This window comes from Trematomus bernacchii, unplaced genomic scaffold (assembly GCF_902827165.1).
Source record: "Trematomus bernacchii unplaced genomic scaffold, fTreBer1.1, whole genome shotgun sequence".
Classification (NCBI taxonomy): domain Eukaryota; kingdom Metazoa; phylum Chordata; class Actinopteri; order Perciformes; family Nototheniidae; genus Trematomus; species Trematomus bernacchii.
In genome coordinates this window covers 10,217-67,696 of record NW_022987741.1, presented here as the reverse complement: position 1 = coordinate 67,696, position 57,480 = coordinate 10,217, and the positions used below count along the sequence as shown (strand labels likewise).

Below are 57,480 nucleotides of genomic sequence, written 5' to 3'. Positions count from 1 at the left end.
AGTTTCAGCACCGGGACACTGGTGTTCAAACGTTTGTAGTACATGGGAGAGTGGGTGTTGAACCTACAGGAAGAATAACATGCACAGAGGTCAATACCTTTATCCAGCAAACTAAACTGCACATAAATATTCTGTCATTAGAAATTCATCCATTTTTGTATTCCAATGAAAAAAGCCAGCTATTTTTCAACTATTTGAAACAGTTTGAATCAAACACTCATGAATACCTCCAGGTGAAGCAGGATGGCATTCGAGCTTTCCAGCGCTGGGACCGGCGTCTCCTGATTCCTCTCGTTGGTCAGCAGCTGGTCTTCATCAGTTGACTTTCTCATCTTCTCACTATCTCTTTGGTTGTTGAGATAGAAGTCAGAGGTGTGCCTGGACCTTACATAGCCTGCAGGTCCCTCAGGATTCGGTCATTGCTTGGATTAGAAAGTCGTTGCAGGTGTTTTGTGAAAGAGGTGTGACTTGATGATGTATCATGTCATTTAGCCTATAGTTTAAAAAGGTTAACATGCTGTGTACAGTGTATAGAGAGCCATTGGGGTGTGTGTGTGTGTGTGTGTGTGTGTGTGTGTGTGTGTGCGTGCGTGCGTGCGTGCGTGCGTGCGTGCGTGCGTGCGTGCGTGCGTGCGTGCGTGCGTGCGTGCGTGCGTGCGTGCGTGCGTGCGTGCGTGCGTGCGTGCGTGCGTGCGTGCGTGCGTGCGTGCGTGTGTGCGTGTGTGTGTGTGTTGTATATTTTTAAATCAAAATATGTTTTCTTTTGCTGATGTGTAAAGTATCCATAATAACGTTTTATATACTTGCTCTTTTGTTACAAGGTGACGAAGTCTACAGCCTAAGCCAGCCATCAGTAAGCCATCACGATGACAGATCTCCACCGTGTGAAAACGAACCCCTCACCCCCTCAGAAGCCAGGCCTCCCTTCAGCAGCTCTGGGGCGAACCATTAACACAGATTCCGCCTGAGCTTCAGGTCGATTTTGACTTTTTCAGCGCAGAGTAAAGCCATCCCAGACACACTCCTGACACGTCAGACAGACACACCCCCCTGCAACGCCTCCCTTCAGCAGCTCTGGAGCGACCCCTCAACACAACTTCCGCCTGAGAGTCAGGCATTTTTCAAATTTTTCAGCGCGACCATAGAGCCGGGCTGGGGCGACCCCGTCACAGACACATTCATAACGAGTTATCATACAGGTAAATGACCTTTATGGTTATTTTATAAGATGATCGCTAAATGAATTGTTGCTAAATGTAATATTTCAGTGTTTCAAATACTTACCCCTCTTTTTTTATCTCTCTGTCTTTTTTCTGTATAGATCTGCCCTACGATTACATTGCTGTTACCGCCAACTTTATGGTTACACCAACTGAATAAGCTGGAGGCCTCTGATGTAAATTGCTATTGATGTATCGAGCGGTATGTTGACTTTATGTCCATAAATGTAAAAAAGCAGTGTGGTTTTCTTCTGCTGCGACAAATGTATTTTTGATTTCCTTTCTTTTTTTTTTTGCTGGGGTGATTTCATAAACAGTCAAACATGGATGATTTAGCAGATAGAGAAACGTCATTTCTTCAATGCTTAAATGATATAAATGACCTAAGCGAAGATGAATAAACCTATAGTGAAATGTCATTTCCTCAGTGTTCAGACAATATTAACGAGTTAAATGACGAAGAACTATTGTAAACGAGCCTTCCACCCCCTCAGAAACAAACTCAAGCTATCCAATAACATTAGGTGGCGCGTTGGATGGGTTCTAGACTGCTACCAAAACTCTGAAGCGTACCCTGGTCTTGTGCTTTTAAATCAGCTCGCAGACTAAGTACTTCAACTCAATGAGTCAAATAATGTTAGCGAAGCTTCCGTCAATGTTGAATCACCAGTTTCCTCCGTGCAAAATGGTGGACACGTTGATCAAAATGGCATCCCGAATGCTTCAGAATCACCAGGCCCCTCATTACAAAATGGTGGAAATGTTAATGACAACCAGAATGCTTCAACACATGTTTTGTCTCGACCCGTATTCAATAACACAGAACTGAGTCAGTCTCTAGTCCTAACTCCTCCTAACGATGACGCAGACTATACATCCTATTATGAGAGTCTGATGGAGAATGTACATGATTTGCTAGATCAGGCTTTTTCACAAGCAGAGAGGGAAGATCTTGTACAGATTGAGCTAAGGGGAGAGCAGCTGCAGGCTAACGTGTCAGCCATTTTAAATGCCAACAATGATAATAATCTGAATGATTTTGAAGATGCCCTCTTCAATGCAGTGCAGTCAAATTGGGCAGTTATGTCAGACAGCGATCTTGAATTAGTGGTGCAGATTGTTCATTCCCCTCGTGGTGGTACTAAAAGATTGGCTAGTAAAATGTTGGACAATGAAATTGTTAAAAAGAAGAAGCGTTTTCTTTACATTGTTCACAATCCCTCCAACCAGCTGTGTTTTGCTATTAAATTAGCACTGTTGCTGCATAACAACCTCACTGATAGGGAAGGGTTTGAACGCGGTAGAGAGATTCAGAGGGGGGTGGGTTTGACAGATCAGACAGCTGTGACATTCAACGACATTGATAAATTCGAAGAGAGTTTAAAATGCAACATTGTGGTGTTTTACAGAGGCGATGAAGATCGTGCCCTCTGTAAATTCCAGACAGACGGTCCCAAACGAGATAAAACTGTGTTTTTGTTTCTCTTCAAAAACCATTACTATGGGATTAAAAACTTGAAGGGGTTTTTAGGATCTCCTTATGTCTGCAAACATTGTTACACAGGCTACAGCTCGCAGTGGCATCATTCATGTATTGGCCATTGTTTTGTCTGCCTTGACCCCTCGTGTACTCTGGAAGAGTTTAAACCCATCTTTTGTAAAGACTGTAACAAAACTTGCCGTACGGTCGGCTGTCACGCTCGACATAAAGAACAGACACAGAGAGCATCAGACATTGCCAGTAACTGTGATTTAAACAAAAAGTGTGTAGATTGTCAACTTTCTTACTACATTCCCAAGAGTAGTGCAGATAAAACACACAAGTGTCCGGTGAAAAAATGTAAAACATGTAATGAAAAGTTACCCTCTGCTTCTACAGGCGAGTGTGAAAAACATCTGTGTTACATCGGTGTGTTACCCAAAGAGACAGAACACAATGACAACATTGTGTTTTATGATTTTGAAACAATGGCGGGGGCAGACGGTGTACATGTCCCCTTCCTGGTGTGTACAAAAACCCTTGCAGGCGAAATTTGGGTCGCTGAGGGCACCGACTGTGCACTGCAGTTTCTGACACACTTTAGGCGCCCCAAGTTCAAGAATACAACCTTCATCGCTCACAATGCTAAGGGTTTTGACAGCTATCTCATTATCAATGCAATGATTGAACAAGGGTTAAAACCATCTTTGATGATGCAGGGAAGTAAAGGGATCTCTTTTACTGACCAAGATTTCAGGCAAAAGTACATAGATTCTCTGTCTTATCTCTCTATGCGTTTAGCAGCAATGCCAAAAGCTTTGGTGTGTGTGTGTGTGTGTGTGTGTGTGTGTGTGTGTGTGTGTGTGTGTGTGTGTGTGTGTGTGTGTGTGTGTGTGTGTGTGTGTGTGTGTGTGTGTGTGTGTGTGTGTGTGTGTGTGTGTGTGTGTGTGTGTGTGTCTAACGTATGGAGCCTATATGTCTCCCTTTATTTGTCGGGTACCTTTAAGACTAATGTTTTAGTGCTGCACATCAGAAGAGATGCTCTTTCCAAAATATTCCTACATTCGTGTCATACTTGTTACAGATACTTTACAAAGCGTTACAGATACTTTACAAAGCGTTACAGATACTTTACAAAGCGTTACAGATACTTTACAAAGCGTTAAAGATACTTTACACAGCGTTACAGATACTTTACAAAGCGTTACAGATACTTTACAAAGCGTTAAAGATACTTTACACAGCGTTACAGATACTTTACAAAGCGTTACAGATACTTTACACGGCGTTAAAGATACTTTACAAAGCGTTACAGATACTTTACACAGCGTTAAAGATACTTTACAAAGCGTTACAGATACTTTACAAAGCGTTACAGATTGAATGAAAGGTGAATATGTGGGGGAACAATGTTCAGCTGAGCTAACAGAGATTACAAAATACAGAGCTCTAACGAAACACTCACAGATGATGCAGCTGTTGCTACGGCATCACTAAGGGACGTCTCTTTGAAATGACCGCTCAGAGGAGAGGAGTTCTCATTTCTCTAACCGCCTGCTGCTTCCCCTCCTCTCTCCTCGACTCCTCTCTCCTCGGCTCCTCTCTCCTCGGCTCCCCTCCTCTCTCCTCGACTTTTTACCCCCTTTCCCGTCCCTGCTAGAGAGCAGGTACTTTCCTGGGAGAAAAAGGTTCCTATGTCTGATTGGCTGGGCGGATTGCAAACCACGCCCCGTAAAACTCCCAAAAAGTTTTGTGAAGCCGCCATTTTATTTTCCTGGCATTAGCATTATTAGCATTAGCATTAGCCCCGGGCAGAAACGCAGAGAGACTAACTTATGGCAACACAAAAGAAAACATGGGAGCGGTGGAGATGAGGAGGTGTCGGCGTTCTGGCGATTTACTCGGAAGGCTTCAGTAGAAGCTGCTGGGAGTCCCAGCAGCTTCTACTGAAGCCTTCCCCAACTCCGGGGACTTCCGGCCGGGGACTCCGGGTGGCAGTATACGCCGTGAAGTTGTTTGCGGCCTGCCAGTAAACCCAAAGCAGAAGAAGAAGAAGTGACGTCAGCGGCTTCATTTGCCTAATCCTCCCTCAGGGACTTATTCCGGTGTGAACGCGATCTGTAGTTCATGAGAACTAAAGAGTTCTCATGAACTAAGTTCACTAAACACTAACCACTAACCACTAACCACTAACCACTAACCACTAAACATTAACCACTAAACACTAACCACTAAACACATAACACATAACACTAACCACTAACCACTAACCACTAAACACTAAACACTAACCACTAAACACTAACCACTAAACACTAACCACTAACCACTAAACACTAACCACTAAACACTAACCACTAAACACTAACCACTAACCACTAACCACTAACCACTAAACACTAACCACTAACCACTAAACACTAACCACTAAACACTAACCACTAACCACTAACCACTAACCACTAACCACTAAAACTAACCACTAAACACTAAACACAATAAGAGTGCAATATATGATAGATTCCTGTTAGTGTTTACTTCCTGTCTGTAGTCCATACAGTGTTCCTGTTAGTGTTTACTTCCTGTCTGTAGTCCATACTGTGTTCATGTTAGTGTTTACTTCCTGTCTGTAGTCCATACAGTGTTCATGTTAGTGTGTACTTCCTGTCTGTAGTCCATACAGTGTTCCTGTTAGTGTTTACTTCCTGTCTGTAGTCAATACAGTGTTCCTGTTAGTGTTTACTTCCTGTCTGTAGCCCATACTGTGTTCATGTTAGTGTTTACTTCCTGTCTGTAGTCCATACTGTGTTCATGTTAGTGTTTACTTCCTGTCTGTAGTCCATACAGTGTTCATGTTAGTGTTTACTTCCTGTCTGTAGTCCATACAGTGTTCATGTTAGTGTTTACTTCCTGTCTGTAGTCCATACTGTGTTCATGTTAGTGTTTACTTCCTGTCTGTAGTCCATACTGTGTTCATGTTAGTGTTTACTTCCTGTCTGTAGTCCATACTGTGTTCCTGTTAGTGTTTACTTCCTGTCTGTAGTCCATACAGTGTTCATGTTAGTGTTTACTTCCTGTCTGTAGTCCATGCAGTGTTCATGTTAGTGTTTACTTCCTGTCTGTAGTCCATACAGTGTTCATGTTAGTGTTTACTTCCTGCCTGTAGTCCATACTGTGTTCATGTTAGTGTTTACTTCCTGTCTGTAGTCCATACTGTGTTCATGTTAGTGTTTACTTCCTGTCTGTAGTCCATACTGTGTTCATGTTAGTGTTTACTTCCTGTCTGTAGTCCATACTGTGTTCATGTTAGTGTTTACTTCCTGTCTGTAGTCCATACAGTGTTCATGTTAGTGTTTACTTCCTGTCTGTAGTCCATACAGTGTTCCTGTTAGTGTTTACTTCCTGTCTGTAGTCCATACTGTGTCCCTGTTAGTGTTTACTTCCTGTCTGTAGTCCATACAGTGTTCATGTTAGTGTTTACTTCCTGTCTGTAGTCCATACTGTGTTCCTGTTAGTGTTTACTTCCTGTCTGTAGTCCATACAGTGTTCCTGTTAGTGTTTACTTCCTGTCTGTAGTCCATACAGTGTTCCTGTTAGTGTTTACTTCCTGTCTGTAGTCCATACTGTGTTCCTGTTAGTGTTTACTTCCTGTCTGTAGTCCATACTGTGTTCATGTTAGTGTTTACTTCCTGTCTGTAGTCCATACAGTGTTCCTGTTAGTGTTTACTTCCTGTCTGTAGTCCATACTGTGTTCCTGTTAGTGTTTACTTCCTGTCTGTAGTCCATACTGTGTTCCTGTTAGTGTTTACTTCCTGTCTGTAGTTCACACTGTGTTCATGTTAGTGTTTACTTCCTGTCTGTAGCCCATACAGTGTTCCTGTTAGTGTTTACTTCCTGTCTGTAGTCCATACTGTTTTCATGTTAGTGTTTACTTCCTGTCTGTAGTCCATACAGTGTTCCTGTTAGTGTTTACTTCCTGTCTGTAGTCCATACCGTGTTCATGTTAGTGTTTACTTCCTGTCTGTAGTCCATACCGTGTTCATGTTAGTGTTTACTTCCTGTCTGTAGTCCATACTGTGTTCATGTTAGTGTTTACTTCCTGTCTGTAGTCCATACTGTGTTCCTCTTAGTGTTTACTTCCTGTCTGTAGTCCATACAGTGTTGCTGTTAGTGTTTACTTCCTGTCTGTAGTCCATACAGTGTTCATGTTAGTGTTTACTTCCTGTCTGTAGTCCATACTGTGTTCATGTTAGTGTTTACTTCCTGTCTGTAGTCCATACAGTGTTCATGTTAGTGTTTACTTCCTGCCTGTAGTCCATACAGTGTTCATGTTAGTGTTTACTTCCTGTCTGTAGTCCATACAGTGTTGCTGTTAGTGTTTACTTCCTGTCTGTAGTCCATACAGTGTTCATGTTAGTGTTTACTTCCTGTCTGTAGTCCATACTGTGTTCATGTTAGTGTTTACTTCCTGTCTGTAGTCCATACAGTGTTCCTCTTAGTGTTTACTTCCTGTCTGTAGTCCATACAGTGTTCATGTTAGTGTTTACTTCCTGTCTGTAGTCCATACAGTGTTCCTGTTAGTGTTTACTTCCTGTCTGTAGTCCATACTGTGTTCCTGTTAGTGTTTACTTCCTGTCTGTAGTCCATACAGTGTTCCTGTTAGTGTTTACTTCCTGTCTGTAGTTCATACTGTGTTCCTGTTAGTGTTTACTTCCTGTCTGTAGTCCATACTGTGTTCCTGTTAGTGTTTACTTCCTGTCTGTAGTTCATACTGTGTTCCTGTTAGTGTTTACTTCCTGTCTGTAGTCCATACTGTGTTCCTGTTAGTGTTTACTTCCTGTCTGTAGTCCATACAGTGTTCCTGTTAGTGTTTACTTCCTGTCTGTAGTCCATACAGTGTTCCTGTTAGTGTTTACTTCCTGTCTGTAGTCCATACAGTGTTCCTGTTAGTGTTTACTTCCTGTCTGTAGTCCATACTGTGTTCCTGTTAGTGTTTACTTCCTGTCTGCCTTCTTCTGGTGATTTATCTGACGTCCAGCGCTCTGTCTTTTAACCTCTTTTCCTTTCTCTTTCTTGATCCTCCTTAGCAACGGTCTTTATAGTCCTTGACAGCAGTCTGTACTACTGTATTAACAACGTGTCACGTGTTCTGAATTGACCAATCAGAATCGAGTATTCAACTAAGCCGTGTAACAAAAGTTGTTAGTAGCCTTAAGGGCCTACACAGTTATTGTGCTATACCACATTGCCTTTCACTGGATGTATAATGAGCTGCACTAAACTACATTTTAGCATTTTAAATACCTAGCCATTCTTTTGCGGTTATTTTGGTGAAAGCAACTCAAAAGTAATATAACATTTTTTTTTTTTTTATTTAACCTTTATTTAACCAGATAAAAACATTGAGATAAAATCTCATTGTCAATGCTGACCTGGCCAAGAAGGCAGCAACGTTACACAGAACACAGAACACAGACATATGAAATACAGAGAACACAACTAAGAAAACAAAAGAGGAAAAAGCAGTCACTACATTGTGCACATTAGGACAGTAAGAAAGGTGCTACTTATTACTGCAAGAGCAGCTGGTAGTGTGACAAAAGTAGTGTGACTCATTACATTTCAGAGACAGTAATATTGTAATGTAACTTATTACTTAAAAGAGACAGTAATAAGTAATATGTACTGTATTACATTTAACTTGCCCAACACTGAACAGGACACATGTTTCTTGATGCTGATTCTAAACATCTGTCTGAAATATTGCGTAGGGTTTCTCTCTGAGTGAAAGCAGAATGAGTTTAGAAAGATCTCCATGTACTGTTGTCAGTGTTTCAGGCAGAATGAGTTGCAGTCTGATTGTTCTCTGAGTTCTCATCATCAGAGAAAAATGCAGGGCGTGTCAGAACCGGTCTAACAAGTCGTGACTGTTTTTGTCTAACTCTTAGGTGCCGTTTACACAAGGACAAAACTGCTTGTATCTGCATAGTTTCTCTTGCGTATAGCCCTATTATTTACATGAGGCCGATAGAAACGGACCCCACAAACGATAACGGGTCCCAAGGTGGATAGATTTGCAAACAAAACTCTCTGGGGGGTCAAACGAGTCCGTGTAATCGTCTATATACGAATATTTCCTGAAAAAATGACGATAGCCCCACCTCTCCCCACCTCTGCTGCTCACTGCCATCTGTAACGATCAACTATCAAAAATAGCTGTGTTAATTAAACGCACAAGGGGTTCTTGAATGAAATAATATTATAAAAGGCAACCCAGAATTGTTAACGCCCAATATACTCCTTAAACAAAATAAACAGAGTCAGATTTCATGCATTGATCCATTATATTGACAATTTTCCAGCCAAACAACACAAACAAAATTAAACAGTCCGCTCTGCGATACACCAAAATTGTCTTTACTGCCTAATCCAGGCCATTATTGTTCATTGCTCCTGCGCCCGTCGGCGGCAAAAAGAGAAATGTAGGCAGAGGACCGGCGTGTCCCAGAGGAGCGATCTCACCCGGTGTTTGTAGAGAATATCTCTCTTTCTGAGCGCGTCCTCTCCACGGAGACGTGCTTCTTGGTCGGTCGATGCAATATCCACAGATTCGGTTTCTTTCAGTTAACTTCCCCGTTGCATTTATCCATATATTTACATGCTGAGGAAATTACTATATCCCGCTGAATACCAGCAATCGCCACACACACTTCCTCCTGTCAGTAGCTACTGCTAGTGCTACTGCTACTGACCATGCTACAGATGTTAGTGCAAAATCTACAGCTCCTCTACCACAACCATCAGCAACAAGTGGACATGGAGAATTACATGAACTACATGTTGCTAAATCCACCGCAGGGCATAAACAGAAGGGTAGCCATGGCAACATTGCTCCGGGCTTCTCCGGGGGTCTTCTTCGCTGCTTTTGGTGTATTTTGTGGCGGAAGTTACAGCGCCACTTACAGTCCCGGCATATGTACTACAGCGTGTCCAGCGGTCTCGTTTGAACAGACACATTAAATGAAACTAATGCATGTGAACGGAAGACTTTTTTGAAAGCGCATACTGTGCATAAACGCAAACGTTCCCGTGTGCACAACGCCTTAATAGTCTGAATCAGGCAGGTGAGGGAGAGTCTGGTAGGCTGACAGCTAAACACTAAACACTAAACACTAAACACTAAACACTAAACACATAACACTAACCACTAAACACTAAACACTAACCACTAAACACATAACACTAACCACTAAACACTAAACACTAAACACTAAACACTAAACACTAAACACTAACCACTAAACACATAACACTAACCACTAAACACTAACCACTAAACACTAACTACTAACCACTAACCACTAAACACATAACACTAAACACTAAACACTAACCACTAAACACTAACTACTAACCACTAACCACTAAACACATAACACATAACACATAATACCAAACACTAAACACTAAACACTAACCACTAAAGTTCAAGGTTCAAGGTTCAAGGTTCTTTATTGTCAATCTGACATAGCTACAGAGTAATTATGTAGTTGAAAATCTTATGTCACAGGCTTCTCCAACAATGCAACATAATAACATAATAACAATAAGAGCAAGAGCAATACAAAAATAATAATAGTTATAAAATAAAATAAAGTGATGATGTGGAATAGTGCAGTACGAGTCTATATACAAGTTATTGGAATGATATATATATATTAGGTATTAGATACATACTACTGAGTAGCAGATGAATGTTTGAAGTTGTTTCAACAGTTCAATGTTTTAACAGTCTCACTGCCCGCGGGAAGAAACTGTCTCCGAATCTTCTTGTCCTTGCCAGGATGCTGCGGTAACGTCTGCCAGACGGCAACAGAAAGAACAGTTTGTGGCTGGGGTGATGGGGGTCTTTGATAATCCGTAGTGATTTCTTCCTGAGCCGCTGGGAGTAAAGGTCCTCCATGGATGGCAGCTCTGTCCTGGTGATGTGCTGTGCAGTTTTCACCACCCTCTGTAAAGCCTTACGATCGAGGTCGGTGCAGCTGCCGTACCAGGCCGTCATGCTGCCAGTGAGGATACTCTCTATCGTGCACCTGTAGAAGGTCAGGATGCTCTCTATTTCATTTCATTTCAAACCTTTATTTATCCAGGTTGTATCCCATTGAGATCATTGATCTCTTTTTCAAGGGAGACCTGAGGCCTGTACTACGAAGCTGGTTCAACTTAACCTGGATATGTTGGAGTTAGCCGGTTGGCCTAAGCCAAAACATACGCGCTGGCGCTAAGCTGTACTACGACGCCGGTTATCAAGTGGATCGCTCAAGCCAGCCGTGTCCTATCTAGTTAGGTGCGCGTTCACATGAAAGGGGTGGTATTTGGAGCATTTGACCAATCACAAACACGGACAAGCAAACTGACAGCGCAGCGTCATACTTCCTGAATGAAAAGTGAACTTTAATATTAGTCAAATATGAAGAAGTTAAACTTTAAACATCCATGACTTAAACACTTTATCCAGGATCAAAGCCACATAGCTGCACCTGCAAGGTGAATACAGCTGGTAAAAGAAAAAGTGTTTGAATGCGTACATTAACAGGTTTATGATATCACTGCCCCGTCTAAGACACGATCTGACTTTAATTAGGAGAATTTGACTCGAGTGTTTCGTCAACTTAATGTGTTGCTTAAAATAATACTTCTGCATACAGTATGTGACACTGTGAGTGTTGCACGGCCAGATACGGCTCAGCTGACTCAGATAAGGAGATATATGATACATTATGATGTGATATGAATGATAATGGCACACATCGACGTCTGCACTCACAGTGCCGCGGACTGTACGTAATGTTACTCTGATCCGGTTACTTATGTCGTGGCAGATATTTAAGTAAGCTTTCTTAACGCTAATATTATAATAGTCAGATTGCTCTGAAGATGGGAGGGGATATTCTATTAATTTTCACGTTCACACAGTCAGTTGATTTTTGCAGGCTGTCTTTCCTGCAACGGCAGTTTTTCTGTATTTCCTCTATCCTGTAATATGAATTGATCGCTTTAAACTCCGCACACGGAGCTCTGATTGGTCAGCAGGCGGTGCTTTCACTGAGTTGATCTCTTAGCCTGCCACCTAACCTGCTCCGGAGCAGGTTTGCCGCTCAGCATAAGTTACCATGGAGATCTATCCTGCTAAAAAGAGAACCAGCGTCGTAGGACCGGAAAGCCCGAGATTTCCCTGAATTTAGCCGGCTAAGCGAAAATCCAGCTTCGTAGTACAGGCCTTTGGTCAAGTAGGTTCCACATGAAACATTAAAAACATAACAGAGCAACAAAAGGACATCATACAGTAGCATTACAGGGATTACAATTTACATAACTATCCACATGCACAGGTACCAACAGCTTCCGATTGAGTAGCATCCAACCGAGCTTTAAAAACATTAACATTCCTGTTAGTGTTTACTTCCTGTCTGTAGTCCATACAGTGTTGCTGTTAGTGTTTACTTCCTGTCTGTAGTCCATACAGTGTTGCTGTTAGTGTTTACTTCCTGTCTGTAGTCCATACAGTGTTCATGTTAGTGTTTACTTCCTGTCTGTAGTCCATACAGTGTTCCTGTTAGTGTTTACTTCCTGTCTGTAGTCCATACAGTGTTCCTGTTAGTGTTTACTTCCTGTCTGTAGTCCATACTGTGTTCATGTTAGTGTTTACTTCCTGTCTGTAGTCCATACAGTGTTCCTGTTAGTGTTTACTTCCTGTCTGTAGTTCATACTGTGTTCCTGTTAGTGTTTACTTCCTGTCTGTAGTCCATACTGTGTTCATGTTAGTGTTTACTTCCTGTCTGTAGTCCATACTGTGTTCATGTTAGTGTTTACTTCCTGTCTGTAGTCCATACAGTGTTGCTGTTAGTGTTTACTTCCTGTCTGTAGTCCATACAGTGTTCATGTTAGTGTTTACTTCCTGTCTGTAGTCCATACAGTGTTACTGTTAGTGTTTACTTCCTGTCTGTAGTCCATACTGTGTTCATGTTAGTGTTTACTTCCTGTCTGTAGTCCATACAGTGTTGCTGTTAGTGTTTACTTCCTGTCTGTAGTCCATACAGTGTTCATGTTAGTGTTTACTTCCTGTCTGTAGTCCATACAGTGTTCATGTTAGTGTTTACTTCCTGTCTGTAGTCCATACACTGTTCCTGTTAGTGTTTACTTCCTGTCTGTAGTTCATACAGTGTTCATGTTAGTGTTTACTTCCTGTCTGCCTTCTTCTGGTGATTTATCTGACGTCCAGCGCTCTGTCTTTTAACCTCTTTTCCTTTCTCTTTCTTGATCATCCTTAGCAACGGTCTTTATAGTCCTTGACAGCGGTCTGTACTACTGTATTAACAACGTGTCACGTGTTCTGAATTGACCAATCAGAATCGAGTATTCAACTAAGCCGTGTAATAAAAGTTGTTGGTAGCCTTAAGGGCCTACACAGTTGTTATGCTATACCACATTGCCTTTCACTGGATGTATAATGAGCTGCACTAAACTACATTTTAGCATTTAAAATATCGCGCCATTCTTTTGTGGTTATTTTGGTGAAAGCAACTCAAAAGTAATATAACATTTTATTACATTTTTATTTAACCTTTATTTAACCAGTGTTAGAAATTAAAATCAATGTAAAACAGCATAATTCAGTCTAAAACATATCGTCAGTTTAAAGCTGTTTTATTGTGGAAAAACCCGGAAGTTCTCAGGAAATCAATGCCAAACTTTCATTCTGAAAATCCTTTATCCGGTTAGCATGTGACTAAATATTACGTTTTCTGAATGTAAAGTGAAAATGACTTGGAGTGTTACACACAAACGTACGGGCTTTAACACTACATCTATAGACGTCGAGATATTATTACTGCTGAAGATTAAATGAAGGAACGTAGTGTTTACACACATGTGAGAAGCTATGACGTCAGAGGGAGTTACCGTAAATGAGAACTGTGTCGTAAAAGTGTTTCTAGGACTTCTAAACTAACGATTACAGCTGTTTATAAGGTATTAAATAGAAAGTCATGACAGAGATAATGAGGAGAAAATGCTTAAGGAAGTAGGCAGAGAATACCAATGTCGAAATCATCTGTGCTCTCGCGATATCGAACCGGCAAATGAGTAGGGAGGACCCACTATCTGCACAGCGGGAGATGACGAGACATGGATAAAAACAGCGGACAGAGGACAGCTCGGTCTCTTTCCTTGGCTGCAGCCCACCCTGAAGACAACACCGGCTTTGTCTCTCCTTACTCATGCTTGTTCTTTAACCACGTTACTTAATTAAACTACCCATTTGAACCTTTTCAGAGACTCCATTAGTCTCTTCATTCTAAGCTCCTCTCCTGGGCGCGAGAACATCGAATACTTCAATAGTTGGCAACCACGCGCAGGACCTCGTGAACCCGGGAGAACTAACCAAGCCAGCTGTTCTCTGGATCCGCCGCGGCCCTACGTCACACAACAAGAGCTCACACACAGTGGTAAGAAGAACCGGTTAAATCAAATCTTCACTAGCTTATGCAGGAAACTTTAGGTTTGTGTGTTTGATGGCGGCCGGCGGATCCGGAGAATAACTGTGCATTTTAATGTTAAATATCTAAATTTAAACCAAACCACGTGGCGTTGTTTTATACCAAGCAAGGGTAAGTCTCTATTCCTTTCTTTGTTCATTAATTAACTGCATGATTATAATGTGTGTGTTTTCCAAGCCGGATATATATTAATGTGCTTTTAAGCCGGTATTTATATATTATATTGTGTTTGACGAGTGAAATAGATGGACTCTTCTCGTTTAGTATATTCTCAAGACAGATGGTATCTTCTTGACAGAGAAATAGATGGTATCTTTTCTCGTTTTTATTAGCAAGTCAAAGATGGACTCTTCTTGTGAAAGAGAGTTGATGGCATCGTCTCGTTTTTAGTCTCAAGAACAGATGGAATCGTCTTGTTTCATTGTCCCAAATAAGTGAGATGGTCTCTTGTTTAATTGGTGATAAGAGTCTGTGGAAGTCTGAAGTATACTCTTTAATCATTGCGTGTGCATTACGGAAAGAAAAGCGGAATTCGTGCGTTAGATAGACGATATTCTTCTAATAGTGTTTGACTGGCTTCCAATTTGGTCGCACAATAGCGTGAGAGTTGCCCAGACGACCATAGACTAAATAGTTTTGATGGTATCTAACTATTTTGTATTAACTTGTTTGAATTGTATAGCATATTGAGAGCGTCGTGCTGTTATACTGCTCTGAAGTTTAGCCTGGAATGAGGTTTTTTGTTGAGATCAACACCTCAGAGACAGCCATTCTTCTTGCAAAAAAACTCTTTGTTCTCTAGGTCAGCATTTGAAATCAGTTGCCATCTTGTTTTGACCTCATGTTGACAAACAATGACATGGCAGTCGCCATTCTGTGAAATGCAAATTCAGAGGACCAGTTGTTGTCTTTTTTGAAATCCATTCAGTTTCACTCACATGAGGCTAATTCAATATTCATGACCTCCATAGTGTGTAGAAAAAATCATTCTTCTTGAGTCAAAGTTGGAATTAGATATTCCATTTTGCTGAATCAGGTTATCTATACCGTTGGAGTTTGGTTTTTGAAGAAAAAGATTATTGTATTTTCTAAAAAGCTCAAATCTGATTTTTGAAATATTAGTCCTTGCAAAGGAGTTTTACCTGCTTATGCTTATACTGTGCAATGTGGTTTGGCTGTTTTTATGCTTTGTTGATTAATCCTAAAAATTGTGTGTGCTGATGGCTGTTTTTATGCTTTGTTGATTAATCCTAAACATTGTGATTGCAAGTGTATTCGCTGGTTTAAGTTTGACTGTTTAATCATAAAGTGAATTTCTTTCCCATATCAAAGGTAGTTATTAAGAAAATAAGCTTCTTGTTAAAAATAGTTTATGACATTAGCATAATTTTATGCACTTTAGAATACACTATACACAGTAAAGCTAGATTTTTACGAGATTTCTATTCGCATATTTCAAAGCCAAGCCACTGTACAAATAAAAAAAAAAAAAAAAAATTACATATTTTTTATTTACTTTATTAATCTTTAAAAAAAAAAAGAATCCCAGGTATTGAAGTTAAGTTCGGATGACAGGATATTTTTTATCAGGAACGAAGGTACTATTCAGTAGATTAGTGATTCATCTTTGATACATTTAATAACTATATCCAACTACTTAAGCAATATGTCGCCAAAATACACTAAGTTAGGAGCACCCGCAGAGCCAGGGTCAACTGCAGACATCAAGGCAAAGGTACATGTCAGATCAGATGCCACAACACATGCATCAGACAGACAAAAGATCTGGAAACAGATACAGGAATTGTTTGATCAATGGCAGACGAGAGGATTGATTCCAGCAGATGATCAACCTGGCCCAACAAAAGCCCATAGAAAAGCTGTAGTTGCTTATGAGAATGAGAGATACTTACACCAGCAAGAAGCATGGATCCACACCAGACACCCCTTTTGGTATTGACAAACAGCCTACATGTGTTAGAAGCGGCAGATCTACCAGTGAAGGAAGACACAGCAGGAATAACAGAAGAGGCTCCAGTTATCCAAACTCAAGAGCAGAATCCAAGTCTAACTGAAGTGTCTTTTTCCAACATATCAGAGAACAACCCTTTTCACCAAGCCCCTAAAGGAGAAGTATTGGAGTTGGATGGACTCCCCACAGCTACACGTGTCAAAGACTTGGAGTATGAAGTAAGGATGCTATCTGGTGAAGTTAACCAGCTGAAAGAGGAACTCAAAAGAAGAGAGGAAGACGGATCTCAAGACGCTACAACAGTAGCTATAGCTGGAAGACTCAAGAACTGCACAATCCACATGTTACTGGTGATAGCAGCTGGAGAAGGAGGATTTCAATACCAACCATGGACTCACAGGGACATGGAAACATTAGTGTCCAAGCTACCTCCACTCACCAAAGGAGGTCAGAAGTGGGTGAATGATCTGGAGAAGTACACTGTCCAAGACGACCTGTGCTTGGGAGACATGAGGGCACTGCTAGGACGGATAGAAGGAAGACTAAAGGCAAGAGCAGTAGATTTCGAGGCCAAATGCGCCAACTCTCCAGATGACATTTCATTCAACAAAATCAGGTCGAGCTATTGGGCTGCTATTCGTCACATCTACCCGACAGCATACAGTTTACATGCCCTCACCAGCCTGAAAAAAGGAACGGAGGAAGACATGCATGCCTTCTTGAAGAGATGTGAAGGAGTGTGGGAGGACAGCACTGGAGAACGACATGACGCTTCTCCGGCTGTCGTGATGTTGTGGAAGAATTCGGTCATTAAAGCCCTTCCCCAATCTGTGCAGGCATGCCTGGAAGACAAGGTGGGATTAGACATTAAACCCATTGAAGAATGGAGACAACATCTCATTCACCACGACATGACATACCAGGCAACACAGAGGGAAAATGACGAAGTGATGAAAGCACTAAAACTAAGACTTTTGAAGATGCAAGTAGCTGAGAAAGATGCCGAAGCTAATAAAAACAAGAAATCGACAAAGCAGATGGCCATACTAGCAGAGAAGGCAGGGCGAACACCTCCAACAGTTCAAACTCAGGAAGAACCAGAGAATCAAATGCAGAACCAACAAAGCGGAGGAGAAAGTTTCAGAGGAAGACGTTTCCAGAATGGGGGCTGCTACACATGTGCTCAGACGTCACATTGGTCCAATGCATGTCCCACACAACTCCAGCAACAGCAAGCACCTGTGTATCTTCCTACCCAAGTACAGCAACAAGCACCACAGTATCTTCAACAGCAAACACCTGCATATCTGCCTACCCAAGTACAGCCGCAAGCACAGGTATACCCATACAACGAAGGGGCAGAGGAGGACGCTTTCAATAAACAGCAAGAGGTTCCCAAAGTGAAGGATGCTTCAAATGTGGTCAGCTGACACATTGGTCCAGAGAGTGTCCGCAGAACATTGCACCAAACAACGGCCCTCCACACAGTTACCCATTGATTGATTGATTGAAAAGTTTATTAACAGCTTGTATATTGGGTACAGTACAGTACAGCTCAAAACATACAATTGTTAAGGGGATGCAGACCAGAGAAAGACTTTCGTCTTGTTTACATCAGGGTCCCCCATTTCCAATTCATCATATCATTTAAGACATATAAGACATATTTGACATACAGATGGCTTATTTACAATTTACATACAGGTGGTTTTTTACATACAGATGGCTTATTTACAATTTTCATTTTAGATTTCGTTCTAATACATCCTAACCGGACATTTAAGACATACCAAGTCTACAGATATACAGTTAGTAACAGAGTCTAAAATGCGAGTATATACATAGATGGGGGGGGGGAAGCTGTCCATTGTACGACAGGTTGAGATTTGTACCATTACCGGGGCCAGTTTTGCAATGCTTTCCCCCGAAGGTGCTCTTTAAGAGAGGTTTTGAAGGTAAGTATAGTTTTACTTTCCTTTACAGTTGTGGGAAGAGCGTTCCACCTTGATGTGGCATAATTGCGAAACGTGTATTCCCCTTTTTTTGTGCCAAATCTGGGTTTTACATGATTTGTGGAGCTCCCTCTGGTGTTATGATCATGGTATTCCTTGACCTTTGGGAAGAATTTTGACATGTACATGGGTACCATAGAGGTGTAGTGGATCTTGTAGACCAGGCCCATTGCAAGTAGCTGTACTCTGTCGTCTACTCTAAGCCATCCTAGGTTGTCAAAGTGGGCAGAGGTGAGGTGGGTTCTAGATGAAAGGTCAAGCAGTAGTCTGACCAGTTTATTTTGCGATGTTTGAAGTTTTATTTTTAGCGCCTTGGAGGTGCTATGGTACCATGACGTGCAAGCATAGTCATAGTACCCTTGAATGAGTGCTCCTGCCAGAGTTTTCAGGGTGTTTTTGTTTACCAGAGAGGAGATCCGGTATAGGAATCTAGTTCTTTGATTGACTTTTTTTATTACATTGGATGCCATTTTGTCACAGGAGAGGTTTGCCTCAAGAATAGATCCTAGGTATGTAATTTCCTTCTTACTTGTGACAATAATGTCACCCACTGCAACTGAGAAGTCGTCGGATTTGCTGAGATTATGTTTCGAACCGAAGAGAATGGACTCTGTTTTACCCAGGTGTAATGATAATTTATTATCGGCGAGCCAGGTGCAGATTCTGCCGAGCTCGGAGCTGAGGGTTTTTTCAACCTGCAATCTGCTCCTGTCAGAGACCAGCAGGGCTGAGTCGTCCGCCAACAGGAACAAGTTGCAGTCACATGCTGATGACATGTCATTTGCATAAATTAGGAACAGTAACGGACCTAATATGCTTCCTTGTGGAACACCACAGCTCACTGGGAGGGGGGGGGACAGAGTACCGTTTACCTCCACCATCTGTTCTCTCCCCTCCAGGTAGGATTGCATCCAGCTCACCGATAGTTTATCAAAACCAATTGCTTTTAGCTTGTCAATCAGAATGGGGTGATTGACAGTGTCGAAAGCCTTTTGTAGGTCCAGCATCACCATGCCGCAGTATTTACCCTCGTCCACCTCTTGTTTGATGTGGTCGTTCAAATAAAGAAGGCATGTGTCAGTGGAGTGGGATGTTCTAAAGCCAGATTGAAATTCATAGATTAGTTTCTTTTCTGCGAGGTACTTTTCGACCTGTTCATATACTATTTTTTCCATGACTTTCGAGATGGAGGTAAGTATAGAAACAGGGCGGTAGTTGCCTGGGTCCAATTTGCTGCCCTTTTTGTGCAGGGGGGTTACTCTTGCAATTTTGAAGTCAAACCCAAGGGGAGGTTTCCATGACTATAACAGAGGCAGGGGGTCTCAGGGATGCCAAAGAGGAATAGTATTTCCAAACATGAATGTTATTTAACAATAGTGAGTAGCACATTGCATTTAAATAGAAATCACCACACAGATTAGTATAAGAAGATTAAAGCATAGTAGAACATTTAGCAGACTATTTTTGTAATTATGAGAAGGAAAGAGATTACGAGTGATGTTGTTCCCCCACACAGAAAACTATTGTGCCCACACAGCTAGTGAGGTCAAGACAATGGCTTTTCGCCCAAAAGATGAAGATGAAAGCCTAGTCCTCGCCCAAGACGGAGGGTCCTTACCAAGTCCTCCTGTTTAAATCGACTGCAGTTCAAGGGGCAGTTCAGGCTACACCTGATGTGGAGCTGCTGAGACCTGAAAACAGAAACTCGATTCTGCTGTGGTGAAGTCTGACTACAAAGGGAGGTGTTTCAATAAGATCGCTTGTCTCAAACCAGTGAAGAAGTCAACAAGAACCCAGCAGAACTAGAGAGTGACTGTTAGCGGGAGAACAGTGACAGAGTGACAGAAACTGGCACAACATTTACCAGCCACCATAGATAGACCCCGTCAGAAGACCGGGGCTGTGTTTAAAGGGGAACTTCATTTATTAAGTTGAGGTATATATGGAGTCAGATTACATTCTCTCATAAACACATTTTTATAATAGGTCTGAAGTTTCTGATTTAAGGCATGAGCTGCCAACTAAATAACATAACACTGAGCTTGGATGGTTTTTACAACAGTTTCAAGAATCAGTCTTCATTTATTTATGTTCAAGTGAATTTGCTGATTTATGAAGTAGTGCATAAAGCAATATCTATTTTTAAGTGAGGGACATCAGCCCTTCATGTTATTCTGCGTGCAACCCTCTGTGAGAGTAGTTCGTATTTCCCTCTAGTTTAAAGAAATATTATTTTGTCATGATTTGTTTGTTTAACAGTGTCAGCCAATCTCTAATACTAGAACTATTAAGACGTATTAGCAACAGCAGTATGGTTTTTCGCAGCAACACTGATACATAGTACCATGACAAAAGCCATTATTGAACTAAGTAAACTATATTTTTGTGCTAATGGCAGATTTTTAGTCAATGTGCATTTATACCATTGGAAGACGATACATCACACAACGTCTTTGTACGCCTTGTGGGTACACAGAGGATTTATGTGTTTGCTACGACGTTATGGGTTTCCCATGTCCTATTCATAATAGAGTAATCATTGCGATATTAATTGAGCATTTTATGCTCAAAGGAGGGAAGGTCATGATTAGTCAGATAATGGATTTTGGTAACGTTGTAGTTAATAACTAATAACATGTTGTCAACAATAGGTCGCATAACAACAAAAGGTATACCAAAGCTTGGGCCTCCTCCAAGGAGGGAGTAGTCCAGTTTTAGATATTAGACAAATAGAAGTGGATGAATATGTCAGAGCTCTGAGTAATATTATCCAAGTTTTTGTCTACACAGGCTAGGAAAGACTGCACAGATACCAGACGAGACATCAGAAGAGACTCCTGTTCGGCCAGGTGATTGGGTGAGGGTGAAAGTTCCCAAAACACAGTGGGCTGATCCCCGGTGGTCGGAACCGTGACAAGTTGTAAAGAACTTCCCACGCGCTCCGGTTTAAAGGTAAAGAAAAAAGGAGCAAATTGACACCACCTCACACATTGTCACCCTTCACTGGCAACTTCCAGAGAAGTATTGGAAGCTAGGACTGATTTGGCAGAGCTGGAACAAAACAATAAATAGAAATAAGATTAAGATAGCAACAGCTCAAAAGACGAATTGTCTTTAGATTTGTATAAGATTGTACACTAAAGTGAAAACTTATTTTTTGTTTTACACCAAAAAGAACCACGTTCTGTTCCGATTTTTGTATACGTTAGTTTTGGACTCATTTACATTCTGTAACTGACAAAACCATGGATAAAATAGAGATTATGTCAAGAACAAAGCCAAAGCAATTGTGGGGTCCCCTAGGGATAAGAGTCAGAATAGCATTGTTGATTGTGCTCATTACACTTGGCACCTTTCTGGTTGGATGGGGAGTACAATATCATGAAAGACATGGATCCATTAGTTCACTCGTAGAAAATGCCCACATCACTAACAAAACACCAGCCGTGTTCCAGAGACTCTCACTTATCCCCAGAGCCAAAAGATCAGCTGAGCAACAAGAGGAGGAGTTAGAAATACTCGTTCCCAAAGATGAGGAGGTTACAATCAAGATGATCACCCCCCCTATATGCAGTTCTTGTATCAAATGATGAGATGGGTTTAAGTGATCGGAATATTTAAGTGATGGGGATTTACAATTTAGGGGAATCTCCAAATACACTGGATCCATGTTTTAGTCTGTACCAGAAACAACCCCCGTTAAGACTGGACAACCGACTGGTGACTTGAGCACAATTATTGAAAAGTTATTACAGTAGAAACAGGGTACTAACCCACGAGGACAACTGTATGTACAAACTCTATGAACAAAATTCCCCAACAGATTGTGGCGACATTGCACAGATGTATCCAGTCACAAAAGTTACTATTGCTAAGTAATAGTGAGATTTAAAATATTGGAGAATATATGGGGACGTCCTTTTATAGTGTGTGAAACATGTGGTGCTTGAAACATGTAAGTATTTCAATTTATAGAAGAAGATGGTTTCCTGAAAGAGTTGTTTGGAGTAGATGTGTTACAGTGGGAGAAAAAACAATGTTTAGAGATATAGTACATTTATTAGTAGACATTAATTGTGTTTAGATGGCATTTAACAACTAAAACAGATAGTATGATTAGAAGATAGAGTGGAGAAGGTTGGATTTACTTTACCTCAGTGTGTTAGAATTTCTATAGGTAATGCGTCCCGAGACCTGGACTCTCTCTCTCTGCCTGTCAGACTGCGACGACCCCTATCAGACAAAAGACCTCACTATAGGAGACTCCTCCTCCTTCTCCATCGAACAGACAGAGAACCAGAGCTGAACCAACAACGACAAGACTGCATCCAGAACCAGAACAGCATGCTGACATAGAGGCATACTCTCATCAGTCGCCACAGGACATGAAGTTCCAAGCTGAGCCACGAGATTTGGCATAAGAGCAGAGTGTGGGACATGAAAGCAGAATACGCCCTCCATACAACAGCGAAGAGACTGTAAAGAAGGAGATGAAATGCAAAGCAGTTGGGCCACTGAAAAGAGTACCAGCGGAAGGATTCAAGAGCTGGTGGACTGAGGAGAAGACAGACCCTGAGGAGAAGACAGAACCAGAGGAGAAGACAGAACCAGAGGAGTTGGCATGGTCTAACAGAATGTGAGGGGGTCGTGGCTTGAGACAACAAGAGGAGGAGAAAAGGAAAACGGGAGTGAGTGAGTTTATACATAAACACACTTATTCACAAACAAACTTGAATTGACTTGATAAATACGTAAAGACAAAAAGATTTATTAGCCATGAATTAATAAATTGGTAAATTAAAATAGTAATAAAGAGGAAACTGTTAAAGTAAAATGAGGAATTAATCCTAAAACACACTGAGGGTACTGTGAGATAAAGGGGTAGACATGATGGAAATATTCACCACACTTTACACTTTAAGCAGTGAGTGTTTTGGGACTTAGGAGTACAGAGTAGAACATATTCTTCAATCTTTCCATCATGTAAACAAATTATTCCCTAAGACATTTTATTCATGGGTGAATTTGGTAGAGATCTAATGTGTTACAATATTGATCTACAGCTAAAGGGATAGTTTTAGTGACCACTCTATAAGAGCAGACAAATCTGTGTTAGTTGGACGATGTTAAAGGGAGAGCTAATACCAAGCCAAATATAGTATCCCAATCTAAAGTATTGTTTTCACCATTGTAGCATAGTTATTACCATAGGATAACTGTTAAGGTGGAAATAATATTTGTTTGTCCAAGATGTAGAGTTTTAAAGGACACTGGGCAAAGAGCGATGGCAAATTTAATTTTGGAAAAAGCAATATAATTGGGAGTAATACATGCGGGGCCTTGGATCACTCATTGCAATGATGCATATTTTTGACAACCCATATCGTTTAGAGAGAAGGGGTCACTCAACCCACCCAGCAGTTGTTTTAAATCTTACTTGTAGCTTCACAGGGAGCACACAGCACCAAATTATGAGTTTAAAAGACAAGCGCCACCACCTCCTGATGGTCATCCATTTAATCAGGGATGACCTGAAATTTAGAGATGTTATTTAAAGTAGAAACATATCCGCCATAAGTGAAAATTCCTAAATTGAACTACAAACCATTGATGAAATAACTACTGTTTTTAAAATCCTTGATAAAGGAGGGAGTAACTGTTACATGCTCGGACACCCAAGGTTCCACACACTGTTAAAGGGGTTAGCATAGTTCTTTAAACAGACTAGAATTGAAGATAAATTAGTGAAATGAGTTATTGATATTCCACCGGTTTTCACACCATTTAAGGAACTTTATCACTGCATTAGAACAGACCACCAAAAGGTAATGAAGTAGGAACCATAAGTGATGAAATTCTCCAATTGTTGTAACTGACCAAAATCTTCTCCCAGAAATGACTGTCTGAAATGCCGTATCCCAGAGTAGATGTTTGATGGTATCATGGAACTAAAACCTTGTACGCAGTCTTGCCACAGGATTGGACTGGGACCTGTGCACTGGTACAGCCAGTGATGTTTTATATGCAGTACCAATGACAGTGGGGCGGTTAATCAACATGGCGAAACACCCCAAAACCAGTAGGGCTAAGAGACCAGTCAAAGGAGGGAGTTTAGGCTCCACAGTGTACAAGGATAGCATAGGGGTGCCCACCTAACCTGCTCCTGAGCAGGTTTGCCGCTCAGCATACGTTACCATGGAAATCTAGCCTGCTAAAAAGAGAACCAGCGTCGTAGGACCGGAAAGCCCGAGACTTCCCTGAATTTAGCCGGCTAAGCGAAAATCCAGCTTCGTAGTACAGGCCTTTGGTCAAGTAGGTTCCACATGAAACATTAAAAACATAACAGAGCAACAAAAGGACATCATACAGTAGCATTACAGGGATTACAATTTACATAACTATCCACATGCACAGGTACCAACAGCTTCCGATTGAGAAGCATCCAACCGAGCTTTAAAAACATTAACATTCCTGTTAGTGTTTACTTCCTGTCTGTAGTCCATACAGTGTTGCTGTTAGTGTTTACTTCCTGTCTGTAGTCCATACAGTGTTGCTGTTAGTGTTTACTTCCTGTCTGTAGTCCATACAGTGTTCATGTTAGTGTTTACTTCCTGTCTGTAGTCCATACTGTGTTCATGTTAGTGTTTACTTCCTGTCTGTAGTCCATACAGTGTTCCTGTTAGTGTTTACTTCCTGTCTGTAGTCCATACAGTGTTCCTGTTAGTGTTTACTTCCTGTCTGTAGTCCATACAGTGTTCCTGTTAGTGTTTACTTCCTGTCTGTAGTCCATACTGTGTTCATGTTAGTGTTTACTTCCTGTCTGTAGTCCATACTGTGTTCATGTTAGTGTTTACTTCCTGTCTGTAGTCCATACTGTGTTCATGTTAGTGTTTACTTCCTGTCTGTAGTCCATACAGTGTTCATGTTAGTGTTTACTTCCTGTCTGTAGTCCATACTGTGTTCCTGTTAGTGTTTACTTCCTGTCTGTAGTCCATACAGTGTTCCTGTTAGTGTGTACTTCCTGTCTGTAGTCCATACTGTGTTCATGTTAGTGTTTACTTCCTGTCTGTAGTCCATACAGTGTTCCTGTTAGTGTTTACTTCCTGTCTGTAGTCCATACTGTGTTCCTGTTAGTGTTTACTTCCTGTCTGTAGTCCATACTGTGTTCCTGTTAGTGTTTACTTCCTGTCTGTAGTCCATACAGTGTTCATGTTAGTGTTTACTTCCTGTCTGTAGTCCATACTGTGTTCCTGTTAGTGTTTACTTCCTGTCTGTAGTCCATACAGTGTTCATGTTAGTGTTTACTTCCTGTCTGTAGTCCATACTGTGTTCATGTTAGTGTTTACTTCCTGTCTGTAGTCCATACTGTGTTCCTGTTAGTGTTTACTTCCTGTCTGTAGTCCATACAGTGTTCATGTTAGTGTTTACTTCCTGTCTGTAGTCCATACAGTGTTCCTGTTAGTGTTTACTTCCTGTCTGTAGTCCATACTGTGTTCATGTTAGTGTTTACTTCCTGTCTGTAGTCCATACTGTGTTCATGTTAGTGTTTACTTCCTGTCTGTAGTCCATACTGTGTTCATGTTAGTGTTTACTTCCTGTCTGTAGTTCATACAGTGTTCCTGTTAGTGTTTACTTCCTGTCTGTCTTCTTCTGGTGATTTATCTGACGTCCAGCGCTCTGTCTTTTAACCTCTTTTCCTTTCTCTTTCTTGATCATCCTTAGCAACGGTCTTTATAGTCCTTGACAGCAGTCTGTACTACTGTATTAACAACGTGTCACGTGTTCTGAATTGACCAATCAGAATCGAGTATTCAACTAAGCCGTGTAATAAAAGTTGTTGGTAGCCTTAAGGGCCTACACAGTTGTTATGCTATACCACATTGCCTTTCACTGGATGTATAATGAGCTGCACTAAACTACATTTTAGCATTTAAAATACCGCGCCATTCTTTTGCGGTTATTTTGGTGAAAGCAACTCAAAAGTAATATAACATTTTTTTTTATTTGTATTTAACCTTTATTTAACCAGATAAAAGCATTGAGATAAAATCTCATTTTCAAAGCTGACCTGGCCAAGAAGGCAGCAACGTTACACAGAACACAGAACACAGACATATGAAATACAGAGAACACAACTAAGAAAACAAAAGAGGAAAAAGCAGTCACTACATTGTGCACATTAGGACAGTAAGAAAGGTGCTACTTATTACTGCAAGAGCAGCTGGTAGTGTGACAAAAGTAGTGTGACTCATTACATTTCAGAGACAGTAATATTGTAATGTAACGTATTACTTAAAAGAGACAGTAATAAGTAATATGTACTGTATTACATTTAACTTGCCCAACACTGAACAGGACACATGTTTCTTGATGCTGATTCTAAACATCTGTCTGAAATATTGTGTATGGTTTCTCTCTGAGTGAAAGCAGAATGAGTTTAGAAAGATCTCCATGTAGTGTTGTCAGTGTTTCAGGTAGATATAGTTGCAGTCTGATTGTTATCTGAGTTCTCGTCATCAGAGAAAAATGCAGGGCGTGTCAGAACCCGCTCTAACAAGTTGTGACTGTTTTTGTCTAACTCTTAATAGTCTGAATCATGCAGGTGAGGGAGAGTCTGGCAGGCTGACAGCTACATCCTGTAAGGGCGGTTTCCACGTGACTCTGATGTGTTTTTACTCTCTGGATTTCTGAGGGTGTGAAGGCGTCCTCAGATCAGATGCAGGCAGACTCAGGACAGAAGAGGAAGAGATGAGCAGAGTTTCCTCCTCACCTGAAGAGAGTCTGTGAGCAGACCTGAAGAGAGTCTGTGAGTAGACCTGAAGAGAGTCTGTGAGTAGACAGGCAGTGATATCATAAAATTGTTAATGAACGCATTCAAACACTTGGTAGTTTTTTTTTTACCAGCTGTTCTGTATTCACCTTGCAGGTACAGCTATGTGGCTTTGATCCTGGATAAAGTGTTTAAGTCATGGATGTTAAAAGTTGAACGTCTTCATATTTGTCTAACATGATAGTTTACTATTCAATCATGAAGTATGACGCTGCGCTGTCAGTACGCTTGTCCATGTTTGTGAAACCCTGGTTGATTTACTGAGTTGATAACCAGCGTCGTAGGACCACTTAGCGAGATCTCGTTTGTTAGTGTTTGTTAAAATAACTCAAACATACCCAGGGTCTGTTTGAACATCTGTCTGAAATATTGTGTAGGGTTTCTCTCTGAGTGAAAGCAGAATGGGTTTAGAAAGATCTCCATGTACTGTTGTCAGTGTTTCAGGCAGAATGAGTTGCAGTCTGATTGTTCTCTGAGTTCTCGTCATCAGAGAAAAATGCAGGGCGTGTCAGAACCGGTCTAACAAGTCGTGACTGTTTTTATGTCTAACTCTTAATAGTCTGAATCAGGAAGGTGAGGGAGAGTCTGGCAGAATGACAGCTACAACCTGTAAGGCCGGTTTCCACGTGACTCTGACGTGTTTTTACTCTCTGGATTTCTGAGGGTGTGAAGGCGTCCTCAGATCAGATGCAGGCAGACTCAGTACTGAAGAGGAAGAAATGAGCAGAGTTTCCTCCTCACCTGAAGAGAGTCTGTGAGTAGACCTGAAGAGAGTCTGTGAGTAGACCTGAAGAGAGTCTGTGAGTAGACAGGCAGTGATATCATAAAATTGTTAATGAACGCATTCAAACACTTGGTAGTTTTTTTTTTACCAGCTGTTCTGTATTCACCTTGCAGGTGCAGCTATGTGGCTTTGATCCTGGATAAAGTGTTTAAGTCATGGATGTTAAAAGTTGAACGTCTTCATATTTGTCTAACATGATAGTTTACTATTCAATCATGAAGTATGACGCTGCGCTGTCAGTACGCTTGTCCATGTTTGTGAAACCCTGGTTGATTTACTGAGTTGATAACCAGCGTCGTAGGACCACTTAGCGAGATCTCGTTTGTTAGTGTTTGTTAAAATAACTCAAACATACCCAGGGTCTGTTTGAACATCTGTCTGAAATATTGTGTAGGGTTTCTCTCTGAGTGAAAGCAGAATGAGTTTAGAAAGATCTCCATGTACTGTTGTCAGTGTTTCAGGTAGAATGAGTTGCAGTCTGATTGTTCTCTGAGTTCTCTTCATCAGAGCAAAATGCAGGGCGTGTCAGAACCCGTCTAACAAGTCGTGACTGATTTTATGTCTAACTCTTAATAATCTGAATAAGGGAAGGGGTGTGAAGGGCCCATCTTCCAACACTGACCTGGTTTTACTGAAGAGCCTTGAAAATGTCAAATGTTTGTCAAAAATATTCTTCCCCTAGATTTGAACCTCATTGTAACTTAGTTATGAGGGAACTTGTTTTTCCTATTTTCAATGATATATCAAAAACACATTTCTTATCAGTTCACAAAAGACCTCGTTTTTCTTAAAGGGGACCTATCATGCAAAATGCACTTTTGTACGTCTTTTCTACATGAATATGTGTCCCCGGTGTTCCAGGGAACTCACCAAGTGTCAGAAAACACAACGCTCTCTATTTTCCTCCATACCCAAATCTCTAAAAAAGGGGCTGCAACGGATCTGATAAAAACTGATCCAGATTTGAACACTGTCCTGACGTCAGGACGGTGGCGCTACGGCTATTGGGCCAACTCCACCAATCAGGAGGAGACAGCCACGGCCATTGCCGTTCGAAAGCGCTGGAGACGCTGTAGTACATATGCCAGGCCTGTAGGTGGTGCTGTTCTCACAGAATCTGCCCTTGCAAAAACAGAGCTAAAAAATGTCAAATTGAGCGAAATGAGGCATGGCTAAAATGCATGATCTGTTTGGTATTGAAGAAAAAAAAGTATAAATATGCCTTATATAGGTATGGTCCTACACTATATTATTATAATATAGCATGATAGGTCCACTTTAAAGTCCGTAACTGCTTTCATGTAATTAACGTACATATTTTAAGCCAAACAATTATATATTTTTTAAACCTAACAAATACGTTTTGTTGAATGGTTACTGAGGGCAGTTCAGTTGTGTGGGATATTTTGTGGGGGGCAGGGCTGTACATTACCTGTGGATGTACATTGAAGTGACTGTTTGTGTGTGCAGGTGGAGGCTCTGCTATGGATCAGTGTGAGGACAGAGAGGAGGAAGCCCCCCCCCTCTAAAAGCTCTGGGGAACATGACAGCCAGACCAAAGCTCAGAGGTGAGATCTCCACCTGTCCATGACTCTTCTCCATGTCACAGCTCAGCACTCGTTACTCACTCAAAGCTCTGTGTGTTGTGTTCCAGCCCAGAGCAAACACCACATCCTGCTGGACCTGGACCTGGACCTGGACCTGGACCTGGACCTGGACCTGGACCTGGACCGGGACCGTGACCTGGACCCAGCTCTGTGTCCAGTAACCAGCTTACTGGCAGAGACCAGAACCAGGTGTGTGGTCGCCGGCTGAGTCACTCTCTTATTTCTCTCATGGTACTTATTTGTAGCAGTAGGTCAACTTGGTTTGCAGAAGTAAGAAAAGGTATCCATTGTGCCACATGCTTCATACAATATAGACAACAGACACATCTTTAAAAAGTCCCTCTGGCTCCAGAACATCCACAAAGCTGTTTTTAAACCTCTTGGTTCTACACCTTTAGGAAGATTAACCTCCGGCCCGAAGGAAGAAGCTGAAGCTCAGCTTGCAGGGGGTGGGAGTCTTCATTGAACATGGAGTTAGACAGCCTCTGTAACTGTCTGATGAGCAGGGGCTCCAGGTTTAGCTGAGACTCACCAATCAGTCTGCTAGACCACTTTATGATCTGACTGAGACAGTTTCTGCTCTTTAAAGACAGGTTACCAAACCAAGACATTAAAGGAAAAGACAGAACTGACTGTGCTGATTGTCTTCAAGTTTAGGATTGACTTCCTGAATGTCTTTCGTGAAGTCTAAGGTATTAAAACAAGTTTAGAACCGATTAGGGCATTTACTAACTCGACATCTGAATTGAAGCCATCCAAAGTCACATGGCAGCTGTACAAAAATACAATACAACAATATATAGTTCTGTAAGATAAAGATGTTCTTTCTCTGTATCTTTGCTCTGCAGGGAGAAAATATGAAGACACCTAGAGAAGTCCTATTCAAAACTTTAAAAGATTTGGGGGAAAATGAGTTTAAAGACTTCAAGTGGTACCTGGAGGGGAAGGTCCTAGGATTCCCAGGAATCCCAAAGAGTGAACTAGAGAAAGCAGACCGAGGGGACACAGTGGATCTGATGCTTCGGGACTACGACATAAACACCATTAAAGTGACCAGAGACGTTTTGAAGAAGATCCCAAACACAAAACACTGAAAACACTGAAACACTGCAACACTGAAACACTGACACACTGAAAACACTGACACACAAAAAACACTGAAACACAAAAAACACTGAAACACTGAAACACAAAACACTGAAAACACTGAAACACTGTAACACAAAAACACAGAAACACAGAAACACAGAAACACAAAAACACAAAAACACTGAAACACTGAAACACAAAACACTGAAAACACTGAAACACAAACACACTGAAACACTGAGACACTGACACACTGAAACACTGAAACACAAAACACTGAAAACACTGAAAACACTGAAACACTGAAACACTGACACACTGAAATACTGACACAGAAAACACTGAAACACTGCAACACTGCAACACTGACACACTGACACCCAAAACACTGAAACACTGCAACACTGAAACACAGAACACTGAAACACTGAAATACTGAAACAATGCAACACTGACACACAAAACACAGAACACAGAAAACTATTAAACAGCCCTGCTATATACTATGACCATTCTTTACTTATTTATAATATGGTTCAAATGGAGTAATTTGAGTTGTCTGATGCACTTGATACAATTTTACTTTTTTAAATACTGATGTGTTTATTCAAAACCATTTCAACACACAATGTCATGACTTTTTCAAGATCTTTTTGTCAAACTATACTATGACTTGACTAATGTTACAGAATGTTTCGGAAAATGAAGATTCCAGTACCACTTTAAATGTTTCGTTTGTAATCGTTTCCCCATGACCCGGAATAGTACTGCCAGAATGAACGATATCCAAAATGTCTTCTAGTTTACAAACTTCAGCCATTCTGTTTACACGGGGGTCACTACTCATTCTGTTTTCAATCGTCATCAACAACACACTTATTAAACAGGTTTTGACTGCATTCTGATAAATATATACAGATTGTTTTCCATAGTAGTTATCCCTTTTTTTTTTTTTTTATTATTTTTTACTTTAAAGAAAAGTCAAAGTATCGGAAAAAAAATAAAATAAAAATCCCTGGCTTCAATCAACCGCTGGTTATTAGTCTTCTTCTTCTCCATCCAGCTCGGCATGGATCTTTTCAAGTCTCTCCTTGAGGCGTCTGCAGTTTTTGAGATTGTGCATAAAAGCCTCCGAAGCGCCTTGGATCCTCCATTCAGCCGTGTAAATGTTTTTATCATTAAGCCTCTGGTCAATCACAGTAATGAAGTCGGCGAGCCAAAGTCTTTTCATTAACGCGTTGTAATTGTTTCTGAAGACATATTCTGGAATGTCATTCAGACAATCGTGTTGCCTCTGGCTGGGGTGGCTGACTCGACATCCATTGCAGATTTCTTCTCTGTACCGATGCAGTACCCTCTCCAGAATATCAACCAACTCCGATTTCACTATGTTCAGAAACAGAGACGTCTTGGCCCCAGGAGTAACATCAGCAGCAGTAGTACTGCAATATGTGGGTGTCCACAATGGTGGTGACGATAGTAGTCCAGGAGTTTGCTGTATATTCAAAAATATAATGGAGAGGAAAAAAAAATATATATATATATATATATCACAGTATGTTGAAAAATATGAAAAAAGTAATGTTGTGTTAAAATAATATGAAAGAAAAAGTACTTAACTTTCTACCAGTTGTAAAGTTGTCATACATAAAACTGTATCAAAACAGTAAGTGAAAGACAACGGGGGGAAAATAGAAGTGTTAAAATCACCAACTTCCCTTTTAGAGTCACAGTCTTTAAGAAAATACATTTTTGTTACAAAATAATTGACATTCTACCAGTTGCCAAATGTTCCTACATAAAAGTGTATCAACAAAAATATCTTGGTAGCTGAAAATAACTAGAATATCAGAGAAAACCTACATTATTTAACTGTACAAGTGTTTTTTAGAAATAAAAAAAAGGGGTATTAAAGAAACCCCCATTCCCTTACAAAGTACTTCATATTATACCCCTTTGTTAAGTGTTGCATACATAAAAGTGTATCTAAAAAGTATCTTGGTAACACATGAAAAGAGAAAAAAAAAGTCAAAATCTGCCTTGTGTCAGTAAATAAGTGTTAAAAATCACAAACTTGCCTTTTAGAGAAACAGTCTTTACGAAAAAATCTAATCAGACAATGTACTTCATTTTCTAGTTTTAAGGTTTTGCATACCTCAGAGTGTGTCTAAAAGTATCTTGGCAAGAGAAAAAAGCCATAATGTGCCTTGTGTCAGTGAATAAGTGTTAAAACCACCAACTTCCCTTTTAGAGTCACAGTCTTTAAGAAAATACATTTTTGTTACAAAATAATTGACATTCTACCAGTTGCCAAATGTTCCTACATAAAAGTGTATCAACAAAAGTATCTTGGTGGCTGAAAATAACTAGAATATCAGAGAAAAACCTACATTATTTAACTGTACAAGTGTTTTTTAGAAATAAAAAAAGGGGTATTAAAGAAACCCCCATTCCCTTACAAAGTACTTCATATTATACCCCTTTGTTAAGTGTTGCATACATAAAAGTGTATCTAAAAAGTATCTTGGTAACACATGAAAAGAGAAAAAAGTCAAAATCTGCCTTGTGTCAGTAAATAAGTGTTAAAAATCACAAACTTGCCTTTTAGAGAAACAGTCTTTACGAAAAAATCTAATCAGACAATGTACTTCATTTTCTAGTTTTAAGGTTTTGCATACCTCAGAGTGTGTCTAAAAGTATCTTGGCAAGAGAAAAAAGCCATAATCTGCCTTGTGTCAGTGAATAAGTGTTAAAATCACAAACTTATAGATAAGCTAGAGGCTATTTTAGATTTGTCAATTAGAGTTAAAGGGTTAAATAACATTTTCAAACTGCTGTTCATAGTTACTGGATACATAACGAGCCTCATCATTATCTCGATTTTCTACTTCCATTTTTATTTAACAGTGAAACGTCTTATTTTAGTACAGTCTAGTCAGAGGAGTTAATACTATTACTTTAATTGAAAAACACACCATTCGCCACATCTTCGGAAAGACATATTACATTTGACCAAGTTAATGTCGTAGTGCATACAAGGTAATAGACTTAACGATTTGCACTGCTGCCTCTCTCCGCGTTTCATTTACAGTGATCGGTTTATCGTTCAATTCACATTCCCCAACTAGATGTTTAGGGGTCTCTTGGAAGTAAATGAATGCATTTTTTATATCAGATAAGTGCATTAACATCACTTGCAAATTCTCTATCCTTTCACCCGCAACGATTATAATCTGCTTTGCTTCTTCTTCGGTTTCACCATTATTAGCTCTGAATGTAATCCTTTCTGGGGCTTCTTGTGCTTCTTGTGGTCTGTTCAATACCTGGCATAGGATTTGTTTAGCTGTAAGGACGGGTACCACATAATTGTCTTCAAAAGCTGGACATTCTTACAAGTTCCCCCTCCTCAAAGTTCATTCCCGTAGCACCTTTCCCCCACTGATGCTAGTGACCCCCCTTTGTATGCTAATTACCCCTTTGTTCGAGGCGTTATCACATGTAGGTGTGTTCAGTTAAACACTGAGATTTTCAACATACTACTCTACAAAATGATTTTTTCATATTCTTTTGACAAACTATACTTGACTTTTTTACGGAAAATCATGACACACTTTAATGTGACTTATTCTTAATTTTACCATACTAAAGTAAGACTTGAAAATACTATATCGTTTTCTAGTTTTTTATATTATACATCCTTATTTATGTTAGTGTGCTGAGAAAACACAATAAGCAATAGCGTTTTAACAAGCAGTTTAAACTGTCTGTGTCAGTTTTACTTATCTCCATATTAAGTGATTATATAATATGACAGTGATAATTTCTATGTTTATTCATTGCAAATACTTAGTTACTTACCACTTGAACTGTTTAGCTCTTCAAGGTTAACTGACCTAATATATATACTTTTTTGTAGTATTGTCACCACGTTCTTAAGAATTATATGGACGAGTTGGCAGCTGCCATGGCTGGACTGTCAATCAAAAGTTACCAGTTATCAAGCGATGGTATGGACAACTTAACAGCTGACTTGGCTAGACTTACTATGAGGAGTCAGCAGGTAACAGATGAGTGTGTGAATGAAATAACAGCTGCCTTCAGAGGACTCTCCACTAATGCACAGCAGCTTCCTGTTAGTGCCTGCACTGAGAATCCTCAAATACAGAGACAAGTCACTTTGTCCACGCTCCCTGAGACCCTCAAGCCCACTAATGCCTAGGTGAATAATATTGACTTGTGTTAGTTTTACTTAAACTTACTTACATTAAGTGATCATAATATGACAGTAATAACTTCTATGTTTATGCATTGCAAATACTTAATTCTTTTTTGTTAGTTCTACACCTCTCTTTATCCGCTCTCCAAGCCTCCAAGGGCGGACTCCTGAGGTCCGTAATGCCCCCCTAACATGACACTTAGACTATTTACATCATCTAGGGAAGCACACCAGTAAATGTAGCCTCATGTAACTTCATATGGGGATTCTTTAATAGTTGTGTGAAGTAGTTAAACAATAAGGGGGTAATAAGATCTTTAAATTATAATTTTCCTCTCAAAGAGACTTCGTTGTACACACACACACACAAACAAAACAACATTAAATAATGACATGATATTATAGTGATAACACATAATGTGTAGAAAGAGATGTCCTGTATGGGTTGATTGCGCGTTGATCTGTTGGTAAAATGCTCATCTATCATTTTCAACCAAGCAGTATGAGGTCAAATTTAATAAGTAATAGTTTGTCACGATTTTACGGGAAAAAGTCAGAGCGCAATGTCACATCTTAAAGACAGCTTGAACTGGATAGATGGTTAGTCTTTTTTCAAAACATACCATATGTTCTGCATGTTAGTATATTTGGCCAAATCGGGTTAGGCCCTACTGCCCCACTCCCCCAATAGGGAAGTCACGCTTTGAGAAGAGGTGTTTAATTTCACAGATCTGACTTGATGTGATGGCTGAAGTAATAGGGACGGGGGAGGAAAATTCGGGGTGAAGAAGCAGAAAGATAACTTGTTTGTAAAACGGACAGCACTTCAGTTTCAGGAAAGATGACACATATAACTTCATATAGGGATTATTTTATTAGTGGATTTGATGTAATTAAACATAAAGAAAAAAAACAAACGCCATGGGGTCATTAAGATCTTTAATTTATTGCCAACCTCTTCAGAGAGACTTTGTTGCATTTATTACCAGATTACCCCTCCTTTCAACAAAGAGAGGCCCTTATAGTTAGTATAGTAATTAAACATTAGTTCACCATCCGTACACTTCAAGAGAGCCTCCTTAGTTATTAACCCAACTCTTATTTTTTTTTTAAAAGGCGGGGTAGGAGGGGAATACGGGTATGGGTGTGTGTGTGTGTGTGTGTGTGTGTGTGTGTGTGTGTGTGTGTGTGTGTGTGTGTGTGTGTGTGTGTGTGTGTGTGTGTGTGTGTGTGTGTGTGGATGGAAATCTCTCCGGCCAGAATGATATCCCCTTTAGCGCAATACCGCATCAGTTGCACCTCTTATGTGACATACAAGAATAGTGTGTGACAGACAAAAGATGTCCTATAGGGGCTGATTATGCATGGACATAAACGCTAGTAACGTCTAATCTGACGGGGGATACCCGCTGTTGCTGACGGAGGGAGACCCCGGTGCTGCGGACTATTCGACATGCATCTCTGCATGCGGTGAGCGGAACAAAACACACTCGTAGATAACACACGTAGCTATTTTAATTACCTCTCAAACTACCTAAACTAGTTAAAGTTTGTTTTAGTTTTACTGTCGAGTCACTCATTATTGGACCCGCGAGCTGCATGATACTGGCGTGTTGTCAGGAGGGGGGAGAGCAGTCCGTTTATTATTCCCGTGTTATTGTAAATTACTGTACACGTTTTGAATAGTTAATTAATCTACTATAATTAGTTGGTTTAATATCGAATCATATCAGTTTGTTTCAAAGCTCATTAAATAACATAGAAGACCTTTAGCCGGCACTTTTCTAATTTTGCCACGGAAGATTTAAACTGTAACGAACATGCCGACCGGACAGGAGGGGGGAGGAGGAGGGGGTTGAGAGGGGTGGGGGCTGAGGAGGGGATGGGGGGCGACAGGGAGGATGTGAAACCTGCTGTAAGGAGGGGGTGGGTTGAGAGGGGTGGGGGCTGAGTGGGGTGGGGGGCTACCTGAGAGGATGTAACACCTGTATGTGAGGGGGAGGGGGGTGGGCTGAGGGGGGTGGGGGCTACCGGTGAGGATGTAACACCTGTACGCGATAACACCTCGAACAAAGGGGCTCATTAGCATATCAAAGGGGGGTCATTAACATAATTAGGGGGCGGGACTTAGAAGGTGTGACCTGTCACTTTTTTATGCATACTAATGAGATTGAAGCGGGATATGTACTACTACTAATGTGTTGTGTTATATTAGCTGTTTACCACATATGGTGTTCTTAGTTTCCATACCTCCTGGGTTTTACAAGCAGCTTATCAAGTCTTGGCAAACAGTATAAAACACGATTAAACGTGATAGTATATAAAACCATGCTCGTATCTACAACCTATAGAAATGCAAAACGGCGTCAGTTTAGACGTAATTCTGTCCTCCTGCTTACCGCATCATTTATGAGAAAACATTTCATAACATTAACACAACATATTCGAGGTGGTTTTAAATAGCATATCCATATTTATTTATTTCTCCAATTTATGTGTTTGTGTGCACTGAGGAGTCTCAAACAGGCGTTTGTTTCATCATTTTAAGATTGGCTTTAATCAATGTTTGAAAAGTAATTCTTCATATTTGATAAATGAGAGGTAACATTTTATTTATGGTATTATTTCCACATATTTCTCTCCATTCTTCCTTCTGCCAACGGTGTCGCAGTTTCTCGTCTCTCCCGTTTGTGTGCTTAGTGCGTACGCATGGGTTAGAGTTTGCGTGGAGGACCGCACATTTTCCCGTCAAGTTAGTATTTTATAAATCGCAAACATTGCGTAGAAACTGGCGTACGCCATTTTTTGAGCGTATATCCCTTTATAAATGAGGCCCCAGAGGAGCACATTGCTCAGCCTCACTGGGATTGCTCACTGCAGATTATGTCCTACTCATGACTAATGGCCCAGCCCCCTACAGGTGGAAGGAGGTATCATTTGCCGTCCAACATGACTTGGGGAGAAAGGGACGGGTTATTACTGTGACCCCCCAGGGTGTGTTGTAGATGGTAGGCTACTGCAGGAGTATACTGCGACTCACTAAGAGCCATCCACTTCTTGTATAACTGGAGAGAGAGCTGTGTCCACACCCTCAGTGGGTGCTGGGATCTGCTGGTATCGTGCCTCATCTCCCAGCAGCAGGAATAAGAGTCAGTCAGGTTCAGGGCCATGGTTCTCTGTGGGAAAACTGATGGTTCTCTGTGGGGTGGAACTTATACTGGACAATGTACAGATAATTATGCAACAATATCCAGTGACTTGACATAAGGAAAATAACTTGCTATTTTGTCAGAAATGGGTCCAATTAGAAGGAAACATTTTGATGTGTCTTTAATGTAAATGTCTTTCTTATTCATTCAGATATTCTCACAAAGTGCCAAGGTGAACTCAAATCAAACCTGAAGAAAACATATGAAAATATCAAATTTATGGAAAAATCCGAACCCCTACATGAAATCTACACGGAGATCTACATCACCAAGGGAGACACCGGAGAGGTCAACAAGGAACATGAGATCAGACAGATCGAACAAGCATCCAGTAAACCAGACAGATCAGAAACACCCATCAGACAAGAAGACCTCTTTAAAGGCTCAACTGAAAGAGGTAAACCAATCAGAGCAGTGATGACAAAGGGAGTGGCTGGCATTGGGAAAACAGTCTTAACACAGAAGTTCACTCTGGACTGGGCTGAAGGCAAAGCCAACCAGGACATCCAGTTCATATTTCCATTACCTTTCAGAGAGCTGAATGTGGTGAGAGAGAACAAGTACAGCTTGGTGGAACTTGTTCATCACTTCTTCTCTGAAACCAGAGAGGCAGGAATCTGCAGGTTTGATCAGTTCAAGGTTGTGTTCATCTTTGACGGTCTGGATGAGTGTCGACTTCCTCTGAAATTCCACAACACTGACATCCTGACTGATATCAGAAAGTCCACCTCAGTGGATCGGCTGCTGACAAACCTCATCAAGGGGAAGCTGCTTCCCTCTGCTCGCCTCTGGATAACCACACGACCTGCAGCAGCCTATCAGATCACTGAGTATGTGGACATGGTGACAGAGGTCCGAGGGTTCACTGACCCACAGAAGGAGGAGTACTTCAGGAAGAGGTTCAGAGATCAGGAGCAGGCCGGCACCATCATCTCCCACATCAAGACCTCCCGAAGCCTCCACATCATGTGCCACATCCCAGTCTTCTGCTGGATCTCTGCTTCAGTTCTGGACCACATGTTGAAAACTGAGGGAGGAGAGCTGCCCAAGACCCTGACTGAGATGTACATCCACTTCCTGGTGATTCTGTCCAAAGTGAACGTCAAGTATGATGAAGGAGTTAAGACAGGTCTAAACTGGAGTCCAGAGAGCAGGAAGATGATGGAGTCTCTGGGAAAACTGGCTTTTGAGCAGCTGCAGAAAGGCAACCTGATCTTCTATGAGTCCAACCTGAGAGAGTGTGGCATCGATATCAGAGCAGCCTCAGTGTACTCAGGAGTGTTCACACAGGTCTTTAGAGAGGAGAGAGGAACGTACAAGAACACAGTGTTCTGCTTCGTCCATCTGAGCGTTCAGGAGTTTCTGGCTGCTCTTCATGTCCATCTGACCTTCATCAACTCTGGAGACAACCTGATGGCCCCCTGGTGGTCTAAAGTCTTCAGACGAAAACCTAAACATCTCTACCAGAGTGCTGTGCACAAGGCCTTACATAGTTCAAACGGACACCTGGACTTGTTCCTCCGCTTCCTCCTGGGTCTTTCACTGGAGACAAATCAGACCTTATTACAAGACCTGCTGACACAGACAGGAAGTAGCTCACAGACCAACCAGAAAACAGTGAAATATATCAAGAAAAAGATAAGAAAGAACCCGTCTCCGGAGAAAAGCATCAACCTGTTCCACTGTCTGAATGAACTGAATGATCATTCTCTGGTGGAGGAGATCCAACAGTCCCTGAGTTCAGGCAGTCTCTCCACAGAGGATCTGTCTCTTGCTCAGTGGTCGGCTCTGGTCTTCATCTTACTGTCATCAAAAGAAGATCTGGACGTGTTTGACCTGAAGAAATACTCTGCTTCAGAGGAGGCTCTTCTGAAGCTGCTGCCAGTGGTCAAAGCCTCCAGGAAAGCTCTGTAAGTGGAGATAAAACTACATTAACTAGGAACAGTTTGAGACATGATAATATAACTCTTTGTGTTCACTGCTGATCTTTCCCCAGGCTGAGTGGCTGTAACCTGTCAGAGAGAAGCTGTGCAGCTCTGTCCTCAGTCCTCAGCTCCCAGTCCTCTAGTCTGAGAGAGCTGGACCTGAGTAACAACGACCTGCTGGATTCAGGAATGAAGCTGGTATCTGCTGGACTGGAGAGTCCACACTGTGACCTGGAGACTCTCAGGTCAGAGTTCAGCTGATATGTTAACTGTCAGAGTGGTTTTGTTCAGCGCATTTCTATCGACTAATTTCCAGTTTTATCAGTTTGTTGTTTATTTTTCTTCTTCAAAACAATAAACCACAAAACCATGATAACAATCTGATTATATTTTAAGACAGATGGCGTCACTTATCTACATCTCAATATATCTGACTGATTGACCAACCCAAACATGCACAGACAAACAGATGGTATCATTTGACAAAAGAACTAGAAAAGATTGTATGCTGAAACTTTGCGCTCAATCACATTTATTATTAACCTGTTTAGGCCGAAGGCCCCCGCCCGTGGGGCTGCAGGTCTTTTTTTCACAAAACTGTGTCTCAGGGCTTCTTAACATTTAAAAGCCTATTAATGTGTCATACCCACTTAACGGGAAGAAACTCATCTAACTGACGATACAAACCATTTTTACCGAAACAAAACACAAGTCTCACAAGAATCGTCTAAATCAGGGGTTCCCAACCTTTATTGTGCCAAGGACCGGTAGTTACCTTAAAAAAAAATCGCGTACCGGTTGTCAATTTTAACTGATTTTAATATTTACTCACCACCAGCAGGTAGCAACAGAGACTAATTGTATGTAACAGCCTGAACAAATACTAGAACAATATGCATCCAAAACATATTAACAAAGTTTAAAAAAGAACCGGTGTTGTTTTTTGGTTTTAAAACCGACGTTATTCAGTTTTTAAACCAAAACGGGAAAACAGATAAATTAACATTTTGGTTTTGTTTGTATGGTTTACGGATAATCCAATGAATGCTGGGAAAACGAGGAGAAGGCGCATTATGAAGGAGATGTCCGGTCGTGTGTGTGTGTGTGTGTGTGTGTGTGTGTGTGTGTGTGTGTGTGTGTGTGTGTGTGTGTGTGTGTGTGTGTGTGTGTGTGTGTGTGTGTGTGTGTGTGTGTGTGTGTGACTGGCACTGGCATTTGTTTTCAGAAGATATTATGATAGTGTCGTTCGTTCCGGTGCACTCCCGACAGCATTTAGCACTACATCGAGATTAAGATTAAACTAATTTATTTTGGGAACAGCCGCATATATGCCGGTGTCGGACAGACACAAACTCACCGAACACACAGAGCTGAGCAGAGCACACACACATCATGCGCCTTGGTTACTGACTGGACATCTCCTTCATAAAACTAATAAAAGGGGGAGTAATCGGGCAGTTCGATGTGTGTAGATGTGTGTGTGGTTAACACGTAGCAGCCTGCAGTCACTCTTAAACTGTTCTGATTAAGTTAAACACAGCGAAGGCGGTGCGTAAAAAGGCACAGCTCTTTACCGAGTATACGTCCCGCTGCCTCCTGATGCTGCAGCCATTTCATGAAGTGAAGGAGGGTTTCCTTCTATAAAACAGCTGCGGGCAGCAGATACCGTGAGAGTCCCGGACATTAATCCATAGATCAAGGCAGACTGGTTTACTCTCCTGTTTTGCCAATCCGGTGCTTAAACAAATAGCTCTACACCCCTGGCCGACATGTCCTTAAAATGAAGTCCGAGTTTGAAATATATCTCAAATAATGTATGCACCACCATTTCCCCACATAAACATAACAGTCTGCAATCAAACGGTTGTCTCCTGTGCGCTCCTCTTCCTACTTGGCGCACCGGTAACATGCTCGTGCGCACAAGAGGCTGAGACCTTTAGGCTGAGCCGCCGAATCCCTCGGGACATCATAAAAGCCATTTTCAACGGTTTTCTGGTGAAAGATGAACTAGCTACTGGATGAAATAATATGACTGGTGGCATAGGTGCGAAAATTATTATAATATTATGATAAAATATTTTTATATATTTATAATTCTGCAAATATTACGATAAACTCACAGCTATTTCGCGGCCCGGCAGTAACACCTCCGCGGCCCGGTACCGGTCCGCGGACCGGGGGTTGGGAACCCCGGGTCTAAATGAGCCCTGAGCGAAAAAATGCTAACACACTTAGCACAGAACTCACGGTAAAATACCCTTATTACTTATCGGATCTGCAAAAACAAGATATCGATTAGCAAGCTGAGATTCCACAGATTCCAGAAATATAAGTATCATCACTGAGCGATCAAAACCCGTGACAGGGGAAGCAAACCCAAACATCACACCACGTAGCTTTACGGAGCAAACACGGGACATTGTCTTACCTTAGCTGTTATTCTGATCAAAAGTCGTGTTCAATGGCATTAAAACGAGAAAAACGCGGCTGAAGGTTAATCCATAGGTTAATCCAATGCTTCTGTGTCACTTTGAAATGATTACTGATAATCCATCATCATATTTATGTCAAAAACGGAGTTTTCATATATAGCTGCTATGATAGCTACCAGAGTGTATGACATTTTCCGGTTTTGGGCCTTCTGGCTATGCATCACTCATTCACCAATGGGTAATGTTTAGATGGATTTTAGGGACTTCCCCGCGATAAGTAATGGTTTATTTTTGGACGGACACTATAATTTACATTACTATTACTATGTACTCTGGAGACTCTCAGGTCAGATTTCAGCCGATATGTTAACTGTCAGATTGGTTTTGTTCAACCATTTCTATTGACTAATTTCCAGTTTGATCAAATTAGAATAATAATACATTTCGATTTTCCTTTGGCTTGTTGTTTATTTTTGTTCTTCAAAACAATTAACCACAAAACCATGATAACAATCTTATAATATTTGAAGACAGATGGCGTCACTTATCTACATCTCAATGTATCTGACTGATTGACAAACACAAACAGACAAACAGATGGTATCATTTGACAAAGGAACTAGAAAATATTGTATGATTGAAACCTTGCGCTCAATCACATTTAATATTAAAGGGGACCTATCATGCAAAATGCACTTTTGTACGTCTTTTATACATGAAAACGGTGCCCGGTGTGTCAGGGAACTCACCAAGTGTCAGAAAACACAACCCTCTCTTTTCCTCCATTCCCAAATCTCTAAAAACGGGGCTGCAACGGATCTGATAAAAACTTATACAGATTTGAAAATTCTCTGACGTCAGGAACGAGGAGCTCCGCCTATATGGCCAACTCTCCACCTATCAGGGGAATGTGGGGTTGGGCCACGGCCGGCCATTGCCGCTCGAAAGCGCTGGAGACGCTGTAGTACATATGCCAGGCCTGTAAGTGGCGCTGTAGTCTGCCACAAAAGCAGCGAAGAAGACTTCCCGCCAGTAGTTACCATGGTTACCCTTCTGTTTATTCTCCGCTGTGGCTTTCTTTCTCCCTCCCCGAGGCAAGCGTTTGCTCCCGCTGCTTTAATTCAATGCAATCCCTCCCCGTCGAGGCAAGCACTGTAATTCTCTCCGGTTAGTCCACCAGCAGATGACAAACACCCACCTCTCCGCCTCTTCCAAGGAACGAGGGGACCGTGCGGCAGAGTTTCAGTTTCAGTTTCTTTCGCCGGTCAAGATGTCCGTTAAAGTTTAAATCTTCCAGACAAAATTAGAAAAGTGCCGGTCAAAGGTCTTCTTTGTGATTTATTGAGCTTTAAAACAAATGAATAACGACTCTATATAATAAAACACGGAGGACGGAGATCTCTTTTTCTCCCCCTCTTCTGACAGCCCAGCAGCTGATCAGAGCACGGCTCCCCTCTCCTGCAGGGGGGCGTGGCCAGCTGCAGCTCATTTGCATTAAAGCTACGTCACAGAATCAGACCCTGCAAAAACAGGGCTGGAAAAGAGCAAATAGAGCGAAATGAGGCATGGCTAAAATGCATGATCTGTTTGGTATTTTGAAAAATAAACTTCGCAGACATGTTTTATATAGGCATGGCCCTACAATATATTGTTCAAATATAGCATGATAGGTCCACTTTAAAGGAATGTTGTCATATTTATTCCTTTCTTTCAAGATTAACTGGCTGCAACCTGTCAGAGAGAAGCTGTGAAGCTCTGTCCTCAGTCCTCAGCTCGCAGTCCTCTAGTCTGAGAGATCTGGACCTGAGTAACAACGACCTGCAGGATTCAGGAGGGAAGCTGCTGTCTGCTGGACTGGAGAGTCCACACTGTAAACTGGAGACTCTCAGGTCAGAGTTCAGCTTTTTCTTTTCAAACAATTCAATTATTGTCATCCAGCTTTTTGTTCATGTTGATGAAGATGGTCCACCTCTGATGTTCCTGCTCATGTGACTTTTTAAAGCACTGAGTTTACTGTATTCCCTGGTTCCAGACTGTCAGGCTGTCTGGTCACAGAGGAAGGCTGTGTTTCTCTGGCTTCAGCTCTGAGATCCAACCCCTCCCATCTGAGAGAGCTGGACCTGAGCTACAATCATCCAGGAGACTCAGGAGAGAAGCGGCTTTCTGCTGGACTGGAGGATCCACTCTGGAGACTGGACACTCTCAGGTATGGACAGACTGACTGCAGGTTCCTCATATTTTTCTAATGTAATCTCTTTCATCTCTGGTCTTCCATCATGAAGGACGTCTCATTTCCCTTGATTATGTTCACAGCAGTGAGTTAACCTTGAAGTCTTATTACATGGAAACAGCCATTCAGTCCAAACATCAGAACCACTGGCTCTAGGGAGGATAATGATGGTCAGTTTATGAATTTGGTTCTGACTGAGATATCTCACCAACTGCTAAATGTGTTGAGATGAGATTCTGTTTGACATTTATGATCCCCAGAGGGTCGATCGTGTGTTTGAAGAGGGAAGAGGGTTTTTTCACTTTTATTTCATTTGTTTCTGTTTCAATCGTTTCTTTAACTGTATGATCTTTCGTTGGGATATTTGTACTCTTTGCGAGTACGGTTAATACTTTTTCGTTAGTGTTTTTCCGTGCCTCGCGGCGGGGATGGCGTCCTTCGGGGCGCCGCCGGTGTCTCTGAGACACGGAGTGCGGTTGGTGGCTCAGGCCGCAAGCACAGTGGAGCAGGTGTTGTTGGCTGTGGGGGATCAGGTGGGTCATGTAAACATCTCCTATGCTTCCCGCATGAACAAAGCGGTCGTGGTCTTTTTGAAAGACCAGAAATATGTGACGGAACTTATCGAGAGCGGATTAATGCTAAACGAGGAATATATTCAAGTTTCACCGCTGGCGACACCGTCCACGCGGATCACTGTGTCTGGCGTTCCTCCGTTCATCCCGAATGAGGCGCTGGAACGGGAGCTGAAGCGTTTCGGTAAGTTTGCCAGTAATCTCCGCAGTGTTGCTCTGGGGTGTAAGGATGAAAAGCTAAAACATGTCCAATCTCTGCGGAGACAGGTTTTCATGTTTCTGAATTGTCCCACTCAGACACTAGATGTGTCCTTCCGGGTGAGGCATGAAGAGGGTTTTTATATGGTTTATGCGAGCTCAGGGAACGTAAAGTGTTTTGAGTGCGGGGAGTCGGGTCATAAACGTGTTGCATGTCCACAGAGACGGCACACCGCTCCGCCGGGTGCGGCTGAGCCCGGGGCCGGTGGGGAAGCCGAGCCCAGGGCCGCTGGGGCAGCCAGGGCCGCCGGGGCCGCCGGGGCCGCCGGGCCCGGGGTTGCCGGGGCGGCCGAGCCTGGGGCAGCTGGGTCCGCGGCCGCGGAACCCGGTGTCGCAGGGGCTGCTGCTGCACCCGCCGGGGCCCCGGGGGCTGCGGATGAAGTAGGGATGAATATCGTGAGAGGGGTGTGGTGGGGGGGTCAGTATGTACTCAGTCATGGCTCAAACCTTAGTGCTGGAGTAGCCTCTCTAAATGTTAAGATGTGATCCAGCACAGAGATAGCGGCAGGTAGAGCCTTGATGGTGAAAGTGGAACTGTTAGATTTCTTTTTCACTTGTATTAATGTTTATGCACCCAATCAGGGCCCTGCACGTGTATCTGTGTCTCAGTTATTAAAAGACAAGCTAGACACTAGTGTACAGGGGGAGTGTGTTATACTGGAGGGGGGGGGGGACTGGAACGTTTGCACTAATGTCACTTTAGACAGAATAGGACGGGAGCCGCATCCTCAGTCGTCCCTTTTACTGTCACAGGTGATAAGAGAGGCTGACTTAGTGGATGTGTGGAGGATGAAGCATCCCTCTGTTAAACAATACACCTGGATGAGAATGCTGGATGGGGGCGTCAGTGCAGGCTAGACAGGTTTTACATGTCTGCTTCTTTTATTACTCGTGCAGTGAACTGTCACATCCAACCTGTTGATTTTACAGATCATCAGCTAGTTTGGTTTTATCCAACAGAGAAACCTAGATCGTTCAGGCAGTTTAATGTTCACATTTTACAAGATTTGATTTTCTGTGAGAATTTTAAATTGTTTTGGATCAACTGGAAATCAAAGAAAGAGTCTTTTCCCTCCCTGAGTCAGTGGTGGTAGGAAAGGCTCAGATTAGAGTGTTCTGCCAACAGTACACAGCCTACTTCACTGCCAACATTAGGAGAGCTATAGAGCACTTAGAGAGGGAGATCAGAGAGTTAGAGAGTGTGTCTGCTCGAAATATAGAACAGTCCGAGTCCTAAAACAACAACAGCTTAACTGTTTTCTTCAGGAGAAAGCCAAGGGAGCTCTGATCAGAGCCCGTTTTACTTCCATGAGAGACATTGATGCACCAATCACCTTTTTCTTCAACCTGGAGAGGTCTGTGGGCCGAAGGAAGCAGATGGTGTGTCTGCGTCTCCCCGATGGACAGGTAACCTCTGAACCTGCTGAGATGAGGAGGCATGCAGTGTCCTTCTACACGGACCTGTTCAAAGCCGAAGGTTGTGACGTAGAAGCTGCTGATGAACTTCTTCAGGGTCTTCCACAGCTGAGTCCAGCCGAAAGTGAGACCCTGGGCTCTGACATTACTCTGGAGGAACTGACCTCTGCGGTGACACAGATGGCCTCCGGCAAGGCTCCGGGCATAGACGGTTTACCTGCAGACTTTTTAAAACATTTCTGGAGTATTCTAGGACATGACTTGTTGGACGTATTGATGGAGTCCTTTGGGAAAGGGACTCTTCCAGCTTCCTGTAGGCGTGCAGTGATTTCACTGTTGCCTAAGAAAGGAGATGTAACCCTGCTGAAGAACTGGAGACCTGTGGCTCTCTTATGTACGGACTATAAGATACTGTCAAAGGTTTTAGCTAACAGACTGAAGTGTTTTATCGAACTTCTTATTGGTACTGATCAGACATATTGCATCCCTGGCAGATCAATCGTGGACAATTTGTTTTTGATGAGAGACACTTTTGATGTTTGCAAACTGTATAATATAAATGTTGGTATTATTTCTATTGACCAGGAGAAGGCGTTTGATTGTGTGGATCACTCTTTTCTGGCTGCCACATTGCAGGCTTTTGGTGTTGGGGAGCATTGTTTGTCCTGGGTGAAGTGTTTGTACAGTGATGCATGTTGTGTTGTGAAGGTGGGGGGAGGGCTGAGCAGACCTGTACCAGTTCAAAGGGGGATCAGGCAGGGCTGCCCTATCTCAGGCCTATTATACAGTATTGCCATCGAGCCCCTTTTGTGCAGACTTAGAAACCGGCTGAGGGGCCTGTGTCTGCCAGAGTCAGCTCAGGCCCCCCCGGTGGTTGTATCAGCTTATGCTGATGATGTCAGTGTTTTTGTCCAGGGTCAGCGAGATATCCAGGAGCTACAGGACAGTTTAGCTTTGTATAGGAAGGCTGCTTCAGCCAAAGTGAACTGGGAGAAGAGTGAGGCAGTCTTGGTAGGTCAGTGGAGTGTAGGAAATAGGCCCAGTCTTCCTGGTAACCTCAGCTGGGGAAACAAGGGTTTAAAGGTCCTGGGAGTTTGGTTGGGGTCTGAGGACATGGTGGCACAGAACTGGGAGGGATTGCTGGGAAAGGTGCAAGCAAAATTAGCTAAATGGAGATGGCTGCTACCCCAGCTGTCCTACAGGGGAAGAGTTCTTGTAGCCAACAATCTGGTTGCCTCGTCTCTGTGGCACAGACTCCAGGTGTTAACCCCACCGCCGGGCCTCATGAAACAACTGCAGCGGCTCCTCGTGGATTTCTTCTGGTCGGGTCATCACTGGGTGCCAGCATCGGTCCTGTACCTACCTGTGGCGGAGAGGGGGCAGGGCCTCGTGGACATTACTGCAAGGACTGCTGCTTTTAGACTGCAGGCAGCTCAGCGGCTGCTGTATGGTGCCTCTCCCTGCTGGCTGGCTATGGCCCGGCTGTTGCTCTGGAGGGCAGGGGGCTTTGGTTTGGATAAACACCTCTTTCTGCTGAAGGCCCCTGCGTACAAGATAACTGGACTTACACCTTTTTACTGCTCAGTCATCAATGCCTGGAAGATTCTGAGTTTCACCAGACCACCCGACCCCCGGCCTGGGATGTGGCTGTTTGAGGAGCCACTGTTTGACACTGGTTTTCTTTCAGGAACCCTTTTCTCTTCAGCCACCCTAAAGAACGCGTTCATTGAAGCGGGAGTGGTAAAACTTGGCTATTTGACGGGGGTCTCCACAGAAAAACTGGCTGAGGTGACGGGCATTCGATCAACCCGAGTTCTGGAGAACTTGGTAGATGAGGTGTGGCAGTCGCTGTCGCCATCCCACCGGACTTTTGCTCTGGATGCAGATCTGGCTGACCAGTGGGGAAAGGGACACGAGTATGTCTTTCCTGCCTTGAGTGAGGGTCCTGTGGTGGGGGAATGGAGAGAGGAGAATGGTCTCCTGCTATCACTGGGGACTCTAACCCTGGAACGTTCAGCTCCTGCAATGGGAAGAAGCTATACCTTAGCTGCGTAAAGGTGCTAAACCTCAGCTCGCTCGTAGGCGTCAGAGAGTCGAGGTGGATGGATGTGTTTGGTAGCTATTAAAGGCATAACAAGACAGACATGTATAATTCTTTCTTTAATAGAAATGTTTCTTCTGCCCGCAAAGTGTCCAAACCGGGCTTTTCTGGATAAGCGCATTTTTGAAACATAGTCATTGTCCATGCCGGTTTCACATTATTTGTCACAGTTGCTCCGATCAGATCGGTCTCCTCCATTTTGTAGATTATTTAAGACTTTTGAATCCACATAAACACATCGGCAAAATCCGGCTTACTTTGAGCATGTGTTTTAAACAGTTGAATTTGAACTTCACATTCATCCAGCTTGTGACAGGAGTTGTAGCATTTTTTAGACTTTTAAACTTTAATTACCGCTGTGTGCCCCCCCCCCCCCCCCCCCCCCCCCCCCCCTTGTGTGTGTGTGAGGGGGGGGGCGCAACTTCCAACAGGAGTCATTTGGGGGGGCTCTTGGGAAAAAAGGTTGGGAACCCCTGCTTTGAAGGATGCACAGAAACACTTCTTTGGGAAAGTATGAGAATGAAGAAAGGAGATTGAAGAGGAGAAATTATTGTAAATGTATAAATGTAAATATGTAAGTAGGAATAACTTTCAGACATGATTGAAAGGATAATCATTGATCAGCAGTAAGTGAGGGGGATCAATAAGCATCTGCTCCCTCCTGCTCCCTTCGGACACATAGGATTTATGATTATGATGAACATTGATAAATACTTTATTCTAACAATACGCTGTTCTGTTTCTCACATGTGTTTCTTCCTCCAGGCTGGACCATGGTGGAGAGCAGAGGTTAAAACCAGGTGTGAGGAAGTGTAAGTGTGGATCAGTCAGCTTCTCTCTAGAGACACAGATGATGGAGGTGCTATTTATTCATTAGAACATGACATCTTGAAGCTTTATAGAAAGATCACTAACAGAGAGGAAAGCCTTCAGGTGAGTCTGGTGATAAACTGCTGTCTGTGTCTCTCATCAGATTCCTGTGAACTCACCCTGGACTCAAACACAGTGAACAGAGACCTCATCCTGTCTGAGGACAACAGGACGGTGACATGTGTGGAGGAGCAGCCATATCCTGATCATCCAGAGAGGTTTGACTCCTGGTCTCAGCTGATGTGCAGAGAAGCTCTGACTGGTCTCTGTTACTGGGAGGTCGAGAGGAGAGGAAGAGTTCATATATCAGTGACTTACAGAGGAATCAGGAGGAAAGGAAACAGAGAGGACTGTGAATTTGGAGAGAATGATCAGTCCTGGAGTCTGTACTGCTCTGATGGTGGTTACTATGTCAAGCACAATAAGAGAAGAACACCCATCTCCTCCTCCTCCTCCTCCTCCTCTGGTAGAGTAGCAGTGTATCTGGATCATCCTGCTGGCTCTCTCTCCTTCTACAGAGTCTCCTCCTCCTCTCTGATCCTCCTCCACACCTTCAGAACCACATTCACTGAACCTCTCTACGCTGGGTTTGGGGTCTGCCCTGACTCCTCAGCGTCTCTGTGTCCTCTGTGTCCTCTGTAGGAGGAGACCACTTCCTGTCCTGGGGTCACATGGTGTTTTAAATGGAGGCTTCTCATTGGTTACCGTGTGTCTCACTGATTGTGTCTGTAATAAAGTTTTCTTGAAGCAACGTATTAAAGCTGATCCTGAAGACTGTAGTGATCGATACGTTCAATAAAGATTTAGAACAAGCAGCGTCTATGAAGTCAATCTGTTCCTCCTCCTCCTCCTCCTCCTCTCCTCCTCTCCTCCTCCTCTCCTCCTCTCCTCCTCTCCTCCTCTCCTCTGTCATATTTCTGTTATCAGCCAGTGTTCGTGGGTCTGGTGGACCCGCTGCCTTTTGGGGTTTCAACACGATCAAACTATTTGAGGTGAAAATACAGAAGTTGACTTCATCCCAAAGAAAGCCATATAAACACATATATGGTTCATATTAGCCCTTTGACATGTAGATCACATTCATCAATTCAAGTGCTCGGCCTACTTCAACCAGCTGATGCTCCTCTTCTTCAAAGTCACTGTGATCCTCACATTCTGAAACCTCTTCATCATCATCATCATCACATGGTTCTCTGAGCAGATAATCTTTTGGCCATCTTGATCAGCTGTGAGAAGGAGAAGCATCATTTATTGTGTCTCGGCCCGAATGTGCAGCTTGGATAGAGAGTGAACTAAATAAAGATCGGTTCAAAACATAACGTGAGAGCAGACAGGAGACGGACACACACACACACACACACACACACACACACACACACACACACACACACACACACACACACACACAGGAACCTGTACAGTGGGTTCTGATATGTTCTTCACAGAAAATGAGCCACGGCCATTGAGAGCGAGTTTGAACAAATAATTGATGTAATTTTTCTTTAGCTAAATAGTGAAAACGGGTCCCACAGAGCCGAACTCCATACAAGGGTTACATCAAGCATGAAGCCTTCTTTAAAGTAGACAAACAAACAAACATGTTTACTGAAAAGATACAAGGAGATCTTTATCTGACACAAAGCTGAACGTGCATGTTATGATTGTGACATGACTGAAAAGCCAACGTGTTTAAAGTCATTGTGCAACCCAAGGTCTAACTGTCTATCGTCACACTGAAACTCATCATGACCACTTTACGCTTTTTAAATCTCCACCTCAAACCATTCTGCGCAGAAACCAACCGTGTGAAGCATCCAGATGCAATATCAGGGATGTTCTATTAATGAAATCATATATCGATTCACATTGAGGTTACTGCATAGCTCAAACCCTACATACGTGCAATGACTAACACGGGTCTCTTCTCTTAAGGTTCAGTCAAAGCAAACCAACAGAGATGGGGTCGTTACTAAAAAAAAGTAATATATTACATATTACATATTACTTTAAAAAAAAGTAATATATTACACTACTTCGTTACTCTCTCCATAAAGTAACTCGTTACTTTACTCGTTACTTTACTCGCAGGGCCGGCCCGCCCCTCCCTACAGGCAGATCACGCAGACTGCTAAAGTTTCAAATGTTCTCTTTAGTTCAGTTTCCATTGTCGCATAAGACTGATCCAGATAGCTCTGACTATGGCTGTCCTCTGTCTCCTGCTATCTGTATTTTGCGCAATATATCTCTGAACGATGCGATGGTGATTCCACTGTGCAAATGGGCAACATTTCCTCTACTATGAAGGATGCTACAAGCCTGTCCATCTCTGCTTTGGTTACCGGTCCTCCAAATTCTCATTTGTGCTTCAGAGTCGGCGGCGGCGACTCACAACATCCTCACTCTGGGTTCGGGGGTCCTTAGCTATTAGCTTCACCTTAGCATGTGTTCTTTGCAGGTGTTTGTTGAGGTTTGACGTGGTGTTTGCAGCAGTGGATAACAGCTTCTGGCCTGGACACAGTTTGCACCTCACCGTCACATTCCTGTCTATTCTTCGGACCAACTCAAAATAATGGGCATACCTCCACCCCTCGAAAGTTATCGCTGACTCAGCCATGTTTATGCAGCACTGCACGCGGAGATGTGAACTCGCGAGTCGCGCAGATTACGTACATAGAAACCTGCGGCGGAAACCCCTCTTGTCTGTCAGTGTGATTATGACTGATTTTATAAAAGTAACGAAGTAACGCGTGTCGGGGCAATGTTAGTCACTGTAGTGTGATTACTGAATTATAAAAGTAACGCGTTACACTACTCCGTTACCGACAAAAGTAATATTATTACAGTAACGCGTTACTTTGTAACGCGTTACACCCAACTCTGCAAACCAATATGTTCTCACTGAACTCACTTTCTGACCAGATGGTGTGATGGCCTATTTCACAAACAATTAGTAATAAAGACGGGTCTGTAAAGTCCTTTGCTCTAAATAAACGTGAGCAAGGTGAAATTGGAAATAAGGCTTATAAATGGCACAAACTAAAGAACAGAGGAATGCATCTGGCCAGCAAATGCATTTTTCATCGGTCAACAAAACTAACAGGTAACATAAATAAATAAATGAAATTCCTCTGAGCAGTAATCGTGCAGCTGGACCGGGTTGTGGTCAGGAGCTGAGATTTGGTCTGCCAGCCTGTCTCTCCGGCCCTGTCCCCCTCGTTCCCCCCTCACAGGACGAGGTGGAGACCTCTCTACCCCCTCCTGCTCCTCCTCCTCCTGCTCCTCCTCCTCCTGCTCCTCCTCCTCCTCGTCCTCCTCCTGCTCCTCCTCCTCCTCCTGCTCCTCCTCGTCCTCCTCCTGCTCCTCCTCCTCCTCCTCGTCCTCGTCCTCCTCCTGCTCCTCCTCCTCCAACAGTTCAATCATGTCTGCAGTAATGCTAATGTTGTGAAGGACACAGCAGGCAGTGACCACAGCAGGGACACAGTTGTGATAGTGATGGGGTGTACAATGCAGGGGTAGCCACCATCCCCCACAGTGAAGTACCCTGGAGGAGGGTACAGAGCCTCCTTATATAGGGCACTGTGTTTCAGGACACGGGTGTCGTGGACTGAGCCCAGGAATCCTACGAAAGTTTGTAGAAATCTCCCCTTCCTATTGGCATAATCCTGGCCACTGGGTCCGGGTGGGGTCTTGATCCTTATGTGGCACCCTTCAATGGCACCCACACAGGAACTGAATGCTGGGCTAACTGCTGGAAGCCCTGCCCGACCTGCTCCAGCTCTGGACCAGCAGGCAGCCTGGAGGATCAGTCTGTGGACCGTGGAGAGGGGTACCTGAAAGGCCCGGGACACCACACTGCAAACCGTGTGCCAGCCAGTACACGATCATCAAGACAGTCATGTGGTGTCCCCGGGCCTGTCTCCTCTCAGGCCCCAGACACCGCATCAAGGCCTCCAAGGAGTCTCGGCTGATCCTGTAGTCACCCATCACCGAAGTACAGTTTCAGCACCGGGACACTGCTGTTCAAACGTTTGTAGTACATGGGAGAGTGGGTGTTGAACCTACAGGAAGAATAACATGCACAGAGGTCAATACCTTTATCCAGCAAACTAAACTGCACATAAATATTCTGTCATTAGAAATTCATCCATTTTTGTATTCCAATGAAAAAAGCCAGCTATTTTTCAACTATTTGAAACAGTTTGAATCAAACACTCATGAATACCTCCAGGTGAAGCAGGATGGCATTCGAGCTTTCCAGCGCTGGGACCGGCGTCTCCTGATTCCTCTCGTTGGTCAGCAGCTGGTCTTCATCAGTTGACTTTCTCATCTTCTCACTATCTCTTTGGTTGTTGAGATAGAAGTCAGAGGTGTGCCTGGACCTTACATAGCCTGCAGGTCCCTCAGGATTCGGTCATTGCTTGGATTAGAAAGTCGTTGCAGGTGTTTTGTGAAAGAGGTGAGACTTGATGATGAATCATGTCATTTAGCCTATAGTTTAAAAAGGTTAACATGCTGTGTACAGTGTATAGAGAGCCATTGGTGTGTGTGTGTGTGTGTGTGTGTGTGTGTGTGTGTGTGTGTGTGTGTGTGTGTGTGTGTGTGTGTGTGTGTGTGTGTCTGTGTGTGTGTGTGTTGTATATTTTTAAATCAAAATATGTAAAGTATCCATAATAACGTTTTATATACTTGCTCTTTTGTTACAAGGTGACGAAGTAAAATTGTAAATTTCCCCATTTAATAAAGACAGAGTCATTTGAATTAATTTTGTCTCCAGACCTTTTTTATTTTATTTGTTTTTACATTTTGTAACAATCTTTAAACATTTGCAGAGAACAAACACTGTGGTTAAAATGAGTGTCTTTATGACGTCTCTCACACTGTTGGTATTTTTTCACAAAATTCGTTACAGCAGCATCATTTTTGATCACATCATCTTGATACAGAGATAACACATTTATCTCACAGCCCCGACGCTCTTTTACAGGTAAAAAACACAATGCTGACCACAGGCTGTAGACAGGACATTTCGAAGCTGATGATTGTGGTGTAAAATAGTTTTACATTGTTTTTCTAGAAATTGTAGAATGCTTTTAGGATAATGACTGAAATCGGGAGGAAATCCAAAAGAGTCAAAAAAGTCCCCACATCGTCTCCTTCTAAAGTCACTGCTAGCCAGTGTTCCCCGGGCATGTGGGAGGGGTGGGTGTTTACAATCATGTATACAGGGTATCTAAATAATTGTTTTACTTGGGGTAGCTGATCTGACGCCCACACTCCACCAAACGAATCCCCATATGCCGCAGGAGACTGTCCAATTGATGATTATTCATTTTGTAATATTTTTCTTAGTAATAATCTACCAGCACTTGACGTTTTGAATTCATCTCCAGAATTGAATCAAAACAAGAATATATGATTAAAGTTGTAGTCTGGGGCAGCGGTACTCGGAATCTCATTTCCAGTCTTAGACTACCGCTGGTAATAGGGGACAATGCGTCAGCATCTTCCCCTGCAGTGAGATTAAATACGAATAAGGAGAATCCTTGTTCGAAATCCTCTCGGTCAATACTCAGAGGGAGATCTCTCATGTGTCTCCCTGTAGCAGTGAACATGTTGTAAAACTCTCGGACTGAAGACCCCCGGTTAAATTGAGGTTGGAATGCTTTGGCCGGTACTTGTCTGCCGTCCTGACACAAAGCCAGATATTCCATATCGTTATGAAGGAAATTAAAAGGTGAAAGCGTTCTCCTTCCGGTGAACGCTTCGTGATTTACCCAAAACTATGTATTTAGGCATATTACCCAGAAAGAGATTTTCTTGATTACATATTCTGGAATTCACCGGAATGCTGTATGTTTTGATATTTACACGAGATAGAGGGTAGAGAGCGTTGCCTCTCATCAGTGCCGCCGCATGACCTAAACGCACGGCAGGGGAAATGGTCACTTTCTTGATAAAAAGTGAGGCCCCCAGTATTTTTAGACGGTATGTGGAGTCATTTGCACACATGAGAGTAAAGGCATCGTTAGATCTGGTGAGTTTGATTCTCAAATCTACAGAGTTCAGGAGAAGCCTCTCGCTGAAAAATATATCGGTGTGTAGAGCTCCCATCAGATGAAGCTCTCGAGACTCAGCGGTGAATGCAGCTCTCTTTACTAGACCCTTGTTTGGCCCGTTGGCGATCACTACAGAGTCCATAGCTCCTGCGGTGTCTTAAAATAAGCCGGCAGTGAATTGAGTTTTTAAAGTAGAATCAATAAAGTAATTCAATAAAGTTTCAATCATCGCTCTGTAAGGGTGTGTCGAGCTGGACTGAGAAATCAGCCTGTCCCCTAGAATAACGTCGCATTGACTAAAAATTGTATTCAGAGGATAATTAACAAGTGACACGGGAGCATCGACTGCCAGATTAGTCCCATCGGCGTTGGTTATTTTGACCCTGAGATGCATCAGGGTGTCGTTCATATCAAGGTATTTATCCCCGTCCCCTGGAATGAAAAATTCAATGGGTCCATCCTCTGTAATGGCAGACAACGGAAGGACCTCTGTGTAGTGTTTTTCATCTATAGAAAGCTGCGTCATGGGAACCGAAAACAAATCCAGCTCTGCCATGCTACATTCAGCAGATTTGTGATGTAAAAGAGCCATATTTAACACTCTAAAATATATCTCTCCCCAGTGCGTTCCTTCTTCGTGGGTGCTTTTTCCCTAATGATTTTCTCTTGGTTGAGTGCTTCCCCTTTTTAAAGCCTGCCGGACCCCGTTTTCCTGGAGGTCTCTTCCTGGCCCTTCTTGCTAAAACCATCAGGCCTCCTGATCCTTCTTGAGACCCGTGATCCGATTGGCCACCACAATTATGGACCGCCTTACTGATTACATCAGATGCAATATTTTTAACCGCCGATTTAAGATGAGGTTTAGCTATGGCAAACCCCCTTCTCACCAATGGTGCTACAAAACGAAATAATCTTGAGAATATAGAACCAATGCCTCGACCGTACAAAACGGGTGCTCCATAATTCACCCTCCAGCTTGATTTTCATAGTAGCTAACAAAACGTTGTGGATCTTGATGAATCATCATTTTGCAAATGATTGCCCCGCTTTTGAAGGTCGGAAATGAAGTTTCACTACACTCTTGCCGTAGGTAAACTTTACTGGTTCGTTCTGATCGTTTTTTATCTCTATCTGTAAATTTTCGATATGCGTTTTTGTTACCGGCAAATAATATGCAGGACTAAAATACTGGGTGATGGTGTCACCGAATGTCCCTTTTATATCTACGGTTCTCAGGAGAGGAGCAAAAGCGTCACCTACTCTCTGATGACTGACCACGTTACTATAACAGTAGAGATGAGTTACGCCTGCATTTATATCCGCGGGGTAGGTTACTGATTTGTCATCAAATTTGATCCACTGGTCTGGTTTTATTCCAAGCATATAAGCGAGGGGTTTTGGAAAGCGAAAACGATGTTGTCCACCACCCTGAAATTCGATTTTCCGGTGAATTGGACTATAGTAAAAATCAGATTCAATTTTTCTGAAGCAGGACTCCAGTTCCGCCTTGAGCTGACTTATAGTGCTATAGTAACCCCCACGGAACATCTGTAGCTTTACCTTGCTCACTAGCTCGGGGGATTTTGATTTCTTTATCCATTCAAAATATGCTACATCTAGAGGTAAGTTATACCAAGTGTGTG

The 57,480-nt window shown here is 42.4% G+C and overlaps 1 protein-coding gene across 3 annotated transcripts; it reads left to right on the top strand.

Moving 5' to 3' along the window:
• Positions 1-26,929: 26,929 nt before the first annotated feature.
• On the top strand, positions 26,930-50,594 carry LOC117496386 (NLR family CARD domain-containing protein 3-like). 3 transcript variants are annotated; one of them, XM_034148035.1, is made up of 9 exons: positions 26,930-27,048; positions 29,327-29,424; positions 29,511-29,652; positions 38,129-39,887; positions 39,974-40,147; positions 44,050-44,223; positions 44,367-44,540; positions 49,677-49,723; positions 49,885-50,594. In XM_034148035.1, exons 4-9 carry the CDS (start codon positions 38,197-38,199, stop codon positions 50,421-50,423), a joined length of 2,799 nt encoding a protein of 932 aa, XP_034003926.1. In that variant the 5' UTR covers positions 26,930-27,048; positions 29,327-29,424; positions 29,511-29,652; positions 38,129-38,196; the 3' UTR covers positions 50,424-50,594. The 3 variants fall into 3 exon arrangements, with proteins under 3 accessions (XP_034003926.1, XP_034003924.1, XP_034003927.1); XM_034148033.1 differs by lacking the exon at positions 26,930-27,048 and adding an exon at positions 27,654-27,849; XM_034148036.1 differs by lacking the exons at positions 26,930-27,048; positions 44,050-44,223 and adding an exon at positions 27,657-27,849.
• The last annotated feature ends 6,886 nt before the right edge of the window (positions 50,595-57,480 follow it).

What these genes read in the sequence shown, in the direction of transcription:
- LOC117496386 (XM_034148035.1), top strand. Translation starts at nt 38,197, where the DNA reads ATGGAAAAATCCGAACCCCTACATGAAATCTACACGGAGATCTACATC. An exon ending in AAAGCCTCCAGGAAAGCTCT is followed by an intron (nt 39,888 to 39,973) that starts GTAAGTGGAGAT and finishes ATCTTTCCCCAG; the next exon opens with GCTGAGTGGCTGTAACCTGT. An exon ending in TGTGACCTGGAGACTCTCAG is followed by an intron (nt 40,148 to 44,049) that starts GTCAGAGTTCAG and finishes CTTTCTTTCAAG; the next exon opens with ATTAACTGGCTGCAACCTGT.